The sequence below is a fragment of the Anolis carolinensis genome, chromosome 1, assembly GCF_035594765.1.
Source record: "Anolis carolinensis isolate JA03-04 chromosome 1, rAnoCar3.1.pri, whole genome shotgun sequence".
Taxonomy (NCBI): Eukaryota; Metazoa; Chordata; class Lepidosauria; order Squamata; family Dactyloidae; genus Anolis; species Anolis carolinensis.
The window spans coordinates 305,049,497-305,121,585 of NC_085841.1; positions in this window are offsets into that span (position 1 = coordinate 305,049,497).

Here is a 72,089-nt window from a genome sequence, read left to right on the forward strand (position 1 = left end):
CGGAAATGACTGGCTATTGATATGATATTTCTGCAAATCAGTATGTCCATCCATACAGAGAGGGCATCCATCAGCTCCCATCAGTTTGTCTTCCCGCTTATGGTCTTCTATGCCTCCAGATCTCTTTTAAAGGAGATATTTGGGGAATAAGCAGTGGGAGGGCTGCAATGGAGAGGAAAAGGTCAAAATCATTTTGTGTAAGTGGAAGTCTGTATACACAAGATTAGACAGTGCCTGGTTGAACTACAAAAAAACCTGAGTTTTCACTTTCTTTCTTTTTTTTTTTTTTTTGCAACATGAAAACATTGTGGTAAAAAAACCAGAGCAATATTAACTCCGAGTGTCTTAATCTCTCCTACATGAAAAGGATATGCTATATGACTAAGTTTCAATCGATATAATATGTTGGAAAATATCCAGAAGTCTATGTATTCCTAATAAGTTTTTGATGGCATGTTTTTCTTTCTGAGGGCACAGAGAGTACCGAGCGCAGCATAATGCATCATGTCCAGATGCTCTGTGGGTAGCTATGTGAACTGAGATCAATTAAGAGGCTGCTATGAAGCCAGGTGACATCTTGCCAGCAAGAGAGAAAAAACAGTTGTGTCACCACTTGCTATACAGTTTACCTGCTGAAATCATTGCCCAGTTTAACCTGTTGCAAACCTTTTAAAAATTGAAAATAAGACAGTAAAAAAGTACTATTTCTTTATTGAGGTGTTACAAAAGTCCTTATTCTTGGTGACAGACAGCCACTTCTGAGATTGCTAGGAGTGGATATAGCCTCTGTCTGAAAAGCCATGGCATGGTTTTAGCTTGGTAGAGATTGAACCTTGCCATTTGGCTGAATGAGAAAGTTCCAACTTCCTAGAAGATCAGGAAGAATTAGAGTGAATGGAATGGCACATTCTCACCGAGATAAGAAGGTCTCCTCAGAGATGTTTACAAATCACTGCCTGGAAGAGGGGTTGGTGTTTGTGAGATAGAAGAGAGGCTATGGTTTACATTAGAAATCAACTTCAAGGGAATTTCTGATGATAACTGTATTTTTGTACACTATCCAAAACTAAGTACAATCATTTGTGCAACTGGTTTGGTGCTCCCCTGTCAGAGTATTTTGCAGCGCAGCAATAGTTGGATGGAATCAGTGGAACGCAGAACGAATAGACATCAGAGACGTTGGTAAAACTATATACAAGTTTTACTGAAAGCAGTAATAAAGACAAACAGACTTGAAGACAATGGACACAGGACTTGACTTCTCAGCAAACAGCACTCGACTCAACACAGAACAGAACTGATGCAATCAGTAATGCACACACACTTGTGTCTGGACACTCCCCAGTTCCAGCCACACATCAAGGACATCACAGCTTCTTAGTAATTAACTCTTTACAGACTATAGTACACTCTGGATGATGCAATTAGTATGCAATACAGGCAAGACACAAATTTCATTTAAACACTACCAATACACAAATCCCACATTAACATCCCCATTTGCTAGCATGGCAGTGAAAAATTACTTTGGACATAGAGATGTGATGTAGGCTTTGTTAAATGAAAGCTACCCCCTTTTCCCTTTTTCCAGTTGAAAACGACAAAGAGTGTGGCACATCTGAATTAAAAAAGTGAAGGTGGGTGGAGGTTTTCAACATTTCACAAAACACAGCAAGCACAAGTCTTAATGATTTTAAGTGTCTTTTCAGTGGCTCCCTTACTGATTTTCAGAGTTTTGGGGAGTTATTTTTGAACTGTAATATCCCAAATTCTACATATAGTGTGACCTTACTAGTTGGGTGAGTTTCACACACAAAAAAGATGAATGTGATCAGTATTTCTAAAGGTCAATGATTTATGAGATGGCGGAGAGAGGTGGCTGCTGATTTGCACTTTCTTTGTTTAAGAAATTACAGGTGTGTTCCTTCCAGGCATTTTTTTTGCAGATAATTCGACACTTAAACTTGATTCCAGTTTGGTTGATGAAATGTACTTACCTACCTTAATCCAGTTTATTGTTTGTGATACAATTATCACAATCTTCCTCTGTGCCATGGCTGTAATTTTGGCTGTAATTATGTTTTAAGAAAGCAAGAGGTTTCCTATCTGTACACGTTTTATATAGTTGTTCTTATGAGTCTTTGTTAACAATGAAGTTACTGTGACTCTATCAGAGATTGCTTTCTTCTAAGGGTCAGAGAATGTGGCTTGCCCAAGGTCACCATGGCTGATCATGATTGAAATTCCAGTCTTACAGAATATTAATCTAGCATTCTAATATGTCCATAAATTGAGGTTTTTCCCGCCCAGGTTCTTTGACACTGTGGCTTCTTCTAAAGACTGCACACACAAGGTGGATTTCTACTGGACTTCTTCTCCATTTTCTGGACTTCTTCTCCAATATTTGAACCACTATTCCACTTCGGCTCTTTATGTACAAGCAACATATATATTGTATTTTACTAAGGAGAAATATTCTACAAAGGTCAGGCAGTACCATATACCACGCTGAGTGAGGTAAATCATGTGGCCATTTGGGAAGAGGCAGTGAATTTCTTCCACATTTTGCACTACCCACTGGTGAAGTCACTGTCAGCTTCATGAGTGGGTATACCATGAATGCCCATCTATCACTTACCAATCCTGGAGTGATATTACTGCTTTTTAACTGCATGAAATAGATGAGCAAAGCTACTCCATGCATCTCTGGAATGCAACATGCTCTATGTTCTTTACTCTGAAGATTGGATCATTCTTCAAAATCAAGGCATTGTAGGTGAGGTGGCTCCAGAGAGTGCCTGTGACAAAGCCTAAATTGGATTTAAACTTTAACAGATGAAACTTTAACCAATGTAACTTTCAAAGGACAAGATGGTCTCAGAAGTGCTACGGTTTTGTGTGCTGGCTGCCAACAATATTGAGATCAGGAGTGGGAACATTAGAAGACAGTTAAAGACAAACCTCCAATTTGACATTCTTATTTAATGCTGAGACTCACTGAGAGGCCTTGGGAAGTCACTATTATTTTTTAAAGTAATTTTATTAAGGATTTCTACAATAAAAGACAAAGGCATGTGTAGATATACATAAAGAAAAACAAAAAGAAATTTTACCATGACTTCTTACTTTCTTCATAATGGTTATAGATCTTAATACATAACTCTTACTTCTCCAACTAAAACATTATTCATACTATGGGCAGTGCAAATACAGGAGATGGACTCCAGAATTCTTCCAATAAGAACTTTATTAAGTTCCCCACCATACCATGCACCAATCACAAACTGTAAATGAATGGACTTTTGAACCAATAAGATCACAGGTTGTAATTTACAAAGCAAATGTCTATTATTTCACATGTATATAAAATGTCTATAAAATGTCCATGTTTACAACTGAGAGTCAGATCTGGGAGATTTCCTCTGACATCTTGCCTTGGCCAAATTACTATACAAAGTCCCAGAATACTTGTAAAGTATCTATACATACAAACGATTGTCTATGTACAAAGAAAATGTGTCCAAATGACATATATTGTTACAGTTCCCCGTACAAAGCTCAATTTGGCCGTACCCGACAAAATAAAAAGGAGCAACAGCTCTAACACAAAAGTTGTTCAAGTCTGGTATTGGTTCCAATACATATAGGCTTCAGGGATACAGTCAATGAAAATATCTTCCAAACAGATGGTTGGTCGTGTTGCTGTATACAGGATTGAAGAAAATAATGATGGAGCACCGCTCTCAAAAAAGTCTTCAAAAGTAAAGTCCAAATAAAGTCCCAAGTCTACAGGGTCCCGGGTATTTTTTACCCTGTTTCAGGGAAAAACCCCTTCTTCAGGAGTTGTTAAACTCAGCAACAATGAATTTCTATCTAAAACAAAACATAGAGTAACAAGTATTTTACCAGCAGTATTAACAGAAGTAAAGGTAACCCATATAACAGTATTATACTTACATAGTGCTAAATGCTTTCACTGAGTGACTCTGCTTGTGGTGATTTCAACTGCGAGTAATTCTGGAGGCTCATTCAAAGGTTTTTAAAGAGTACTTGAAGGTTTAAAGGAAACAGCTAAAATTAAGTGATTCATTAAGTCCCTGAGGGGAAAAGGTTTTAAACTTAAAGATCCAGTACATTTCCCTTTGGGATAATAGTTTTTCCAAGTCCATGAAAGGTTTTTGAGAGATGCATTCCAGAGCACAAAATTTAAATGAGGTAGATGAATGTTTGTATTGGGTGAAGTGTGAATATAAAAGAGATTCTGTAGGTAAATTTTTGATTCTGGATTTATGTTCAGAGATTCTGATTCTCAAGGATCTGGTTGTTTTTCCGATATACCAGAGATCACAGTCACATGTCAAGAGGTAGATTACATTGTTGCTATTACAAGTAGAAAAATGTTTTAGTGTGGTGCCCACTTTGTTCCTATGATTATATATCTCCTTAGTCTTCCAAGATTGAGGACAACACTTACAGTGACCACAAGGATAATGGCCTCTCAGGGTGCTCTTCGGTGTACTAATGGGAGTGATTAAATCTGTATGGATTAAATATTCTCTAATATTTTTAGTACGCCTGTTTCCAAAAATAGGTAATTTATCACAACCTGAAATATCTTGAAGAAGATGCCAGTGCTTTTTTATAATTTGGATTATGTGTTTGGAGTAATGCGATAATTCTTGTGTCCAGATAATTTGATTTTTAGTTGGTTTAGCAGATTCTTTCAGTAGGGTGGTTCTATCAGTTTTTTCAGCTTTAATTAATGCCTTTTTGATGACATGTTTAGGATAGCCTCTACTTCTAAACTCCTGGCTTAAGGTCAGGCTTTCATGAATGAAGTGTTCATTAGAGCTTGAGTTACGCTTTAGTCTAAGTAGTTGTGAAAATGGAAGATTGGTCTTTAAACCAAAGTGGTGGAAGCTGTTATAATGAAGAAAGGAATTTTTATCTGATGGTTTTCTGAAGTTCTTGACCAACAGTTTGTTATGATATTTATACACAGTAACATCTAAAAAATTGATATGTGACAGGTTGAGATGACTGGTAAACTTATATGTATTGGAACCAATACCAGACTTGAACAACTTTTGTGTTAGAGCTGTTGCTCCTTTTTATTTTGTCGGGTACGGCCAAATTGAGCTTTGTACGGGGAACTGTAACAATATATGTCATTTGGACACATTTTCTTTGTACATAGACAGTCGTTTGTATGTATAGATACTTTACAAGTATTCTGGGACTTTGTATAGTAATTTAGCCATATCACTATGGATGACTGGCTCGGTACATTTAGCTTTGATAAAGAAGATATTATGTCTCTTACTAAAAACAGGTCAGTCATTGACCATGTACCAGCAGCTGAGTCCTCCCAGACCAGCAATTTACTTTATGACTTAGAAAAATTGAAAAAAAGAAATATTCGTTTGGATCTTCATGCATCCACATTAGCTGATTATATAAAACACAATATGATCCCCAGAGGATTAAGGATATATAAACCACCTGGCATGTTCAAAGAAGATAAGGATTTTTTACAACAATGGGTTAAAATTTTAAACAAATGTTCCTTGGATCTGATGGCATTATTGATTATGAAATCCAATGCCACCATTAAGGATGGAGAAAATAAAATTACCAATCTTATGGAAAACATTACGAAAGATACAACCTCTGCTACCATGTTGGAGACTCTTGACAAAAAATGTAGTGACCTATACAATCAGGTGAAGGAATTTAAAATTAAAAAGTTTGAAAGAGATCGTCATGATTACCAGTCCAATCGAGTCTACCCATGGTTATTGGACAAAGATCAAGTTTCCTCTAAGAGAAAAGTCAGATTCCATCCTCAATTTACAGACTCCTCTACCGAGGAAGACCCAGGAAGGACAACTGAAAGCTCTGAAGTCTCTGACTCACCACATTTAAGAAGATCCTCTAGACATAAGAATAGGACTCTACCATCATCCTCATCCTCCACTTTTTTTCCAAGGGGCCGAAATCGGAGACACCGAACCTGATTGTTAATCTATCCGACTATAAGTTATCTGATGTAGAAAGGTCAGTAGTAAACAAAGGTCTATCATTTGTTCCCACCCCTAAATTTAATGCATTTCGAGCACGAATAGATTTATTCAAGCTATTTAGAACCATCCGCTTAAGAGACATGTTTAAAGACAGCATATCCAACACAACCACAGATCCTTTCAAACCCAAAAGTACCTTCTGCCCTTCCACAGATAACATTTACATTAAATGCTTTGAAAAAGCTGTAGAGAGGGACTTTAACAAGCTAACTACTCGTAGACAACCATACCACTCAAATTTATCAGAATTTGAAAGAACCACTCTGGTCAAATTGAGCAACCTCAAAGAGGTAGTCTGGAAACCAGCAGATAAAGGGGGAGCTATAGTATTACTTAACAAAAGAGATTATATTAAGGAAGTCAACCTCCAGTTATCAAATAGTAAATTCTACCAACCTATTGCAACAGACCCCACTAAACACATTCAGTCCCTTATTAGGGTGGTGTGTCAAGAGGGATTATCCATGGGATTTATTTCTTCTTCTACATTTAAATACTTACAAAATGACTTCCCCATGATACCTATCTTTTATATTCTTCCTAAGATTCATAAAGGCATCACTCCACCCCCAGGCCGACCTATTATTTCTGGTTCATCTTCTGTATTGGAACCAGTTGCTAAATATCTAGACTCCTTTTGCCAACCATTTGTCCCTCTCTGTGATTCCTACATTAAAGACACAAAGCACTTCATTAATATCGTAGAAAATCTCAAAATTGAGGAGGACAGCATTTTAGTTACGATTGATGTCACCTCACTCTATACTAACATTCCACTAGATGAGGGTCGTACCATCATAGAGAATATCCTTCGTAGGAGAACTAAATTGCAACCACCTACACATTTCTTGATGGACCTGTTAGATATAGTACTGGAGAAAAATTATTTCTGTTTTCAAAACCAATTTTACTTTCAGACCTTCGGTGTCGCTATGGGAAGTCCGTTAGCCCCATCGATTGCCAATCTATTCATGGCACATTTAGAAAACACTATATTGCTTAATCCATCTTTAAATATGTACTATGCTAATATAATATACTATGGCCGATTTATTGATGATATATTCATAGTATTTAAAACAACTGAGGCCGCAGTAGGATTCTCTAATTGGATTAACACTATACATACGTCTATTAAGTTTACCAGTCATCTCAACCTGTCACATATCAATTTTTTAGATGTTACTGTGTATAAATATCATAACAAACTGTTGGTCAAGAACTTCAGAAAACCATCAGATAAAAATTCTTTTCTTCATTATAACAGCTTCCACCACTTTGGTTTAAAGACCAATCTTCCATTTTCACAACTACTTAGACTAAAGCGTAACTCAAGCTCTAATGAACACTTCATTCATGAAAGCCTGACCTTAAGCCAGGAGTTTAGAAGTAGAGGCTATCCTAAACATGTCATCAAAAAGGCATTAATTAAAGCTGAAAAAACTGATAGAACCACCCTACTGAAAGAATCTGCTAAACCAACTAAAAATCAAATTATCTGGACACAAGAATTATCGCATTACTCCAAACACATAATCCAAATTATAAAAAAGCACTGGCATCTTCTTCAAGATATTTCAGGTTGTGATAAATTACCTATTTTTGGAAACAGGCGTACTAAAAATATTAGAGAATATTTAATCCATACAGATTTAATCACTCCCATTAGTACACCGAAGAGCACCCTGAGAGGCCATTATCCTTGTGGTCACTGTAAGTGTTGTCCTCAATCTTGGAAGACTAAGGAGATATATAATCATAGGAACAAAGTGGGCACCACACTAAAACATTTTTCTACTTGTAATAGCAACAATGTAATCTACCTCTTGACATGTGACTGTGATCTCTGGTATATCGGAAAAACAACCAGATCCTTGAGAATCAGAATCTCTGAACATAAATCCAGAATCAAAAATTTACCTACAGAATCTCTTTTATATTCACACTTCACCCAATACAAACATTCATCTACCTCATTTAAATTTTGTGCTCTGGAATGCATCTCTCAAAAACCTTTCATGGACTTGGAAAAACTATTATCCCAAAGGGAAATGTACTGGATCTTTAAGTTTAAAACCTTTTCCCCTCAGGGACTTAATGAATCACTTAATTTTAGCTGTTTCCTTTAAACCTTCAAGTACTCTTTAAAAACCTTTGAATGAACCTACAGAATTACTCGCAGTTGAAATCACCACAAGCAGAGTCACTCAGTGAAAGCATTTAGCACTATGTAAGTATAATACTGTTATATGGGTTACCTTTACTTCTGTTAATACTGCTGGTAAAATACTTGTTACTCTATGTTTTGTTTTAGATAGAAATTCATTGTTGCTGAGTTTAACAACTCCTGAAGAAGGGGTTTTTCCCTGAAACAGGGTAAAAAATACCCGGGACCCCTGTAGACTTGGGACTTTATTTGGACTTTACTTTTGAAGACTTTTTTGAGAGCGGTGCTCCATCATTATTTTCTTCAATCCTGTATACAGCAACACGACCAACCATCTGTTTGGAAGATATTTTCACTGACTGTATCCCTGAAGCCTATATGTATTGGAACCAATACCAGACTTGAACAACTTTTGTGTTAGAGCTGTTGCTCCTTTTTATTTTGTCGGGTACGGCCAAATTGAGCTTTGTACGGGGAACTGTAACAATATATGTCATTTGGACACATTTTCTTTGTACATAGACAATCGTTTGTATGTATAGATCTTGCCTTGGCCAACAAAGCAATAAATCAACTTTAAATCCTGCCCTCAGTCTCTGCATGTGTTCATTGGAAGCAGATTTGGAACCGGCACACTGGAAACTCAAACCCAAGATTTTGGACATCCCTAACATATGTCACTGGGAAACCCATAGCACAAAAGTGGTGTGCACATAAGAAAGGGGTAAAGGAACAGACAGCTCTTCATGTGCTAGGGTTCTTCTTTTTCTTCTTCTTCTTCAGCATTGGTCTCTCTTGATGGCAGAGTCCGCTTCACTGGTTTGTTGGCACCATTTCACCCGGTCGTGCGCCTGATCAGAGTGTATGCCAGCAGTCTTCAGATTGTTGTGCGATGTGTCCAGCCAGCGTTGCTTCAGTCATCCCTTGGGTCTCTTGCTAGACACTTCTAAATCAAGAGCAATCTTGCGAATGGACTCGCCTTACCCTCAAAGAGTATGATCATATCATCTGAGATGTGATTCTTGTACTTTGTCAGCAATTGGAGCAATGCCATAGTGCTATCACATGTCACTGTTGTGAATGTGGTCTAGGCGTTTGACGCCAGCTGTAAGCTGTAGCATCTTCATCTCCACAACACTGAGGCAGCGTTCTGCTTCCTTTGTTGCTGGCCAACATTCAGCTTCATATATTGTGGCAAGTCTTACAGCAGTTTGATAGATTTTTGATTTTAGGTGATCGGGCATCTTGTCACAGAGTGCACCTGCTACCAAGCGCCATTTCATCCAAGCTGTGTTAATCCATATGTTGACTTTGTCAAAAAAGTTGCCATCTGAAGTTATCGATCCAAGATACATGAAGTTATTGACTTTGGGAGATCTACTAGGCTTGATCGATCCATGAAAAATTTGATTCTAAACTCGTTTCAAAACTAGAGGGGGCAGTTTTTCGTTTTTGTTGCTAATAACGAATTTGGCCCCCAAAATTTTTCGAAATTAACGAAAATTCGTTATTTTCTAAATTAATTCGTTAATGGCGGACGCGCATGCGCGGTGGCCCAAAAACAGCCCGAAGGGGGGGGACTTAGAGGGCTCTCCCGCCCTCATTTTTTGAGTGATCTTCTTCAAACTTGGTACAGTGGTAGAACACATTTAACACTGATAGCTCACCAAAATGTGGAACGTTCCCCTTATCCTCTGATTTTTGGCAAATTTTCATAGCTTTTATAATAAACCATTTTTTAATAATTGCAGAAATCTGTTCCTGGTTTGAAAGTCTTATTTCCTGTTAAATTGGGTTGTCTTTACTGTGAAAGTCATTGTTCTACTTCAGAAACTTTGTTTTTGTGGCTGAAACTTTGTTAAATTGGTGTGTGTGTGATATATATTGTGTGTATATATAGTCCCTGCTTGTGTGTGTGTGTGTGTGTGTGTGTGTGTGTGTGTGTAGGTAAAGGTAAAGGTATCCCTTGACGTTAAGTTCAGTCATGTCTGACTCTGGGGGTTGGTGCTCATCTCCATTTCTAAGCCCAAGAGCCAGTGTTGTCCATAGACACCTCCAAGGTCATGTGGCCGGCATGACTACATGGAGTGCCATTACCTTCCCAGAAACACCCAGAAAATGGGAATTCCAGACAGGAAACAATCAGGGCCAGCTAATACCTCCCAACAAAGGATTCCCCCAGGTAGGAAGCAGCCAGGCTTTGAAGCTGCAAGGCTATTCAATGCTAATCAAGGTGACCAATTGCAACATTCACACTTGCCTCCCACAGACAAGAGTTCTTTCTCCCACCCTGGACCTTCCACAGATATATAAACCCCACTTGCCTAGCTTCGCACAGACGTCAAAACCTCTATGTCTGCCACAGATGTGGGTGAAACGTCAGGAGAGAATGCTTCTGGCACATGGCCATAGAGCCCGGAATACATACCACAACAGTGTGATCCCGGCCATGAAAGCTTTCGACAACACAACCACAGTATCCATTCAAGTTCATGTAGCGTAGTATGGACTGGAGACCTGTATTGGGGGGAGGGAGGGTGCGAATCTGGGCCCCTGGGAGCAGCCGAGGACGGGCCTGGCCCACACCCCCTCGCATCCCGGGCCTCTTCCTTCCTCTTCCTTTTGTTATTTAAACTATATATTGTGAAATTATGGTGTGTTTTTTTTCATGCGTGTTCTGTGTTCAAGATAGGGAGACCAAAGAGGAAAAGCAAGGGAGGGACGGAGGCCCCAACACTTCCGGCTCCCATGCGAACTCCCCCCTTGTGTGCCTTGGAGGGTGGAGCATGCGCACTGGCTCTCCCTTTCTCTATGGCTCTTTTCAGGTCGCTTGGGAACCCGAAGTGCCTCCTCCCTTTGCCTTTGTGTCCAAGAAGGAGAGAAGGACGTTGCAAGGTTTGCATTGAGGGTGTTTCTCTGGTGGGTTTGGCTTGGAAGGGGGCTCATTAAGGCCCAATTAATTAATGCACTGAGCTGAGGCGAGGCGGCGGCGGCGGCCATTTCCCCCCTCCGTCTTCCTCCTCCTCCTCGGCCTCCTTCCCCCTCGCCCCCTCCCATTGGCTGAGCCTCCCATTGGCTGAGGGGCAAAAGGAAAGGAGTTTGGGTGATTTGCAAAAGCTTTTTTTTCCTAACGAAAAAAACGAAGAAATAAGAAAAAACGGCCTCTCGCGATTCGAAACCGCGATATCCAGACGTGTAGACAACCAAGGTTCTATATTGCTTCAAAACAAACGAAAATAACGAATTAATAACGGGTAACGGGAAAATCGAATTATTTGAGCAAGCCTAAGATCTACCCCGTCCGCCTGGATGGTACCAGTCTCCTCCTTGTTGGTTGTCAGGTACTCCGTCTTTTTGACATTCAGGCAAAGATCGAACCGATCGCACCATGTTTGCATTTGATGATCAAGTTCTTCCTTGTCCTCAGAAGTAAACATTACATTGTCAACATACAGCAAAGTCCAAGGTGCCAGTTTCTGCAGATATCTAGGAATTGCATCTATTACAACAATGAAAAGTAGGGGAAAGAGGGCTGAGCCCTGATGCCCTGATGCACACCAATGGTGATGGGGAACTCCAATGATGTGCCAAGAGCAGCCTGAACCCTGCTTTTTTTGGATCACTGTACAGAATCGGGACCCATTTGACCAGTTCCTTGGTGACAGCATGTTGTTGTAATGCGTGCCAAATAACATCGTGAGTGATGCAATGCTTTCTCAAAATTGAGGAATGTGATATGAAGTGGCTTTCTTTCCCATAATGTTTTTCGATCAAGAGTTGAGTGGCGTGAATTGCATTGATGGTGCCACAATTGGAGATGAAACCACATTGGTTGGTAGTAAGATGAACAATTCTGTGGTAAATGACATGTTTAAAGATTTTCATAGTATGGGATAGCAGGTAGATTGACTGGTGAGTTGTACAGTCCACAGGGCTACTTTTCTTCTTCCAGATTGGTATAGTTGTGCTTTGCTGCTAGTCCTCGGGTGTCCAGTCCTCTTTTCCTCAGCAACAATCTGATTGAACAATTGCATCAACCAGCCAGCAGGATTCCAGCATCTTGATTTCCACAGCTCTGCTGCTAGATCATCAAGTCTAGTCACTTTTGATAGATAAAGTCAAAGGAAAAGGAAAATATAAAGAACTGAGCCATTCTCATTTTATGATTGATCAATTAAAATAATATCTGAATGAAGGAAAGTATTATTCCCAGATGGTGAGGGGAGAGGGGAGGGATGAAATACTGATAGACACAAATGGGAAATAAAGGTGAAATCAGCAAGGTTAAGATTACTAAGAAAATATCATTGATATATATATTGAAATGGTGATAGATTTTGAAATTATTCTACCTGGGTTTACAATAAAGACATATTGAAAAAAAAAGTCTGGTTGCTTTACCTGGCTTCATGCACTTCAGTGCTGCCTCAACTTCTTCAACTGTGATCAACTGTACGGGGCCATAGGTTAGAGCAGCTTGAGGGATTTATGGTGCCTTTAGGGCAGGAAAAGCATGTGGGAAAACAGCATGATCTGAATTTAAAAAGCACTGAAGGGGGAGAAATTGAAGATGAATATATGGTATAAACTTTTTTTAAAAGAAGAGTGAAAACACGAGGATAAAGAAGATAAATTGACAGTTCAGAAGAGTGAAAAAAAGATGACCAGAGCAAAAGAGCATTTACATTTTAGATTTCTACTGAATTCCTCAGCAAGCTGAGGATGGGGAGCTTGTCAAACTTCAGTATGGTTTTGGCACAGGTACAACCTGTCCCAGAGACACACTTCTTGGCAAAGGTCCTCAGCAAAACTGTCAAGCTATAATAGGATTCTCTCGCACAGTTTCACTACTGTGCAGATGAGGACAAAGACTGACAAGAAGAGATTACTGCTCACTGAGTCCAGGAATAGCAGAGGGATGGTTGGAATGCAAAGCAGAAATAGACAAAGAAACTCACTCATGCTCTAAACATTTCATCCTGATATGTGTGACATGTGATTCTGATCTAAGGGGCATAGCTGCTTTAGATCTATTCCGCCTGATGCCCAGACAGACAATGACCTTGTGTGTTGACTGAACAGAATGCCTAAGAATTTGGACAGATTTCATTAATCCAATTTTATTATTTCAAGAGATTTTTAACCAGCAAATGATATCTGTTCTTTATAATACAATGAAATAAATGGTCAGCAGAGCAATCCCGTGTTCATATTATTGCCATTGGTCAATAACAGCACTGCAGCATTTCTCTGCTCTGACAAGAAACAACACTACTGTGGACTCATACCAACATGTCATTGTTTTTATGCCAGTGATGCATGATGCCAGCCATAATCAACATACCTTCCAACATTTCACAAATTAAAATTGGGACACGTTTGGCCAAACAACAGAATGCGGTCCAAAAGTGTGGCAACAAGAAGGCAGAAGCCATTAAAGAGAAAGAGTACACAAAACTACCATTTCAAACAGAAGAACTTTGGAATTTATGTACTGCCTTTAGCAAAACCTGAAAAAAGAAACCAAATGAGACTACTGGAAGGGCCAAAACCCTGCCCTGCCCTGTCTCCTCCATATTTCTGAGTAAACTGGGTAGTAACTACTTTTGCACTTTGAACTCAGTATGCAGCAACTGAAGAAAGCGAAGACAAAGAATGGAAGAAGGAAAAGGAAGAGAGATAAACTGCAACATTTTAAAGGTAGCTGAGAAAGCAGGACAGCAAAAAATTAACTGGAACCATCCCTGTCAAACTGGAAGTTATGAATCACTACTGAATGCTACTGGAATGCTAACAATACAAAAGCTAAACATTTCAAGTGTCAAAACACACCACAGGAAATTGAAATAATGTTTGCAATATCTGTTTATGCAAGTTGGCGACATGGCAAAATTCTGATAAACAGTGTTCTCATTTAGATCAGTAAGATCAAAATCAAAAGGTTCTGCAAGATTCTTCCTTATTCATTAGCTGTAATAAAAGATGCCTTTTGCCTTTGTTGGATTTATTCAAATTGCCTAATTGCTCATCTCCCACATCCATCCAAATAGATAAGGTATGTACAAGAATTAGTAGCCACCGATAGTTTAAATTCAGTAGTCCTCATCAAGGAAGCATGCTCTATCCAAAATTTACTAGATAACTACCATTGTCAAAATTCAACAATGCTCATTAGTGAAACACTTTGAGTTATTTGCTACACCATAGTCAGCTGTACTACACAGTATTAACTAGAAAGTTTTGGCACAATGTCAATATGTTAAATTGTGGGGCATTCACAACAAATATATTGTGTGCAATTCTGGTTACATTAATCTCAAAGAAAAATCACAGATCTGGAGAGGGAATAATAAATAACTAGTTAGGAGCTGGAGTATCTTTCTTACTATACAAGGTTGTTGGTCTACAAATCCCTTCATCTCTGGCTGGATCTACACTGCCATATAATCCAGATTATCAAATCAGATAAACTGCTTTGAACTGGACTATATAAATCTACACTGCCATATAATCTAGTTCAAAGCAGATCATCTGGATTTTATATGGCAGTCTAGATTGGGCCTCTGACTACTGGCCACAGTGACTAGGATTGAAGTTCAACATCATCCAGAGAGTGACAGGTACCCCATACTTGGTCTAATCCAGGTCTGCACAACCTGTGGCCAAGTGTTTGGGACTCCAACTCCCAGATGCCCTAGCCATCTTGACCAATGCCCAGGAATTTTGGGAGCTGAATTCCAAAACACCTGGAGGTCCACAGGCTGTGCAGGTCTGGTCTAATCTAAGAAGAGCTTCTTCTATTCCTCACTTAATACATGAGTGAGGAATTACTTCTGGATGTGGCAACTAGTGTACCCCATTCTGCAACCCTCAAATGGTCAGATGACATCAGTGGGCATGCCTACATCCATCTGAAATATCAAATCCTCAGTTGAATCTACAGATAGAAGCCCCATTTGATACTTTATCCTGGGATCATGACTTCCCCAACTAACCATAGATCCTTCCCCACAAAAAAAAAACAAAAAAACAAAAGCAAAGTACTTTTGACTTGTCCTCCTTTAAAACAACTAATTTGCTCACCCTACTTTCCCTGGAAGGAAAAAAGGGGCGAAGAAACAAAACCTTCAGAGTTGAGATATGAGAATTGTTATGGGTTTGTAGAAAAACAAACTGTGTGCAGTCCTGTCCAGACTTATCCAGTCCTTTGTTGTATCCACAATGAGCAAAAGAAAAACAAGCCACGAAAATGGAAGAGAAAATCAAAATTTACTCTTAAGTAGCAGAGTCAAAAATCATAATAAAACTTCCAGCAACAAAACTCACATAAAGTCTCTGGCATTAAATTCATGCATCTTCATAGTAGGCTCTCAGCAAGCATTCAGTAAGTCCCCCAGTAAGTCCCCAAAAGACATTACAAACATTTCCCAGATATACCCCATTCAGGGAGTGGCTCAAGCCTGTTAGCCCTGATTGTTCCAATTACTCAACCATGAGTTGTAATTAACCAGGTGTTTTTCTCTTAACACACACTTACACAAGTAGTGATCCCACAGAAACTTAGTCACATACATGCATATACAGTAATAAGAATTACTTACTTTGCTCCTCCATCCTATTCCACACTTTGAAGGCACATCACTCACATACTGAAGAGCTTACTCATTCCTTCTCTGTGGGTTTGATACACATTGACCTTTGTTCTAGGCTGAATAAGTTATTCTTTGGTTATAGTTTTGATAGCGACTTAGATCACAGCCTTTGACCAGTTTGACACAACATCAAGGAAGCTTCCCTCTTTAACAGAAAAGCAGACTATGAGCAAACATTCCCTATTGTAACAATTGCCATCTCCGATATCTTTCATCCTGCTCAAAAACACAGGACACTTACTGCTTCACTGGAGCTATACAGAGTTAAACAAGCATAGCTGTGTCTTGCCATCTGGCCTGGGCTGATATGGGATCCAGTCAGGAGCATCATTCACGTGCTCCAACTCAGCAGGCCATTTCTAGTCACTGTAGTCTGTTTGCAGATTGAACTAAAAAAAAATCAAGGGAGGCATATTGGCATTCCAGTTCTCCTGTGTTGTACTACTGTGTATTCACTGTGGAGAGTCATTTCAATGGTATAATTATAAAGCTGACTTTAAACAGAGGGGTTTCTGACCCCCGGGCTTTGGAAAATAGCAGAAAGTCAATGAAGCATTCAAGATTATAGCCGTCTGTCCATCCTTCTGTAAGACCACAGTCCACCTATTTGTGTTCTCTGTAAAAGGAGTCCAGATTTTGTTTTGTTTAATTCCATTCCTCAAATAATTTGACTCTGTAACATTTCCATCTCATTTGAACTCTGGGAATATGCTTTGAGAAGCCTTTTGTCCTATTTTGCTTTTTCTGGGACCACATTAAGAACCAGAATGACTGATTATTCACACCGAGCATGCCTCCATTTTAGTAAGAACTCAAATAATAAAGTAATACATCACATAACCAGCTCACACAAGCTCTCTTCCCTTGTTTGAAAGCTCCAGGTATCTAGGACAAAACCATGTACAGGGATATCTCCTGCTGAATACATCTCACCTATGTTCATCATAACATTCCTTCATGTGGCCATAGGCCCATACATGCCCAGTGCACTTATAGAATCATAGAATAATAGAGTTCGAAGAGATCACATGGGCCATCTGGTCCAACCCCCTGCCATGCAGGAGAAGTACAAGCAAAGCAGCCCTGGCAAATGGCCATCCAGTCTCTGTTTAAAAGTTTCCAAGGAAGGAGCTTCCACCACACTCTGAGGCAAAAAGTTTCACTGTTGAACAGCTCTTACAGTCATGAAGTTCCTCATTTGCATTGTGTGAATTAAGCTTCCATTTTTAATCTCCATCAGTACCTGCTTTTAAATCAGAACTTAAATTGTTTCTTTGGATTTAGGTGGCAACTTTAGAGAGCTGGGTTTCAGCAGCCTATTGGTGATAGTTGATAAACTGCACTGAGGTGAGATAGGGCTAAGAAAAACTTATTGGAAACTCTGGAAATTGCTAAGCAGTGCTGTTCTACTAGTCTATTGGTTTTACTACATATAAGGCTGTTTTATATATTCCATTCTCCCAAGGACATCATCTCCTATAGCGTAGAAACTCAGACATGGATGCTGTTTTTAAATGATACTTGGTCTTCTCTGCAGATACTGACAAGTAGGATCATCTGCGGTTCTCTGCACTGTTAGCCTAACTGCCACATAGGCATGTCTCCACAAGGCATTTTGTGACCTTGTAAAGTCTGATTTATCTTACAGCCTGGTGTCCAACTGTAATTAAAGGCTAGAGTCAAACTAAATGCCAATATCCTCCAGCATTTGCCATCAGCAGGAGTTAACTTGGAAAGCTGTAGCAGACATTAGATTCTCTGATGAAATGGATGATGTTTATACTGGGGACCATGAGTTGTCAAAGCTCCTTCAGCACAGTTAGCCAAATGTCTTTTAAAATTATGCCCTATGCCCTTTAGCATAATTCTATGTTATGTACTGTTGCTGCTTCATACTGATGTTTTTTACTTAGAATTTCAGTTTGTGGTTTGGCATTGAATAACTTACATCAAAATGTTGCTCCAGCAAACAGTTATTGGTGCTGAGTATTTGGTCCACCCACTCTTTCTTTCACATTACTCAATTCCGATTCCGCCAATTCATCCTGGTTTTCCATCCCCATCACATCCATCAGACATTATTTAGCATGTCAAGTCCCCAATGAACTGTGGGGATCTTTTTATGTATTTGTTTTATTTATTTTGGCGTGGGCGCTGGACTCAGGGCCGGCCCTAGATAATTTTCAAGTGTAAGCAAACAGAATTTTGGGGGGCCCCCAAAACCAATCACTGAAAAATAAAAGTGTTGGATAAGTGAAAATGTTGGGTAATAAGGAGGGATTAAGGAAAAGCCTATTAAACATCAAATTATATTATGATTTTACGAATTAAGCACCCAAATATCATGTTTTACAACAAATCAACATAAAAAGCAGTTCGATCCATGGTAATGTTATGTAGGAATTACTATATTTGCGAATTTAGCACCAAACATTGAACTAGGATATAGGGCAGTGTGGACTCAGATAACCCAGTTCAAAGCAGATATTGTGGGTTATTCTGCTTTGATATTCTGGGTTATATGGCTGTGTGGAAGAGCCCTGAGGGTCCTTCCACACAGCCATATAACCCAGAATATTAAGGCAGATAATCCACATTATCTGCTTTGAACTGGATTATATGGCAGTGTGGACTCAGATAACCCAGTGCAAAGCAGATATTGTGGGTTATTCTGCATTGATATTCTGGATTATATGGCTGTGTGGAAGAACCCTGAGGGTTCTTCCACACAGCCATATAACCCAGAATATCAAGGCAGATAATCCACAAGTATGTTTCAGTCTACTTGGAATACACGAAGCATGTTTAAGAACTGGTCCAAGAGTCCAGAAGAGCCTTGACTCCCCATATCATCCCACTTTCTTTGCTAGTTAAATTGAACCCAGTATGCTTTATTATGCCAATTGTTTGTCTTAGATCAGGCATGAGGCAAACTTTGGCCCTCCGGGTGTTTTGGACTCCAACTCTCACAACCTCCCGGCTGTTAGGAATTGTGGGAGTTGCAGTCTAAATACCCGGAGGGCTGAAGTTTGCCCCATGCTTGCCATAGATAGTTGAGCAAATAGTTTTCATGATTGTCCCTCGCTGTTAGGAATTGTGAGAGTTGAAGTCCAAAACAACCAGAGGGCAGAAGTTTGCCTATGCTTGCTGTAAAGTAAACAAATGCAACTTGGCAGCACTTTTAACTGCCATGACTCAATGCTATAAAATCCTGGGAATTTCAGAAAGTCTTTGGGCTGGTGACTCCCTCCTTCAAGCCCAGGTATCTGAAGCAACCAATCAGGAGGCTGCACCTCAGCCCTCCCCAGAAACGCTCGGAGAGCTCCTTCAACCCCCTCCCGAACCCCCCGCCCGCCCCAAGTCCCGGCTTATGGCGCTGAGGAGTCGGGCGAGGACTTGGGGCTGCTGGAGGAAGTGCCACAGGTCGAAGGGGCTGCCCACCTTGGCCGCTCCATAGGCGCCCTCGTCACCCTGGCCCCCGCTTTCCACGCTGCTGCCCTCCATTCCTCACCAGCACTGGGAGCAAGCTGTGGCCACCACGCCCAAACTTGAGTGGCCTCCTTCTCAGGCCACGCCTCAAGGAGGAGACTTCACTTCCCAACATCCTCACTGCTTTGGCTGATGCTCGGGATTGGTGGGAACTGGAGTCCAAAACACCTGGGTCACCACCGAAGCTTGGGAAGCACTTTAAGGAAGTGACTCTGTGCCTCTGCTTTAAAGTGAAGGCACCTCGGCACCACTTTTAACTGCCATGGTGGCCCGGCCGCTGCAAAGGCCAGGCCAGGCAGCAGCCGCGGAGGCAGGAAGGCCACGCCTGGGCAGAGGTGCCTCAACGGCACCCCCTAGGTGCCCCCTAGAGGATGGCACCTTCAGAAGCCGCCTACTTCACTTAATGGTTGAACCGCCCCTGGTGCTGGTCGATGTAGGGTTTCCAGAAAAATATCTACACTAATTCTCAGCAGCCCTGTTTTGACAGCACAGCTGGCAAAATACAGTGCTTTGCTCTAAAGAGATACATTGCAACTGAATTTAGCACAGTACATGTCTAGGATAAGAATGTTTAATCTTCTAAATATGCTTTATACCTATGGCCTTAATGCCATTCACTGCTACATTCAAAGAAATGGATTTATATCTGCAAAAGCTAATGAAGAAATAGAAACCAGTTACTCTTAAAGGTGCTGCTATATTTCCTTTTTTTCCCATTCCTTCCTCCTTCTAAGGCCACTCCTGCCCTGGCCTAAGGCTCCAAACTGGCCCCAGATCAATCACAACAGCCGCTCACCTCACACTGGGCTGAAGCTTTATGGAACCATGCTGGTATCCAGCCAGGCCAGCCAGGCCAAGACCCCATTGGGCCATCCTGTTGCCCTTTATGTTGCCACTGCCGGAGGGCTGCTTGCAGGAAACTGGCCACAAAGTTTCCTGCAAGCAGCTGGATGTTGCGGTTTCATCTGCTAAGTTTATCATGACACACCTGCATGACCAGCAAGGCAGAGGGTAGAGTAACCCCCTCTGTCTTGATCACGTGGGTACCCAATTCTAAACCTCAGCAGACCCAACAGTGATGGCTAGATCTTGCAGAAAGCTCCATGGCCATGCTGCTTATTTCAGAGCAGCAGCACTGAAATAAGGAAAGGGTGATGAATGCAGTGTCCATGTAGACAATGGACTGAGGTGAAACAGACCCAGAGTATTATAGTTACAAAGCCCTGGAATATGCCGAGTTTCTTGCAATCTCTTGAATATTTCCCAACTTTGCTTAGTGCAGAACACAGGGCCCTTCCACACAGCCACATGACCCAGAATATCAAGGCAGATAATCCAAAATATCTGCTTTGAACTGGATTATCTGAGTACACACTGCCATATAATCCAGTTCAGTGTGGATTTTATACAGCTGTGTGGGAGGGGCCAAAGTTGTGTTAAGGGCTAAAAAAATCCAGATACTTATCAGAAGTCCCCATGCATTGTGAAGGCTGCCAACATCAAATTAGTAGTGAGTACAAGCCATATGCCAGCAAATATGGAAAACAATGTTACTGGAAAAAACACTATAATTACCATCCAATTGGAAAAATATCAACTTATATCCCCATACCCAAAAAGGGAAATGCTAAAGAATGCACAAACTTTTGTACAGTGGCATTTATTTAACATGCCAGTAAGGTAATGCTCAGGATCCTGCAAGGTAGACTCCAAAAATACATGGAGCAAGAGTTGCCAGATGTACAAACTGGGTTCAGAAAAGGCAGAGGAATGAGAGACTAAATTGCCAATAGCCGCTGGATAATGGGGGAAGGTAGGGAGTTTCAGGAAAACATCTATTTTTGTTTTATTGGCTATTCTAAAGCCTTTGACTGTGTGGATCATAATAAATTGTGGAAAGCTCTTGGTGGTATGGGGATACCAAGTCATCTTGTCTGCCTCCTGAGGAATCTGTGTAACGACCAAATAGCAACAGTAAGAACAGACCACGGAACAACAGACTGGTTCACGATTGGGAAAGGAGTATGGCAGGGATGTATACTTTCTCCCTACCTATTCAACTTGTATGCAGAACACATCATGCTTGAGGAATCCAAGGCTGGAGTTAAAATTACTGGAAGAAACATTAACAACCTTAGATATGCAGATGATATCACTTTGATGGCTGAAAGCAAGGAGGATAAATAAAGATGATGATGATGAGTCATTTCTATACATTTATCTTGTACTATAGTTCCATGTTCTTCTTGCTTTGCCTCTTTGTTATGTTGTTCCCACCCTTTTTTCACGCTACTTTGTAGTGTTAGGCTCATCTGTTTTGGAGTAGTTTTATACAACTGTATTTCCTTGACATAAGACAGTTTCCTATCTTCCTCTCAGCAGGGGAAGAAAGGATTAAACACTCCCCATCCCAGTTTCTGTGATATACTGTGATTCTGTTAGAAGAGTGGTGGCAGGAATTAACTGAACATAAAATACATCACTGCAAGCACAACATTTGATATAACAAGTAGTTAAGCCTTTGTGCAGTGAAGAATTTTTATGTCTCTCGGTTACTTTGAGTGGGGACTTACAATTTTTATGCAAAGTTTTAATTAACATTTAAGTCAAATATTTTAAGGCTAGAGATGTAGCTACAATTGGGGAGCCAGAAATGATGGCACTTAGAACTCTGACCACCAATGAAAATTTCCTCCAGTCCCCAAATTTCTAGCTTTACAAGATTTTAAAACTTCAGTTCAGCATTTGAAATAGAGGTTAAGCATCTCAAGAAAGGGGATGGGTGAAATTGCCAAGGGAATACAAATGTAGCAAAAATTCTCAGTGTGAATCATTTCAGCATCTTACTTTGTGAAATTCTAAAATTTGGGGACAAAAGGAAAAAAAATCACATAAGGCTTCCCTCATATTAATTTTTCCTTCCGTCCATTTATCCAGAAGAATTTTTATTTGGAGAGGCAATGCCTGTTGTGCCCTTTCTACCCACCCAGCTATACTCTTCAGGCTCATCTGTATGCTTAGCATAGAGAGAAATAAAACAAAGATTTACTGGTGAGTGCTTCAGAGCCTTTGATTGCCTTGCCTCCAACTTGGTATCCTGCCATTTCCAAGTTGGGAAACTTACTAACTAACCAGCTGGATATTTGAGCTCCAAAGTTTCTAATCAACTTGTATATCCATAGCAGATGCCCCACATTTTGTCCTACCACGAAGACAAAGCAGACTGGGGGGAGGGGCAGGACTGTTGCAGAAATACCAGAGGTATGGAGATTCTTTATTCTTAATCTCCTCCATCCCATCCTACCTTTTTAAAAGGCTTCTGTTGCTGGTTTACACCTGATTAATTGTTTCATCTTTTCACCACTTTTAATCTGATTGATTTTCTAATTACAGAGATCCTGTTGTCCAGTATGTATGTGTGTAATTATTCTGGCTACAAGAAGGATGTGGTTACAATTTCATACTATGAATAAAATTTGAACTTTTTGTTTGTTTGTTTGTTTTATACACAGCCAGATGGAGACTGGAGAGTACTCTGAATAAGCTCCTTTATTATTTCATGGTGTGTGAGAGAAAACAACTTCCCCAGTGATCCAATAATCATGAACAGTTGTATACTGCCTAGAGCTCAGAAACGCCTAGTTACTAATAGCTAGTTACTTCTAATTAGTTTTCAAAAAACCCACAATTCATAGATTTCACCATCCCCATCTTGAAAATATCCTCCCCCCCCCCCCACACACACACAAAAAGATCCAAAACACAAATTTTACTACCCCATTGTATCTAATGGGACTTGAGTGTCCACAGATTTTGGTATGCTCAGGGGGTCTTGAAACAAAAACCTATAGATACCAAGGGCCACTGTATTAAAATTGTATCCTAGCTGTTTCGGAAGTATAATGTCACTTCTATAGTTACAAGGTTGTGATCTCAATCATTGGTAGAGGAAGGACATCACATGATTCAAGTACTGACTTATGTTCTGAGCCTCATTCTCTCTTGTGGTTGTTGATGCACCTTGGGGTGGACAAGAAGACAGGGTACATTATTTACATGATGTTTTCATTTATTTGAAATGGTGTATTCTTTTCAGAAGCAGAGTATAAATAGTGATTTTAAAACTGTTAATATAATAGTAGTTATTTGACATTGGCCAAGATTCTAAATCTATGTAGTATCTCCTGTCTACACTCTACACATGCCCCATCCTGACTTCAGGTAGCAGCCATTGTGAGTTATAGGAGTCTGTTTTCCAGTCAGTTGGGATACAGCACACTGGCATTTGCACTATCACCACTACCTTGTGAGTGATCTCTGGTGCATAAGTCAGTTGCAGGATCTCTGTCACAATTCCACCTCACACTGAACATCACTTGTTCAGGGGCTGGAGTCATCAGTCTGCTGCATCCTGATCAACAGAAAAACAGACCCATGTTGCTAATGGCAGCTGATGCTTGGTAAGTTAGGTCTGGGGAGCTTTTCTGATCTCCAAGTATTCCCTATGCTGTTGACTAGGGATCATGTGAATCAGTTATGAATTCATAATTCAAGGCTATGCATTCATAAATGCCTTCATGAATTCCAACCATTGATAAATAATTTATTTTGTAATTGTTAAATAATGACTTTTCCATAGTAACATTCCAAGTTCTGATGCAGCTGAATATGCAAAGCAGGAATACCTGCCTTTAGCAGATGACCTCTTCCATTTCTTATCTTTTTCTAAATGACACATATTAACTGTTTATATATTGCAAACAAATATGCTCAGCAACAATCATTCAATTTAGTGTAAACAGGCACTCGGGGATAATTATGTATACATGGAAGGAACACTTCCAGTTACTAGGCACTTAGCTGGAAGCCTGATTATATCTCACTTGTTTATGCCACAAAATGTAAGCAGTTTAATGTATTCCATTCTTCTGTACTATTTCTATATTACTTCTTTGTCTAGCAAATAGCTACAGTATTATATTAGGCTGTTATCCAAGTAGGATAACCTGAAGAAATAATACACATTTGGAGTTAAGAAATGATACACATTTGGAGCAGAGTGTTTCCTGATACAAAATTTCCTAGTTATTTCATGAGAAAATTTTCTCTGTCTTCTGATCCAAAGAGCCATTGTATTGTCGCATACAGTTTAGTAATGATTAAATATTCCTGATTTTTTATCCCTGTAGAATGAACACAAGACCTTTTCTGAAGACAGATTTCCATTTACTATATATACTTACATATAAGTATATATGGTAAATGTATACTTATGATATGTCCAAAGTGAGGACAGGTTTTGAGACCAAAATTGTGGATTTTGATAAGACTCATGGATAAGTCATGGCTGTTCTTGTCACCATCAGCACCATTTTTCTATCCAGGCATTTAAAAGGTCATTTCATCATTCTACTCAGAGAAAGGGATGGTTACTTTTTAAAAACAAAAGTTAAAGTTTAACATTCCCACTTATCAAGAAAAAGACCACCCCCCTTTTCAGTAGTGCGGCAAAAGGCAAGAGAACTCCATTCTGGAAAAACCTAAACAGGCCTCTCTGTACAGGACTCCTCATGCAAGAAAATGATGTCAGGAGGTGGGAGGAGGAGAAGGGAAATCCCTCAACCCCACCAACACCAACACCACCACCACCTCCTGACATACCAACCCACTCCTCTGAGGTTTTGGGTGCCCAAGTGGGATGGCTGTAGGGACAGACCCCTGGGACTATGGAAGCAGTCCCGGGAGTCAATCTCCACAGAGCCTCACCTTTAAAGATCCAGATCTTAGCTTAAGGTCTGGATCTTTAGATGTGTTTAATTACTGCAGAGTAAACTGAGAAAACCCATTTTACTCTGCATTTATTCACTTTTACCTCAAACATAATTTGGACACCTCAGATAAAAAGTGAGACAAGTCCTGCATTTTGGTCCTGCCTGGAAGGGCCCTCAGTGCTCCTTCAATGAAAATCAACAAAGATCCACTGCCACCATTTTTCCACCCAAGAATCCAAAAGAATAGAAATGGCACTGGGGCAGACAGAACAGAGTGAATCATTGCTTCTTTTATGTTCTCGCAGGAGGGACTTACCTTGATCCTGAACAAGTCCATCCAGATTTTTGGAGTCAATTTTTTTTACTAAAACATCTAAATTTATATAAGAATATATGCACTAGTTCATCACAGACTAAGGACAATTGATTGTTATGGTGCAGCTAGACACAATTGTGTTACTGGGTATAAAATCAACCACAACTATTGAGAACCAAATGGGTTGATTAAGGGACAATATTATGCATGGCTTCTCCTTTTACCTCCCCAAAAGAGTCAGTCAAAGCAAACAAATATATCTTTCCTTCTTCAAAGAATTTTGAGACTGCTGGTTGATCAGGAGATAATGCTTCTGGGACATAGCAGCACAGCCCAGAAAACCCACAACAACCTACTTCTGAAATTATTTGTGTGTTTGTATGTATCTTGAAGTCACTTGCTAATGTATGATGAATCCACAAATTTTGCAGTTTCTTGGGCAAGGACTAGTCAGAGGTGTTTTTGACAGTTTCAGGCTCTGAAATATACATATACATATAATATATACATATAATATATGTAGTATGGTATTTGTTCATGGCCTTCCATCCAAGTATAGCCGCCAGCACTGATCCCTGTTTAGCTTCCAAGATGAGATGGCATCTGGTTCTTTTTTTGCTAAAAGTGCAGTCAATGCTTGAAACTAGCAAGGAATGATCTGCACAGCAGACACCAATCATGGTCCAAATGAGCTATAGGTCACACATAACCTGTGACATATGTAACAAATACAGTGAGAGGCACTGAATTACATTGACGTTCCCCAGCAATATGTTCAATTACTGGGGAAATAACTTCATGCAAAGCAAATAGCACAGTAAGTAATTAACTGGATTGCAGAGACTTTAAACCCTGAAAGCAGTATTATATCCTGCCTGTCACCATTTGTTCTACGAAACACAGAAGTCTTTTTTGCTGCAGTGGAACATTCTGTATCTTTAGATTGCACTGAAACTGAACCAGAAGGCTGTACATGACTCAGATTGTTTTTACTAGGTTTTTAATTTAATATAAATGTGTGTGTGGGGGGGGGGGTGTCCTTCAAAATCGGGCTTATCAGGGATTGCATAAAATACACCAGGTGATGGTTCAGAATCATTAACACAGGATGCTGTAAGTTGTTAAGGTTTTTATGATGAGACAGAGGGATTGCTTGGCAATTCTGTAAGAAATTCCTTAAAGAATGGTAATGTTTGGTATGAGTGAAGACAGAACTTGAATTTAGAAACTGACAGGGGAGCTGTGCATTTGAATGGCAACAGAAGGGACTGATAAACATACAAGTTCCTTGCAACAGGGTATTCTCCTTATTATGTGGTAAAACTCTACACATGTTGATCATGATGTACATAGACCATTAGAAGCCAATTTTAAAGGCTGGATTGTTTTTCTGTTAATTCAATTTATCTTGATTTGAATTGCAGCCCTGATTTGGATTGCAGCAATCAAGATGCATTTCATTCTGATCCAGCTCTGAATCAAGACTGGAGAATTCAGATAATATGCCTTATACTACTGACTTGCACTGGGAAACAAAAAAAAATGGCTATACATTTTTAAAATCATTATGCATATTAAATTTAGATATATGTAGACCAAAAGACAGAATTAATATAACTGTTGTCGACCGCACTTTGGGGGATCGGGCCCTTAAGGAGAGACCCGACCCGGTCCTGAGGGAACGGACCTTGGCGAAGCCAAAAGGAGAATATAAGCCGCAATACAACCTGAAGCCTGAAATGAAGAAGGTCCGCCAAGTTGAAGGAAAATCCGCCAAGGAGTTTTTATTGAGCAATTCAGCTGAAAAGGACGCTAATAGCGATCATTCAATCTACTAGCGTAACATATGTTTCAAATAAAGCCATATTTATACAATGTTTCGGTCTGACAGCCCTTTGAATTTCCCGCCCCGCTTCCCTGCCCATCAGATCGCGGATAGGCTGAGAGTTTGAACGAGGCGGGCTTTCGTTTCCCGCCTTGCTCTGCTGGCCCAATGGGAAGCCGCTTTTTGTCCCCACTCGGGCCAATCAGAGAGGAGGAGGCGGGAGCTATTGAAACAATGAGGTGGCAGGACAGGAAATATCAGATTAATTCTGGCCCAGCCGATTTCTAAAGGAATTAATGGCACCCATCAAGGATGTCCGGGGTCCTGTCACGTTCACAGATTTTAGATATGTCTTGGGGTGTCAGACGGGAAGTGGTGATGGGTGGTGATGAGCCGTCATTGACGGGCCCCACAGGGTGCCTTCCAGTGGCGTCCTGGCCTGGGATATGACAATGTTTGCCTTGGGGGCGAGTCACCTTTAGGAATCTGGTGCTCAAGCCCTATATTGTCCATGCGATCGGAATGAGATTGGATTAAACTGTGGCAGATTATCCTTTTGTTTTTGGGAAGGGAGGTCTGGGACATGGGGCTAAGGTTCACGTTGGGGTCATAATATTTCCCATTTGATTTCATGATTTGACAATTATATGGGATAGAATGAAAATTAAAAATAAAGTTGGAACATAAACCCAGCTGGGAAAAACACATATTTTCCGGGGATCCCAAAGAGTATAAATACATATAGGCAGATAGGTAGATTTCAAGGAGGAAAGGGAGAATCCATAGAGGGGGGTTACATTGCACAAAGGGGGACCATGGATGATATAATCAACTGAAAACATTTGATAAGAATGAGGTTTACAACATCTGGGGAACCCAATATGGAAATTCATAAGAGTGGAGTTCTAGCAGCATGATTTCACAATTCATGAAGTTAGCCCAACGATTAGAAATTCATACAACAGTGGGTCATGAGGGTGTCCAGGTACATAGAATATGAAAATTCACAAATACATGAGGAAAAAGAGTTCATAAGGAATCCATAGAGATGGCATGGGGAAGGGGCACATGTGGGTTGCAGTCTTTGGAAGTATAGGATTTCATAAGTCCAGGGGTAGGTCTGGGGAAGAGTGTTCTTCTCCTTCATAAAATCATGAAGGTATGAATGAAACGTGGAGGGCACCCGTCCGGGCACCCCCTGGCAGCTGTAGAGGGTGAGGGTCCTTGGAGAACTATGTCTCCCCCGCGAGAGAGCGATTCCCCCATCCCCAGTACACAGAAAGGGGCTAGGGATCTCTTAAACCCATTCCGTGGGCTGCGGGGAGAGGAAAGTCCGGGATAAGGCAGCAGCTTGGCTTGAAAGGAGCCGTCGGTCCCGTTTGACAGTCAGCTGTTGAGGTGCCGAAAACTGGACCGATTCCGGTTCTGCTGGTTGTCTTCGAGTCAGGAGCCTTAGAAAGGGTTAGGACTAAAAGAGGAGCGTTCTAGGGGTAATTTTGATAGAGATATGAGCCAATTTGTATCGTCCGCCATGTTAATCTATGGCGGAGAAACCTCAACCGGAGTTAAAAGGACGGGAGGGAGAGAAACTGCATGCAAAGGAAGGAGTCAGAGGGAGATACAAAATAACCAGATAGAGAGTGTTATTGTTAAAATAAATGCTACTTTTATTGGGGGATTTTGTTACATAGTTCAGGGAAGGGGAAAGTGAAGAAAAAAAGTCTTTTAATAATAGTCTGCTGCGGTCCCGCTTCGTTCCTTTGGAGAGTAACCTGCGGAACTCTCCGCTGCGTTTTTTTAAATTAATTTAAAAGCCGGGGTTTCGGTCATCATATTCCCCACTCGGTAAGGGCGGGGCGAAGTGGGAGGAGCCCATTTCGCCCCTGCCCTACCGCATAAGCATTATAACCTCTTAGCGGCAGCCTGGCCATCTGCTGAGAGGGGTTCGAATGGTTCTTTTTGCGACAAATTTGGAACAGAGCGGGCAAATGTGACCAGCAGCAGCTTATTATTAGAAGGAGAAGGATTACAGCTAAAAAGAGGAGAAAACCTTTCCTCAGCCAGTCTAAAGAAGGGAGCCAGTCGGTCAGAAAACTAAGGTCGAATCCAGTTGTCTCCTTAACTCCTGAGGCCAAATCATTCAAACTCTCGATGGATTTACGAATCATAGGAGTCTGGTCTGTCAAATTAAAGCAGCACATGTACCTTACACTCTCACAGCCATAGTGGTTTTTCAATAGGAGGAAATCAATAGCTGCCCTGTTATCTAATACAGCCTCCCGCAGCTCATGCATTTCCTTTGCCACTGATGCCAAGGCTTGAGAGGTATAATTGATGTTTTTGACCAGAGCGCAGGCCAGATGCTTTATGGCCCTATAATTCATGGCTGAGGCCACTCCAGGAGTGAACAATGCAGCCGCCACAAACTGTGGGATGCCTTTTTAGTACTACTGAGGGGTCACAATTTGGATCCAAGTTTTGAATGGATCTTGCCTTCCGACCCAAAGAGTGTGCCAATTCTAAGTCGTTCTTGGAAGGCATAAAAAGAGACAGCCTACCCAAGGCACAATTCCCCATGGAGGTGTTGGCAGGTAGATAACCATAGGCTGTCTGTCCACACAGGAAAAACCATCCTGGGGGCAGGACCAGATGGGCATTCAGATGAGACAGTTTTTCTACATGGGTGCAATTTAGAGAGTTGTCAATGGGAAGCTGATGGCATTCGCCGGTGCAGGTGGGAATTTGAAAACAATTTTCTGCTTGAGGAACATGAGCAAGGCGGATGGTAGCCATGCCGGGCAACTTGTCCATGGAGACTCTTCCCCAGTTTGAGAGATCTCTATAAGACATATCCTTTGGGATGTCTTGGAACATGGTATAATTTCTAAAAATTTCCAGAGGTTCTGGAATGCCAATTAAACAGGTGGAAAACAGGTCTGTGGCAGAGGCTCCACTAGACAGGCAAAAGTCTGAGACATTTAAGGCCTTTGTGGCCAACTGTTGCCAGAAGTTTACTTTGGAAGAAAGCCATTCATACAACACCGGGCTAGAACTGGCAGGGAGAGTCAGAGAAAGAATGAGAATTAGGGTTAGCATTTTCTAGGGTTAGTACGCTGGACAGCTCCCAGCAGGGAAAGATAGGAAAGAGCAGGGAGAGAAAAATAGAGGGAAAATTAGAACTCACGGCTCCTGATTCAGCACGCTGGATAGCTCCCAGTGGAATCGCGGCGTTAGTTCTTCTGAGCGGGGGGGGGGGGGTTGAAGTGAGGGCCGATTTGACAGCTGTCAAAGTGAGCTGTCAAATGTTTGTAGGTCCAAATAGGGGTGTTATTTATTTACAGTATTTATATTCCGCCCTTCTCACCCCGAAGGGGACTCAGGGCGGATCACATTATAACACACATAGGGCAAACATTCAATGCCCATAAACACATCAAACAGAGACTGAGAGACGCACACGCAGAGGCAAGTTAACTTTCTTCTGAGGGGATGTTCGATTCTGGCCACAGGGGGGAGCAGCTGCTTCATCATCCACACTGACGGCACTTCCTCATACCAGGTCGTAAATTAGTTAATCTTGCCTCCCCACTTCCCGTGGCGCTAGAAGGATGGGATTTGGAGGGGTCCTTGGAGGGGGTCTTGTGCTTCCGTCTCTGGCGTTTGGTCTTTCTCCGGACCTCGGGAGGGTGTGGGTCAGGACAGCTTGCGGGCGGCGGGCCCTGAGGAGGTGTTTTCCGGAACAACACCTTCAGGTCGTCTCCCGGCTCAGCAGTCCACAGGTCTTTGTCTTCCTCACCGCTGGTGGGGGCTGGTTCTGGTTCAGGAGCACTCTTGATGGATCCTGGCACGGATTCCAGCACCTTGCAAGCAGTGTAGGAGGTCAGGAGGACTTCGAGGTGGTTGTGATGCCATCTCCTCTAGGCGCCTCCTAGTGACCACAGCCAGGTCCAGCACCTCCACCCAGGAAGGGGGGTCCAAGGGGTAGAGAATGCCTCAAGACAGCAAAGAAAAGAGATCACGTGTCCCCTCCCCACTCCCCTTCCCCCCAAGACCCTAAGTGTGGAGGGTTAGTTTTATAAGGAAGAAAAAAAGGGAGGAAAAAATAGAAATAAATCATTCATATCTTCTGGGACATTTTCAATACTGAAGGTTCCTCTGGCACCCTCGCAGCCATGTTAGGGCTCCCCACTCGCGCCTGACCCAGCGACCAACAGCGAGGGTCCTGTTCGTGGCTCCATGGGGACGCACCCTTAGCCTCTGCCACCTCTTCTCAGGTGAGGGGGGGTCGCCCTTACCTGCCAGCCTTCTCCTGGTCTCGTGGGGGCGCCCTCTCCTCCCTGCAGTTGAAGGGGGATGTTCTTCTGCTCAGGGTCAGCCTTACGATCGGAGCCAGCTTGTGGGTGGGGGCCTCATCACCGTGATGGCACCCCACTGGTTGCTCTTGCCTTATCTGAGCTGGGTTTCTCAGAGTCCCTTTATAGCCACAGGAGCGGATGATGGTCCTGGTAGTCCAGGTCGGAGTGGGGTACCTTCCATGTGGGGTGCCAGGATCCCCATTCTACAATTCCCAACGGTCCCTTTTATACTGAGAGAGTGTTAGTAAAACCCCTAACCCATTGTATACACAGTCATTCAAGAAATAGCAAACAAGAGGGAGAGAGAGAGACAGAAAGGATAGCTCAAGGAAGAAAACCATGAGGAAGAGGAACAAAGCTTGGTTCCCCACATTTAAAGGACAGACAAAGGCTCCAAAGTCAAGGCAACAAACAAAGAATACTACTCAGAGAACAGGGAAGCCCCAGGCAGGACTCAGCCAGTCTCTGAAGATGGAAGGTTTTCCAAAGATACACAATATCCCCCAGAGAGAAGGGGGGGCTGAGAGGGAGATTCAAAAAAGGGGGGTTTTGCAGGGTTGCCCAAAGGGATTGGGTGAAAAAAAGAAAAAGGGAAAGGAGTCTTTAGGGACACAGGATCCTTTAGTTTGAGCAGATTTCAAGGTGTGACCTGACGATTTGGAAAGAATGCCAGATCAAAGGTCCCACTTACAAATGGTAACCAACAAAAATGCAAATTGACAGTCTAAAAATTTATGTTCCTCTGGGATCTTTGGGGAGTTTCTAGCATATTTTGGGTAAAGTTTTGAAAGCAAACAGAAAAGAAGAAGGAGAAAGGGGATTGAACTGTGACTCAAAAATTCAGAAGCAGATTGCTTTGAGAGGGAGGGAGAGAGGGGAAAATAATTCTTTGGAGAACTATTGGCCCAATATTCAGGCTTCAGATAAAACAGAGGTTGGCAATGGATGTCTTATGGTCTCTGAACAGTCAATTCCTCCTTCCTCTGATGGTCTCATCCCCCCCCCCCCGTTCCTCTGGCCAAAAAGGACGAGCGAGAGGAAGAGAGGGAGAGATTAAGGGAGGGGGGCCGCAAGGGGGAAGAAGTCTTGGGGTGGAAGGGAAAAAGGCTTAGAGGGATTCGGTTGGGGGGGTGGAGAGGAAATAGGAGGTTGGGAAACGGAGGGGAGATGGGGCTGAGAAAAAACAGAGGGCTGGGAAACGGAGGGGGGACGGGGGGGAAATGGCAGGGAGTTGGGAGAGTGAGTCTGGGAGAGTGGGATCCCGGGAAGCAGAGGTTCCCTTGAAGGGTCGATTTGGGGGTTCTGGGTCGGTGCAGGACTCAGATCAGGGGAGAAAGCAGGGGATGAGGTGGGGCAAGGGATGGGGGTCGGGGTTGGTAAGTTGGGGGGGGGGCAAGCAAATGTCTCCAGAAGTTCCTCTTCTGGTGGAGGCGGGAGGGGAAGTAGGTCTAGAGAGGAGCTTCTGAGGAGGGTAGGTTTGGAGCCCACGTCCCTGCATGGGAAGACTTGGACCCCCCTCCCCCCTTCCACTCTCCCTCTGGCTTAAGGCCATGAACATCGCAGCATAAGCAAGTTGGGACCACTTGCCCTTCCCCTGGCGAGTCACCTTAGGTCAACACTCCGAATTCGGCGACTCGAGCAAGGGGGGGGGGCAAGCTGTTCCCCCTTCAAGGGCCACAAGGGGCCACTTATGTGCTCTGAGTTAGCCCAACCTGGCCTGCACCATGTTTTTCGATGCAAAGCCCACCCCAATTGGCCAGGATCTTACCCAATGGAGAATCCCTGGGGATGTCTGCTGGGGTGGGACACCCTAGACGTGCTGAACAAACACCCATTCTTGGCTCAGCCCCTGCCCAGTACCTGACAGTTAACGGAGTAACGACTCACCCAACCGGCTAGGTGCCTGCTCGTCCTACCGAGAGTTCCCTCCACCAAGACTGAATGGCTGGCGTCCGTGGAATCCGCAGGTGCCCCGGGAACACAACCATTCCCCTACCCCGCGATTCTTGAACCTGTAATCTTACAAGCCAGACTGTTCTCACACGCCCCCCGGGTGCCAGATTTTCCCGCGTTTCACCAGGAATTTGTTACCGAGCCCTGATCCGAAGTGCAATACCTCCAGGGCTCCGCCCACCTGGGTCTCAACAACGGGGCCGGTTCCCTTTTATTTTTTACAGGGCGTCCCCTGTTTCACGTTGGCGCCTTTCCTTCGAGGAGCTAAAAATCTGCTTCCTCCTATCTGGCTCCTTTGTTCAGTACCCTGAATCAGATCTAGAGAGAGAAAGGGACTGCCAGAGAAATTTGGATGTGAAAATGAGGTCAAATTGTTGGTCGGAGGGCCCTCCTTGCAGCCGTTTCTCTCCCCAACCTGTTCCAGAATATCTGGACCAAGGTCGCCGCTTGGAATTTTAGCCTAGAAATTGATCTTTGGAACTTCCAAGCAAGTCCCTTCGTGGTAAAGCCAAATTATGTTGTCGACCGCACTTTGGGGGATCGGGCCCTTAAGGAGAGACCCGACCCGGTCCTGAGGGAACGGACCTTGGCGAAGCCAAAAGGAGAATATAAGCCGCAATACAACCTGAAGCCTGAAATGAAGAAGGTCCGCCAAGTTGAAGGAAAATCCGCCAAGGAGTTTTTATTGAGCAATTCAGCTGAAAAGGACGCTAAAAGCGATCATTCAATCTACTAGCGTAACATATGTTTCAAATAAAGCCATATTTATACAATGTTTCGGTCTGACAGCCCTTTGAATTTCCCGCCCCGCTTCCCTGCCCATCAGATCGCGGATAGGCTGAGAGTTTGAACGAGGCGGGCTTTCGTTTCCCGCCTTGCTCTGCTGGCCCAATGGGAAGCCGCTTTTTGTCCCCACTCGGGCCAATCAGAGAGGAGGAGGCGGGAGCTATTGAAACAATGAGGTGGCAGGACAGGAAATATCAGATTAATTCTGGCCCAGCCGATTTCTAAAGGAATTAATGGCACCCATCAAGGATGTCCGGGGTCCTGTCACGTTCACAGATTTTAGATATGTCTTGGGGTGTCAGACGGGAAGTGGTGATGGGTGGTGATGAGCCGTCATTGACGGGCCCCACAGGGTGCCTTCCAGCGGCGTCCTGGCCTGGGATAGGACAATGTTTGCCTTGGGGGCGAGTCACCTTTAGGAATCTGGTGCTCAAGCCCTATATTGTCCATGCGATCGGAATGAGATTGGATTAAACTGTGGCAGATTATCCTTTTGTTTTTGGGAAGGGAGGTCTGGGACATGGGGCTAAGGTTCACGTTGGGGTCATAATATTTCCCATTTGATTTCATGATTTGACAATTATATGGGATAGAATGAAAATTAAAAATAAAGTTGGAACATAAACCCAGCTGGGAAAAACACATATTTTCCGGGGATCCCAAAGAGTATAAATACATATAGGCAGATAGGTAGATTTCAAGGAGGAAAGGGAGAATCCATAGAGGGGGGTTACATTGCACAAAGGGGGACCATGGATGATATAATCAACTGAAAACATTTGATAAGAATGAGGTTTACAACATCTGGGGAACCCAATATGGAAATTCATAAGAGTGGAGTTCTAGCAGCATGATTTCACAATTCATGAAGTTAGCCCAACGATTAGAAATTCATACAACAGTGGGTCATGAGGGTGTCCAGGTACATAGAATATGAAAATTCACAAATACATGAGGAAAAAGAGTTCATAAGGAATCCATAGAGATGGCATGGGGAAGGGGCACATGTGGGTTGCAGTCTTTGGAAGTATAGGATTTCATAAGTCCAGGGGTAGGTCTGGGGAAGAGTGTTCTTCTCCTTCATAAAATCATGAAGGTATGAATGAAACGTGGAGGGCACCCGTCCGGGCACCCCCTGGCAGCTGTAGAGGGTGAGGGTCCTTGGAGAACTATGTCTCCCCCGCGAGAGAGCGATTCCCCCATCCCCAGTACACAGAAAGGGGCTAGGGATCTCTTAAACCCATTCCGCGGGCTGCGGGGAGAGGAAAGTCCGGGATAAGGCAGCAGCTTGGCTTGAAAGGAGCCGTCGGTCCCGTTTGACAGTCAGCTGTTGAGGTGCCGAAAACTGGACCGATTCCGGTTCTGCTGGTTGTCTTCGAGTCAGGAGCCTTAGAAAGGGTTAGGACTAAAAGAGGAGCGTTCTAGGGGTAATTTTGATAGAGATATGAGCCAATTTGTATCGTCCGCCATGTTAATCTATGGCGGAGAAACCTCAACCGGAGTTAAAAGGACGGGAGGGAGAGAAACTGCATGCAAAGGAAGGAGTCAGAGGGAGATACAAAATAACCAGATAGAGAGTGTTATTGTTAAAATAAATGCTACTTTTATTGGGGGATTTTGTTACATAGTTCAGGGAAGGGGAAAGTGAAGAAAAAAAGTCTTTTAATAATAGTCTGCTGCGGTCCCGCTTCGTTCCTTTGGAGAGTAACCTGCGGAACTCTCCGCTGCGTTTTTTTAAATTAATTTAAAAGCCGGGGTTTCGGTCATCATATTTAAGGTTCAGACATTCAGGTAATGATGTTTACTTCTGCTGAGTATCTCTAATATTTGCTGTTGTTATTGTTTCAAAACATATAGTTGTTAAAAGATATTTTGATTGCTTAAACTTGGCATTTCATTTCATATTGCTTTTGTTCTGACACTGTCCCTGTAGAGCACTCATTAACTAGGTTTCATAGAAACATAGAATAATAGAGTTGGAAGAGACCACATGGGCCATCTAGTCCAACTCGCTACCATGCAAGAAAAGCACAATTGAAGTCTGTTAAAGTTTAACTAAGGGCATTTCCACACAGCCCTAAAACCCATGTTGAAGCAGGTTAAAATAACCCACTTCTGTATGGGTTCTAGTCCCCATCTACCCACCCAAACCCAGGGCTTTTCCGGGTGGGGGTGTGATTACATGCCGCCTGAGGCCCCCCATAAAACTTACTTTTAAAAAGTCCCTTGCCACCATAAAGCCTCTCCTCGTGTTCTCCTGGCATGAGAGAATGATGCCTGAGGAGATAAGAGGGGTGGAAAGGAAAATCCCTCCTCCTCCCCCCGCCCCCCATGTCTCCTCATCATTTTCTCATGCTAGGAGGACACGAGGAGAGGCTTTATTGTGGCAATGAACCTTTCTATTAAGTTTAGAGGAAAATTGGGGCTGGGTGTGGAGGGGGTGACCACTCTCCCGCACCTTTGAGCTCCAGAAGGCCAAAAGATGTGGGATGGCTGTGGGGACTCACCCTTACAGGAAAGCCCAGATCTAATGAGGTATTTCATTAACAAGGAATAAACCAAGATACCTTCATTTATTCCAAATTAATTCACTTTTACTAGAGTCATGTTGGACCCCTCGGGTAAAAACCAAAACAGGTGCCGTGTTTGGGACTGTCTACATGGGCCATAAGATAAATGATAATCATGACAATGTGCTTGAAAGGAAGGTGGATTTTTCTTCTTTATTCTGCCAACTGCTGAAATTCAGAGGAGGGCAACTAAAATGATCAAAGGTCTGGAGACCATGCCCTATGGGGAGTGTCTGAAAGAACTGGGTATGTTTAGCCTACAGAAGAGAAAGTTGAGAGGAGACATGATAGACATGTATAAATATGTGAAAGGGTGTCATAAGGAAGAGGGAGCATTTCTTATGACATCCTAGGTGTTTGATGGAAGACAGGGAATCAGAATTTCCACAGAAAAGGCCAAGCTTTGTCTAGGAACACTTTGAGATTAAATCAAATCTTAGGGTTGCTATTTCCCTGAACTGGAGGTAGTAAATAATCCAAGGTAAACATGCTGCAATGCTTTGTAAGGCAAAACAAGATGTTTTACTCAAGACAGAAGCAGACAGCTGGAACAAGACCCACAGAGCAGCAGATCAAAGAGTGATGAATCCTCTGGTGGCAGTAGCTTTAGTTTCTCCAAGTGGAAGCAACCCTGGAAGAAATGGAATGGCAAAAGCATGAGTCCATGATAAGGAAGTTTCCAACTCCAGTCCAAATCACCAAACCCCTTAGGGAGGAGAAGAGAGATTCATCGGGGAATCTCACAAGTCAACATTATCTTGTTTCATCACTGAATCAGTTACTTTGATGATTCAACATGGAATGATGGCTAAACAGCTGGTATAAACAAACACCACTTTATTGACCTGAACTGCTTGGAAGAAGCAAGAAAGTGGAGCAGCCCGGTGTGGGTTGAGCTGCAGCAAGATGTCAACCCTTGACTACCTCCTCAGCCTTCCCTGGGACGAAGCCCCTGACCCCAGAATGGGAAGTCCAGTGGATTGTTCCCCAGTTGGCGATCTGCAGGAAGACAACCTAGGAATTTCCAAACCAAAACACAAGACTTTATAAGTGTGTGTAATCCCCAGATATACCTCAAGGGCAAAGTTCTTCCCAACCTCTGAGACTCACAACCTTAACGAGGCCATTCTAGAGTTCAACCCTGCACTGAATGGGTGCCAAGGTGTTCACCATAACTCTCATAGTCTCCCCTAAAACAATCCTACCTTACTCCAAGGCTACCAGCATGCTCACAATGCACCTAGGGGTAGGAGGGTAGATCACAATGTGATGGTCTAAAAGAGACACGTGGAGGAGAAGTCAAGCCTTATATAATCAGTAACTCTGCCCCTCCTATGTGCATTATCACAACACCCGATGCACAGACTTCTGGTCCCATTGCTTAGCAGTGTCCAGGACCCCATTTTTAAAACTGCTTTTGGGTTTGTGTGAATTCAAAAAATATGTGTATTACAGCTCTCTAGCACAAAGGATCCTTGGAGTTACTGAGCAAGAATTGGACTGTGTTAATGCCATTTTTAGAGTACACCATATCTCCAAATTTTATGCCAATGTGTGAAAAATTAAAAAGAAGTATAGCCATTTTTGTTTTTCCAGTGCAAGTCACTCACAAAAGAATGGTGATTTAGACTCCCACAACTTAATTTGGGAACTAGATCAGAAATGATTGTGTGCTGATCAATATCGGCAAATGTGACACTAATCTAAATTACCAAATTCAGCTCTAAACTGAATATAGAGCAACATACAGAACCATATTCAATGCTTTTCTTATAGAATTTCTAAGTAGAAAGTGACCTTGGCCTCCATTTTTTTCTATTAATTTTAGATTGTTTAAAAAAACAGAAGCTCTGTTTGTTCACACCTACCTGCTATTTTTGCTTAAGTTAAAACAATTAATGGAACAAGATAGCAAGGTTGACATGAAGCACCCACAATTGAACCCAAGACTTTCTGTATACAAAGCATGTGCTCTTCTCCTAAGCAACAGCATTTTCCCCACATCAAGTGTTTGGCACTGGATGCCAAGATTCATTATTTATCACAGCAGGAAAGGAAACAAAAGAAGAATTATTAAAGTTAAGTCATATGGAGACAAAGCGGAAGAGATAAGGAATTACTTACTTTCTCTTAATTTCCTGAATGTAAAATGTGTTATTTTCCTGTTTGAAAGTGTGCGGTGTTTAATTATAGACATGTTAAAGTGTGCATATTTTTAAACACAGTATTCCCCAGTACCTAAGAGCAAAAACTGGAATCTAGCCAATCCACCCCCAACTATTTTCCCCCACTCCTCAATCAGGAGCATTCAAGCCTTTATAAATAACTATGTGAACGTAGAGCTCCATTCTGCATGTTGAGATGGGATTGCCAGGTCAATATCACCTCATTGCATTAGAGTTCAAGACCAAAACCTGAGATCAGAGAGTGAATCCTTGTGATATCATTGGACCAGCCTAAGTGATGTCACTCTCCTGTGTCCACAAGCAACAAGGTTGGCAGAAGAAACTACAGGTGCATCAAGTCAGTACATGGCATGCAGAGGTAATCAAGGGAATTTGCTAAAACTGGAAGGAGCCACAGTAGAGAGATCTCAGCCACCCCAGAAGTCACAATAATCAATGCTACAAGGCAAGGACATACACCACTATCCAGCCCAGAGATCAAGAATCATAAATGCACTAGCAGAAAGCACCCAAAAGCCAAGGAGAACAAACAGTTGAAAACGATAAAAAAAAAAACCTAGCAATTGCTGTGTGATTTACAGCCACCTTGTCCTAGAGAAGTGTTTTTTTTTTTCATGTCAGGAGCAACCGGAGTTGCTTCTGGAGTGAGAGAATTGGCCGTCTGCAAGGACATTGCCCAGGGGATGCCCGGAAGTTTTGATGTTTTACCATCCTTGTGGGATGTCCCCACATGGAGCTGGAGCTGATAGAGGGAGCTCATCTGTGCTCTCCCCGGGTGGGATTCGAACCTGGCAGCCTTCAGGTCAGCAACCCAACCTTCAAGTCACAAGGCTTTTATCCCCTAGGCCACCAGAGGCTCCATAGAGAAGTCAGGTGCTAGATTGATCAGTGTTTAAGGGTTGTTGGCACCTCCCTCACCATTGTTTATTTGACAGCATCCCACAAATGATGGGGGTTTCTCCTCAGAGGCCTTCGATTCCACTTGAGGTAGAGGATCCACCTTCCTGATATTCCTTACGGTGTATCAGCCAATAGATACTCAATTTCAAATATTATCTGAAACCAGAAGCCTTTCTGTGTTTTGACTCCTCTACATGGGTTTTCTTGGATTCTATGGCATGAGTTATGATAGTCATAGAGGCAAGCCAGGCAACGACTGGGAAGCAAGTTAGAATTGCTTCCAAACTAGTGAATTTTGGAAATGGACAGGAGGCCAATCTGAGTAATCTTCAAGTAACTTCGCAATATGGCAATTTAGGGGTACATGGTGGTAGAATTGAGGTAACAAGAACACCCAGGAGATGTAGAGTTTGGCACCCTTTCTACCTCTAGAATCATGAAGTTGGAAGGGAGGACAATGGCCATGCCATGAAGGATTACAAAGTTAAAGCACTCCTGAGAGATGACCATTCAACCTCTGTTTAAAGACCTCTGCAGTAGGAGAGTCCACAACACTCTGAGGCCCAATCTACACTGCATTTAAGTCAGTGTGAGGTTGGATCAACTTGTGGACAGTCACAAAAACATGCAGGCTGGTTCAGCTTAACCCAGAGAAAGATGCTTAATTTAACTGCACCCCAGGTTAAAATAACTCAGGTTAAAATAACTGCACCAAGATCTGGGCTTTCTTCTGAGTTCTGGCAGTGCAGATACTTGTAGCCAGTTGCTATATGGAACCAGCTATGGGTATCCCAACAGCCATCCCATGCTCTCCAGGTTCAGGTGGCCTGGGATGCGAATGGCTATTCCCCCACCACCGCCAATCCCTCCCAGCTGCCAGCTACAGTGGTGACAGGCTGATCTACCCAATGCCCCAGCAGTCCCTCTTCTTCCTTTTCTGCTATGTGACTGGCAAAGGAGCCTGAGAGCAGTGAGGGGAAAAGCCCCCATCACCCTTCTTCCAGGCTTCATTGCCAGTCACATGGTACAGAAGATTGAGGAGGGACTGCACAACCTCACAGAAGTGCATACCTTTAGATCCTGTGTCCAGTAATTGTTTTATCAGTGAGAAGCTGGGACAATAAATGATTCAGATAATACAATTTCATATATTTTTAAAAGTTTGAAATTAATCATTGTTCAATGACCCAAGAAATGATCCCTTTTACACATCTTATAGCCCTGTCCAAATGGTCTGCCTTGAGTTTAAATAGCTGTTTATTCAGATGTGCCATAAGCTTCAGTACATTTAGTGGTATTTCATTTTCCCTCATACAGTTGACTGAAAACCAGCTTTCAGCCCCCCGGATCAGTATTTGTGGGCTACAGCAGTTGCAGTAGTGAACATGGTGCTGTTTCTGTTATATAATAAGATTCAGCTCTGTACGTGGAATTGTGGGGATAAAGAGGGATGTCATCTTTCACTTCAGGCAACAAAATGTCACAGGCCAGACCTGTCCATTGTTCATGTTTATTATTTGTAATGGTTACTTTTCTTGCTGAGAGGCAATTTGCTAAAAGAAACTGCTTTGTTATTTCATTTCTCTTCTTTGAAATCCTTATTCAGTAGTCAGAAGTATTTCTTCCATTGCTGGAAAATTATTCTCACTCATTGAAGAATCAGGCACTGTTCTGCCCCGATGGCGTAGTGGATTAAAGTCTTGTGACTTGAAGGTTGGGTTGCTGATCTGAAAGCTGCCAGGTTCGAATCCCACCTGGGGAGAGCGCGGATGAGCTCCCTCTATCAGCTCCAGCTCCATGCGGGGACATGAGAGAAGCCTCCCACAAGAATGATAAAAACATCCAAACATCTGGGCATCCTTGCAGACGGCCAATTCTCTCACACCAGAAGTGACTTGCAGTCTCTCAAGTTGCTCCTGACATGGAAAAAAAATATCTTAACTACTTGGAAGGTGAACTGGCTGTGCAGGAAACAGGGGACTATATAGTGAATCACACAAGAATTTATTAACTGACATGAATTTTAGACTTTCTATCCTCCTGTCTCACTACAAAGTTTTTATGAAAAAAGGTGAAATCTTTGAGACACAGTTCTAGCTGAACTCAGGCTCTTGAATCTTTATTTCTTCTTATTGTTTCTTTCTTGTATGGTGTTCAACTGTCTCTAAAATGGTCTCTGACTGTATTAGAATACAGCTCCGACTGGACTCTAATACAGCTCCGACTGGTTGTGCTATTTTGTAGACCTTCTGGCATTCCTCTCTTTCACCTTCCAGTCACGAAAAGGCTGACTCTTCCCAGAACCATAAGTGCCTTGCCTGGGGCTCTGCCCCTGAGGGGCAGGGCAACTGAAGTTTCAGAAACTGTACATAAAATATTAATCCATCTAACTAAAAAGGGCTTAATTGGGGTTAAAGGGTGAGGGTCTTCATGGAGCACAACAGTCACACTGTTGAATATTGAACTTGCCAGCTTTGCAATGAAAAGGTATTTGGGCAACTAGTGGATTAGAAGCAATAACCCAGGCCAGAAAGCCAGCTTTCAGTTTTCAGCCCTTTTCTCAGTACACCCAAAGGAGCTCAAAAGCTAAGGTCTGACAATGATAAATGAAAGTGTGAAAAGCAATACTGACGAGGGATCTCTTGTCTGTTTTTGGGTCAAACTACATTAATTGCACAACCTGCAACTATGTATAGATATTTGTTTTAATTTCATACTAGGCGCAAAGTGGTTTCCTTTTTTAAGATGGCAACACATAAAGGAGATGTAACCCTTCCCGCCACAGTACTAATCCGGATGAACATCCCCACCATTCATCTGCAGTCTTTCTGAACCTTAGAGGGTAGAAAATCCTCACTGGTGTCAATGGGAAAGGTGGACATTTTCATCAAGTTCTCTGCCAGAGTGAGAAGAGTAACACTCTCAGTGAAAGGCCTTGATGAAAGGAGGTGCAAATTTTAAAAAGCATATATGGTTGCTTGCTAGTCAATTAATGTAATATCTGGTTTGATCTGTATTTAATACTCGCATCATTCCAGTTCTTGATACCTTTTTCTCTCAGGATTTAGAACAAAAACCAGACCTACCCTCAGCTGTTTATGGTTTCCCCAGACTGGATTACTATAATGTATTTAGTATTGGGCAGAGAGACCTTTTACTCTGTCCTGTTAGCTGTTTTGGATATACCTGGTAGAAACACAGGAAGGAACCATCTCAATGGCTGGCCACCTGCTCTGAAACTCCCTTCACAGAAAGGTTATATTGACACTATGTCTACTCTCTTAATATAAATGTACAAGGCCCATCCCACATGAACAATATGGGAGATTTTGCAGTCATTTTGAGGATTTTGTGCTATGTTTTTTTAAAGATTTATATTTTAACTGGTTTGTATTTTTGATAATGCAATCATTTTTTAACTTTTGTCTTTTGTGAATTTTTATTTTTGTGGGGCTTTTTATTAATTGTAAGCTACCCATTTCACTCTGTTGTAAGCCACCTTGAGTCTTGAGTTAGAGAAAAGGTGGCATATAGATAAATAGTATAAGAATGGTGTGAAATGTATTACTACCAACTAGAGAAGTCTGGTTGAATCAATAGGATTTATCTATGCATTGACACATTTTTTTAAAAAAAAATATTGATTTTATTAATAGTAAATTTAAAAAAAAAGCAAAAGCAAAAAAATTACATGGAAAGTGGGAGAACAATAGGGGTGAAGAGAAAGGAAGAAAGAAAAATGAAGAAAAAGAAGGGTGTGTGAGGGGTGACTTCCATCTATTCCTTGGTGTTTGTATTGTGACTTTCTTATCCAGATCCAACATTCCTAGCAAGAAATATTCTGGCTTCTTTTTAATGTTTGACTTTAATATTTTTTGTATTTCTCCGTGTATATCTTTCCAAAATTTTATAGCTTTTGGGCAGGTCCACCATGTGTGAAAAAAGTACCTACCTGTTGTTCACATTTCCAACATTTGTTGGAGGCATTTTTGTAAAATTTTGAAATTTTTTGTGGCATAATATACCATCTATGTATCATTTTATACCAATTCTCTCTTAAATCGAATGCATATGTGTATTTAATTCTCCGATTCCAAATCTTTCCCCATTTTTCTAATTTTATTGGGTGTCCAATATTTGCTGCCCATCATTGACTCTGATGCTGGGGAAAATAGAAGAAGAAAGGGCAAGATGGATGGATGGTATCCTTGAAGTAACTGGCTTGACCTTGAAGGAGCTGGAGGTGGCCACGGCCAACAGGAAACTCTGGCGTGGGCTGATCCATGAAGTCACAAAGAGTTGGAAGAGACTGAGCAAATAAACAACAACATGCATTGACTCATTATTGAATAATTGATTCAATAGGTCTAACTGTAATTGGAAGGCACTAACAGGATTTCAGCCAATCATAACTATAATCAATTGACATGAGGATGCCTTTGAAGACAATCCTGAATTTATATAGGTATAGAATACTTAACCTACAATCATGGGGTGATCAGAATTGACCTCATTAAGCCAATTTTCACCTTCATTTAATTATAAATTCACCTCTTGGATCAAATTAATGTGTTTGGCTTTAACATTTTAATGGCCTTCAACCTACGTACCTCAACAGCTTCCTGTTTCCTTACAAACATTCTCAAAATCTTTAATCAGTTCATAAAGTACTCCAGGTTATTGCTTTACTGAAAATGTGATTTGGTGGTCAAAAAGAAAGACTAGATTTATGACTAAATTCAGCTCCATGATCCCCCCCCCCCATCCCTACCTCATAGGTCTGTGCATACCAGAGCGAGTACAGCTGCTTTCAGTAAAGGAAGACGCCATGCACCATGATGCCAGTCCTATGATGTATCTGGCACAGGGGCAAAACCATGCAGAAACTTTTACTTTGGCTCCTGCCCAGCACTGGCCTTTTTTGTAGGCTCTTCCTTGCTTGTAGGCCCATTCTTCCAACTTTTGGATCAGTGCAGCTCAATTCAGATGGTTGCCTCTAGAACAGTGGTTCTTAACCTGGGGTCACCAGAAGTTTTTGGCCTTCAACTCCCAGAAATCATAACAGCTGGTAAACTGGCTAGGATTTCTGGGAGTTGTAGGCCAAAAACATATGGGGATCCCAGGTTGAGAACCACTGCTCTAGGACCAAGTAGAAATTTTTGTTTTACCAGCTCATCAGATGGCCTGATTTGCCGGTCATATGCTGCTTGCTCTCTACTTTTGAGCCCATTACATGACGGACACGTACTTTCAGCCAGGTTCTATGCCGAAAGAGGAGAGCAAGTGGTGTACACCGCCACCACAGCAACACAGGAAGCTTCCTGTGTTGCCTTTGGAACAATGGAAGCCAGGCAGCAACACTTTCCCCTGTGGAATGGGGGTCCAGGTAAGTCAGGTGATACGGGGCATGTTTCAGATGATTTCATCTCACTTTCTGTCCCTGTGATAATCAGATTTTCAAACATTTGGCTTGTTGTGGAAACAGGGACTGGTGATAAAGCTTGGGTGGACATACCTTTGCCCATGATAACTCTTTCAGGAGTGAATTTTCCTTCCTTGGGGTAGATTTCTCTCATTTCCTGTTGCCTCACCTCTGTTCTTAACTATGAGTCATTTGTCAGTCAGAGTTTGCAACTTGGGGACTGCCTGTACTCTGGCTTATAACTGTTGAAAAAATAATTGGAATTTTTCTTTCTTTCTTTAATTAGTTAGTCAAATGACCTCATCACAAACAGCTAAATTCAACAGCATGCAGAACCCACAGAGCTCTCCAACTTTCATCATATGATAACGGTGCAGCTCCATGAATGAAGGCTTCCCATGTTGTCATTGGAATCCATGAGGGGAAGTCGCGCTCTCCACATGCACTCCATGCTTTCCCCATGAGATCAGGTGCAAGAGGAACTGGGCAATACAGAGAGTGAGGTGCCAGGTTCCCAATGACACCCCCCCCCCCCCAACGAAGTGGAGTGACTCCAGGAGCTGTGTTTTTATTTAGATAGTTTAGGTTTGTTTGTAGGTTAGGTGGAAATTTTTTACATCTCTTTTTTATTTGTTCTGGATGAATATGGCAGTTTTGTGTATTGTTTTTGTAGCTTGTGGTTTTTTTTATCATATCCTTTACTCAATTTTTATTTTTATTCTCTTCAATATTTTTTATTTGGTTAAAAAGAAAGAAAGAAACTGCAGTGGGATTTAGATGCTTTGACCTTTTATGGGTAATTCCACACTCCCCACAGTGTGCAGGGCTATAAAATATCTTCAATATGAGTTTTAAAAAATTAGTGTGAGAGACATGATATTTGATTCCTTGGTTTAGAAAGGAGTATGTCTGATGTCAACACTGTCTGTAACAGACAATAGGGACATGGATGGTAATCTGCTAAATGCCTATATTCATTTCCTGTTGAAGGTATAGAAAAGTTTGCTGATTATCCTATCAAATACCAGTCCTGATGTTCAGTCATGCAGGTTGTATAAAAGCACAGGAAGTCTTATTTAATGTGACAACCCAAGGAAACACATAATCTGAATGAGCCGCTGCTTAGAGGAAATTACCCTGACAACCTAAGGAGATGGGGCTAGAATAGCAAGGAAAGATGCACTTGATTCTTGTACCAAGAGATAATATGATTTCAAAACTTGCATATGAAAATTAGAGTCCCCCATAGCCTTCTGATACATGCCATTTCTTGGATGTTTTCATCATCATATTTTTTATTTCACCTAACAAGCAATTCTTCTTTAAAAAATCTCCTCAGATAAGAACTTCAAAACATACACAAGGGATCCTTTTCAGGACCCTTTGTGTACAATGATTTGTATGTATAAAATTGAACCCTTATTTTTCTTATGTGCCCAAGACTGTACACACCTTAGGCTTCTGGCCAAAGCATATCTCTTAGGCATGTTCTATGACCTCCAGCATGGCTCTGTGGTATTACACTGACTGGGGACCTCTTCACGTGGGACTTTTTCGTGCCCTTTTTTCTTCTTAGAGATGGGGCCTGCTGAGCATCATTAGGAGACACTGGCTCCAAAAGTGGAGGGAAGGTGTTGCAAGATGCTTCCTCCTCCACCATAGGGAGGAAAGTGTATTTTGGGTAGCTCCAATATTGCCTTTTCTCCCATATGATGGGGATGGGCACAATACGCTTTGTCCCGACCCCACCATATGATGGGGGAAGGATTGAGGGTGTGTGGGGTGCCACAAGCTGCCCCACATGCCTTCCCTTTCACCAGCAACTGCTGGCTAAACAGCCCGGCACCAGAGGCCATTTGAAGAGGTCCCCAGACAGCTCTTTGCATACTGTATAACTCACTCCATGTTATATGCATCAAAAAAAAACCTATTGAATTGAAAGCATGGTAACAACAAAGGAAAAAAAATAATCTAAATAAAATTGAATCTTAAAATACACTAATAAAGTTTGTGGGAAATTATGCAAAACAGATCCAGAACTAACTATAGACATGGTAAAATAGGCTTAGTAGTAGTTCTAAATCTTTTGAAGCAATCCACTAACTTCACTGCCACCCATCTATGTGAAGTGAAAAATGTAGAACTGTAATTCATGTTTGATTATCGTTCTTTAAATTATATTGTCTGTCCCTTCCATTCTACCATGTTCCTTCTAGTCTGAGGTTATAACATGGATCAACTGGATCCCAAAATTGAAAACAATTACCATGTCATTAGGCGTAAACCTCCCTTGATTAATGAAAGATGTCTATTAATCCTTGCACAAACTTGTTTTGCCAAACATGTTGTAAATTAGATTAGTCAGAACCCTCTATGGCAGATATGGTCCTAATTTTCACTGAGGGTAAATTGCCTTCAAAGAGCCATTTATAATTGCACGACCATATAAATGTAACTATGTTGCCCTAGCATTGAAAGTCTTGTGGGCCACATAAAATGAGGTGGCGGGCAGATATGGCCCATCTTTGACTTGTGTGCTCTATGGCAATTACATATGCATATCCTAATATTTCACACTCATGACTGTTACATATTCACAATCCCTACATAGCCCCTAGTTCCATGAAAGGCCCCCCAATCCCTATTTACTGGAAGCAGCTGCTTTGATTGATAGGAATCTGTTCTCTCTGTCACTTGGGAAGCATCTGACTGACATTCCAACCCCCCTTGAACAAAAATCTCCAATACAAGAGGAAAATTTGCAAGAGTCCAGATTATGCCAGTTATACCAGATATCACTCAAGAGAGTGGGTAAAAATAATGGTCAGCTGCTTCACAAGGAGCAGGTGTACAGACCCCCATTGATTGCAGCAATTACTTCATAGTAAGCAAGGACTGGAGTGTTGGGCTGGATTTCACTTTGCAGCATTGTATCTACAGTATCTCCCATAGGATTTAGACCATTAGGCATATTTATGCCCTCACTTTCAATGATTTTTCCTTTCTTCAATGCCACTGTCGAACATTTGTCCAAACCAAACTCTATGCTGATATCAGTGCTATTATTATTATTATTATTATTATTATTATTATTATTATTATTAAATAAATACTTTAAGTGAAGCAGTAAATAAATTCAATTTATTTCAACAGGAATTTCATGCACTTAAGGGTGGAGCCCAAAGCACCCAAAAAGTGTAACTAAGGGCTCCTTGCATGTGTTGTGCTACCAAGGCTACATATGAAAAGAAAGATCTATAGAGAGAGAATAAGATAATTTGATTGTTGCCTTGCTGCAGTTGTGAACGCTACCCACATTTTTCTGCCATCACTAACACAATGTTGTTAGGGTAGAAAAGAAAAAGTGTTAACAACAAGTGGGAACAGAATGGCGAGGTCTTTGATCTGCAAGAGCCACACGGTTTCTCCTCCTCCACACAGTCTTTCCCACTTTTTGCAGTCTCACCTTTCCCACAGCCTTTTCCCCTACCCACAGTCTTTGCCACTTTCCACAGCCTTCATAGGATCATTTTGTCTGCTCATTTGGATTCCATCTAATCTTGAAATCCAATCAACTTACCTTGGTCAGTCTTGGGGCTAAATCTAATTGAGAACATCCACTCATGTAATCATTTCCATCAATACAATGGCTCTCATCCCACCTGACATCCGCTGGGAAGTAGCAGCCAGTAATGAAAGGTCCAAGGCAGTGGCATCTCTGGTCCATCCCTTGTTCTGATATCAGCAAGCACACCAACATCGTAACTCAAGAAATAGTTTTCTAAGATCTACAGAGATACCCACAGGAACACTTCAACAAGTGAAAGTCCAAAAGAGGCAAGCTAAAACCCGGAACTTCAAGCAATGGCTGATAACGAATGAAAGACTCCCTCCTGGGCACACAAAAGACTGGGAGACTTGGAAGGTGCTGAACGGACTGCGCTCTGGCAACACAAGATGCAGAGCTAACCTTAAGAAATGGGACCACAAAGTGGAGTCCACGACATGCGAGAGTGGAGAAGAGCAAACCATAGACCACTTATTATAATGCAGTCTGAGCCCTGCCACATGCACAATGGAGGACCTTCTTATAGCAACACCAGAGGCACTCCAAGTGGCCAGCTATTGGTCAAAGGACATTTAGTATAATACAAAGTTTTTAACTTTGTGTTTTAAAATATATTACAACTGTACCCTTGGTTTGCTTCTTATACGATAAATAAGTAACTCCCCACTGCAGTACCCCATGCACCCCCAAAAACTATTCTGGAGATCTGAAAGATACTCCACAGTATGTTGTCGAAGGCTTTCATGGCCAGGATCACAGGGTTGTTGTATGTCTTTCGGGCTGTGTGGACATGTTCCAGAAATCTGGCAAACTCCACAGTAGTTTGCCAAATAGTACAGATAGTTGCAAGGGAAGAAAGTAAAAAAGCAATCTGCTGTGCAGCTCTCATGGCAGTACCATCAAATTAGACCAGAGATCCCCAAACTTTTTAAACAGAGGGCCAGTTCACAGTCCCTCAGACCTTTGGAGGGCCAGACTATATTTTTTTTAAAAAAAAAGCTATGAACAAATTCCTATCCAGTGCACACTGCACATATCTTATTTTGAAGTAAAAGAAAAAAACAGAAATAAATACAGCCTCGATGTTCATAATCATAATAAAAATAATAAAGAGGGTTGGAAGAGACCCCTTGGGCCATTCAGTCAAACCTCCTCTGCCTTTGTGCACCAAAAGCACTAGCAAAGTTCCTCTTAATAATTAATTATTAATTAAATAATAATTAAAATACCATTATAAACAAGCAAAGCTTTGGAAGGCACGCACCAGGTGAGGGAGGAGACGGGAAAGGTGCGCGACTTTCCCTCCTACCCCGTGCTGCACGAACCTTCCTCGGCGGAGGAGGAGGGAGCTGCCACCACAGGGGCTGGATAAATGGCTTTGATGGGCTGCATGTGGCCCCTGGGCCTTAGTTTGGGAACCCCTGCATTAGACTAAGATCTTAACCCTGTTAAATGGCAAGTGACACTGTTCAGACAGGCATCTTGCTCCTGAAATCGCAGCATTTCAATGAAATGTTTCATTATTAGAGCATGAACAAAGTTTCTACAAAGTGATACTATAGAGAGACACTGTTACTTATTTGCAATCCCACCTCAAATTGATACCTAATTACTTTCTTGGCTGTTGCGTATTCCCACAAAATATTAATCTCAATTTTTAAATTTAATTTCACTCTTGTAGATCTCTTTCCTCCACAATCAGATAATATCAGTGTATTGCCATGTCAGAATCGTGTTAATATATAATTTTCTGCCTTCAGCTTGTTAAAGTATGAAAAGCTTATCTCCCTTTTAATGTATTAATAAAAGGCGCAATCAGGCATTTATTGGTATTATAATTCCTGAGATAATTATACAGCAGCTTGAGGTATATCTTCTGTACTTAACAAGCACGCTCAAATCTTTAGATGGAAAATTAACATACTAGAACTTCCTCATCAAAGTAAAATGTGTACTTGATGCTTTTCAAAGATAGTGATGAAATAAAAATTGGGGCAGCCACGCAACTGTAGAGCAGTGCAAATGATTTTGGCCGTCATTCCACCATAAAGGGAGGTGGAAAAACCAGCACTTTGTAGATGTGTTTGATGCTACATCCATTACATAAGAAAGGAAATTGCACCTTTGTTTGCTTGCTTGTTTACTTGCTTGCACAATAAATACATCAAAGAGCTGGTGCAAATACCCTTATGCCCCATCTTTTATATGTACCTAACTGTTTCTAGCCACAGCCTTTTGGAAACACTAGCACATATTACAGCACAATTGTTTTCCATGGTAGATCATAAAATATAAAAATATTTCTTCATGCTAGGATATCTCTCTTGGCTACCTTAGCTTAATGCACCTGTAATTTACCCTTTGTCTGTGCCAGAGAAAAATTGCAGTGCGGTCCTGCCTGCTGTTATGAGAAATCTGATGTCTGAACCTCCAACAAGCCTTGCAGGAGTGAACCTGGCAGAGGGAGGAGAAGGAGAGAGAATGAATAATCTCCCAGTGAAACAATGGTGGATGACCTACATCAAGTGTATTGGTTCTTCGGGACTTCTCAATGGCTTTTGATGCCATAAATCATGATATCCTTCTGGGCCTCCTCTCTGGAATGAGACTGTTTTACAATGATTCCTATATTTCTTAGAGGAGTGAGCTCAGAAGCTGGTGATGTAGGGCTCTTGTTCCAATGTCTTGGTGATTGGCCCTGAGAGTTCACTTCTTTCCCCTTTCTATTTAAAATATAAACAAAGAGATTGTATGGAAGGTGAATACTTTGAGCCATCAAAATCCTGATGACATCCAACAATATCTGTTTCAATCTAAGCAAGTTGTTTTGGTTTAAAACCAGTGCATGCCAACAGTAACAAACTAGTTGCAAGTGATTGTAACTTAATCCAGATATGACAGAGGTTTGTCATGTGAAAGATCAGGGAGCAGAGATTCAGCCTGTGCTGGATGGAAATGCATTCCCTTGAGACCCCAGCTTGGGTGTACACCCAGATTCTGTCCCAAGCCTATATGTCCAGATTTCAGTGATGACCAGATGTGTGCTTGCCCTGTTAAAACTAATGAATGTATCTGATCTAATTGTGAGAATAACATGGTATGATCTAACACATGCTGGCAAAAAGTTACATCCTATTTGGATTGTCGTAAAATATTCTATGTAGTCACCTTGAGAAAGTAGTGAGAAAGTGGATCAGGTTCAAGGTGCTGCCATCAGACTGCAGACTAGATCTGGTTACAAGGAGTACAAAAACTCTTTTCTACTACTGGTCCATTAACAGGCACAGGGTGAAGGGTACATCCAATCAACAAAGCTTTGTATGACTTGACTACAGACTAACTGAAAGACTGTATCTCCCTATATGGGCATGCCTGAGATTTGACATCTTTAGGGGAAGTTTTTTTTTCCTGTAAGACCAACTTCATGGACACACTTAGGCCCCTTCTACACTGCCATATATAATCCAGATTATCTGCTTTGAACTGGATTATATGGCAGTGTAGACTCATATAATCCAATTCAAAGCAGAGCATGTGGATTACCTGATTTGATAATCTGGATTATATGGCAGTGTAGAAGGGGCTCTAGTGGGAATAAAAGAGATTGCCTTCTTAGTGGCTGCTCCCAGCTGTGGAATTTCCTTGCATAGAAGGTCGACTTGGTATCCTCTACTCTTTATTTCTGCTCAGGTTCAAACACCTTTACATTTAAACAGTCTTTTGACACTAAGCAACTGCTATGGAAAGGTCTTTTAATTAGTAATGTTTTTAATGTTTTTAAACTGATTGAAATCAGTCTTTAGCTTTAATATGACAGTTATTTAATTTTTTAAAAATTCTATTTTCTGTTATAATGTATGGTTATAACACTCCCCCACTCGCCTTATAGTGCCCATATAGATATAGGGCAATGGTTTCAAACTACAGGAAAAGAGGGTTGTTGTGTGTTTTCCAGGCTGTATGGCCATGTTCCAAAAGCATTTTCTCCTGACGTTTTATCCACATCTATGATGTTTTACCCACAGGCATTCTCAGAGGTTGTGAGGTATACTGGAAAAACTAAGCAAAGGAAGATTTATCTATCTGTGGGAGATCCAGGGTGGGAGAAAGAACTTTTGTCTGTTGGAGGCCAGTGTGAATGCTGTAATTAATCACCTTGATTAGCATTAATGGCCTTGACAGTTTCATATCCTGGCTTCTTCCTGCCTGGGGGAATGAATCTTTTGTTTGGAGGTGTTTGCTGCCCCTGATTGATTCATGTCTGGAATTCCTCTGTTTTCATAATGTTGTTCCTTATTTACTGTTCTGATTTTAGAGTTTTTTTAAATACTGGTAGCTAGATTTTGTTTATTTTCATGGTATCCTCCTTTCTGTTAAAATTGTCCACATGCTTGTGGATTTCAATGGCTTCTCTGTGTAGTCTGACATGATAGTTTTTGGAGTGGTCCAGCATTTCTGTGTTCTCAAATAATATACTGTGTCCAGGTTGGTTCATCAAGTGCTCTGCTACGGCTGACTTCTCTGGTTGAGTTAGTCTTCAGTGCCTTTCATGTTCCTTGATTTGTGTTGGGCAATGCTGCGTTTGGTGGTCCCTATGTAGACTTGTCCACAGCTACATGGTATACGGTAGACTCCTGCAGAGGTAAGAGGATCCCTCTTGTCCTTTGCTGAATGTAGCATTTGTTGGATTTTCTTAGTGGGTCTGTAGATAGTTTGTAGACTGTGTTACTTCATCAGTTTGCCTATGCGGTCAGTTGTTCCCTTGATGTATGGTAAGAATACTTTTCCTCTGGGTGGATCTTTGTCCTTACTTTCATGACTTGTTCTTGGCCTCACAGCTCTTCTGATGTCTGTGGTGGAGTATCCATTGGCCTGTAGAGCCCAGTTTAGGTGGTTCAGTTCCCCTTGGAGGAGGTGGGGTTTGCAGATTCTTTGTACATGGTCTGTCAGGGCTTTGACTGTGCTTTTTTGACTTGACTGATGGTTGGAATTTTTATGAAGGTATCTATCTGTGTGTGTGGGTTTTCTGTAAACTGTGTGGCTCAATTGTTGATTGGGTTTGTGGATGACTAGAACATCTAGAAATGGAAGTTTCACCTAAACACTAGGAAGAACTTCCGAGTGATAAGAACTGTTCAACAGGAAGGGATTAAGACCAACACTTGGGAAGTTTTCTTTCCAATAGAATACACCTGTTTTACTATTATTAGAAGTTGTAAAATTACTACTGTTAATTGGTGGCCCTATATACCAATAGTTATGTTATAAAGTGTATGTTTTGGAAATAAAAAATTACTTACAAAAAAGAAGAAGAAAACCTGATGAGAGTCTTGGTTGATGAAAATCTTGGTGATTTTTTTCATATAATTCACATGTGGTTGAAAATAATAGAGAGAGAAAATAATTTTCTGTCAACTAAACACCATTTTATTTATGTGCAGAAATATTGTTTTCAGTGTAGAAATTTTTATTTTCTGCACAAAATACGATGTACACATTTTTCACTTGAATATGTTTCAAACTGCTAATAGCTTTTGAAAATGCTATACTGATTGCTTCCTTCATGAACAAAATTAATAAAGCAGTACATTCCTAATCTTGTATATAACCCTTCCCAGCTCTCTTATCTAAAATTCAGCTTTACTTGGAAGGAACTCAACTTGGTTGTAATGCATATTAGATATAGCTGAACTGTACATGCTTCTGCACTTTCCTATATGAACATCATTTTTGGATATTAATACATTCTCTTTATCATTTGTAAGTTTATAGCTCTGGGCACTTGGTGTTTCATATCTCTGTCTTGCGCTCTCCCCCTCTCATGCACAGAAAGAGAAAGAGGGAAAGAGTTCCAGAAAATAACTGAAGAATATAAATAACATTTTGATAGTAACTCTGTTTCATGAATGCTGCCATTGACACATGCTCTGAACAATGATGCTGATCCAGAGTGGGATACTCTAGATCAGAGTCACCGAAGTTCACATAACCAGCTGCCAAGCTGCTTCAGGGATTGACAGGTGTCTACACTGCTCAGCCACAAGCTGGCCAGGTCCTGGATGGCATCCACATGGCCTCGCAGTGCCAAAACCACTTGGGCAACCACCCTTACCTTGCTCTTAGTAGTGACCATCAGGCATGAATATCGTAGTGGTCGCTGCTCGGTGCCTGTGGTGATGGTAGCCAGAGTGATGAAGTGATGCAAAAGGTGGGTGGGGGGGATGAAGGCATCGCTCCTGCTTTCCTCCCTCCCAATTTCTCCAATCGCTTCATTGTTCTGGCTATCATCACTACAGGTACAGAATGGCAACCTGTGCATTTATCATGCCTGGTGGACGATGCTAAGGTCAGAATGACAGAGAAAAGTAAGTGCCATCTCATATCCCTGAGCTGCTCGAATCTGGAGAAATTAATAATAATAATAATAATAATAATAATTTTATTTCTTATCCGCCTCTCCTCATGGCTCGAGGTGGGTGACAACATAGCTAAAACACACGCAATCATCTAAAAACACTCTACAAAATACACATATTAAAACACTTTTTTACAAAATGCATATGAAAATAACAGAACTAAGATTAAACATAAGATGAAAGTTTAAGCTGGCTAGGTGTGGTGAGTGCGTGTGGTGTGGTGTGAACAGCCACAGCCGCTTTTGAACAGGAAACAGCCCAATTGTTTAAGCGGACTCCAAAATGCAGGCAAGCTTCAGAACTTCAGAGAAGCTCCAGAGCATCCTGTGACTTTTTCAGCATGGGACAAGTCTGCCTTGAGCACCTTTCTCCTGAGTTAAAGCAAATGGACTTATGCATTGTGTGGATTTCATGGAGTCCACCAAACTGATTCATATAGGATGTGTAGATGGGCCCTATGACTGGAAAATTAAATGAAATTTTTATACTAGTACTGTATTGAAGGTGGAGTGCTTGCTTTGGTCTCAGCACCAAAGTACATGGGAAATGTACCTAGATATGTACCAGCAATATGGAGAATAAGCCAGAGTTTTTCTTCCCTTCTCACCAAAAAGTGGATGAGGAATAGGAGCTGGATTTTCTCTATAATCTTAGTTTGATCTTTACCCAATTACTCTCCTATGGAGGCACTGTATATACACAACTTATAATATGACCATCCCAAATGTATAACCAAGGATTCAAGAACCTGTCTTCTTGAAAATCCCTTTCTAATTCACAGAAAAGTCGAAACAATATGTCTACGGAATGTAATCTCACATGGATTTGCTGCATGCAAGGATCAATAGGGCCACAATGTTAGCTGATGTCTATATGGCCTTTCCAGTCAAAACGTAGGATATAGATAAAGACAACAACAACAACAACAACAACAACAACAACAACAACAGGTTTGAGTGCACTAAAATCTATAGTGGTTTTTTCTTTTCCTCTAGATTCAGCAGTTTGTGCATTTCCTCCTGTCTGTTCTCAATGGTTTCTGAGGGGTTTGTTTGTTTGTTTGTTTGTTTGTTTTAAAAATATGTAACCCATCTAGGTTCCTAACTAGACTGTGCTACGCTACATGAACCACCCGTCTTTCTCAGTATAAGACAGATTTAACACATATCAGGACATGATGGATGTTGCACGTTTGATTACTTTTTCTCTCTCTAATCATCAAGTTCAAAAGTAATCTTCATTGACTTGCATGGTCAAAAGGACTTCAGTTCCAAATACAGGACAATCTTAGTGTGGAAAATCATTGCTGGATCTCTGCAACTCCTCAGCTATAGCCAATACTTGGCACAAGATGGCAGACTTTAACTTTCTACAGAAAGAGGCTCCACACCAAGATTGTTGTCTTGAAGAGATCAGCATAGCAGTCAAATATATAGGTAGCCTTTCTGAAGTAACCTGTTCAGTTTAATAAGGCTCACTTTTGGGATATAGTGTAAGAGCAGACAAAAGCTTACCCTAGGATGATTAGCTTGTCACATGCTCTGTTTGGGAAGAATAATGTTCTAATAGCTTGTCATGTTTGCTTGATTTATAATGTAAACACCTGCCATTGCTAATTAATCATTTGTTTGGCAGTAGTCCACATGATGCAGACAACACATGTTATTCCACGTATACTAACTATAACATGGCCCTCTGGACCTGGCATAACAGACAGGAAATATCAAGGGTAAATATAGTGCAAGAAAACTTCAAGCACCTTATTTGTAACCGCCAAAGTACTCTCTCAATTTCATATTATTGCCACAATCAAAATAAGAATTTGACCACAATCCTGTTGATAAGTCCCAATGATAGGTAGATCCATTGAATCAAATGTTGAATGGTGAGTCAATATGTAGAGAAATCCCATTAATTCAATGCATATACTTTAGTCGAGACTAACAATAGATTTTAGGCCCTTTATCATTTTTATTTTAGTGCTCTTATACAATACAATATGAGACAATATAAAACAAATACAACATCAAAAACAATACAATACAAAATACTATACAATACACCACAATAAGATATGTGCCATCATGATACTTGTGTCAGCTGGGAAGAATTGTGTCTCAATTATGGGTTCTGTCCACATCATCTCTAGGCATGGGAAGAGAAACCTATGCCTGAAACCCTGTAGTTCTTGATGAAGTTTCATGGCATTTCTTGAGTAGGGCAGAATCCTTTGGAGAACTGGCAAAGGCAGTACACCATCAGTTAGCATAGACAGTGGTCAGATACACATTCAGGCTTTTCCTGTGTCCAAAATGTCTCCATAAGGCCCTAAAACATTGTAAAATGTCCCCGAACCATTGGGGGGATTTGATAGCCAACTTGTTTTTTCAAAAATAATTCAGTAGTTCTTTACTATAGGGAGAAAGTGAAGTAAAAGAAAAAAGTTCCAACTATGATATTTTTTCTAACAAGAGTAACAAATTATCCTTCCAAATCTGCATTGATTTCTTTTACCTTCTTATATTGTCCCTTCTTTAATTCTCTTCTCTTCCAACTCTGCATAGTATTCCTTCTCCTTATTTTATCAATTAACTAATTCAAACAACACTCAGAAAACAGAGGAATTCCAGACAGGAAACAATCAGGGCCAGCTAACACCTCTCAACAAAGGATTCCCCCAGGTAGGAAGCAGCCAGACTTTAAAGCTGCAAGGCCATTCAATGCTAATCAAGGTGGCCAATTGCAACATTCACACTTGCCTCAAGCAGACAATAGTTCTTTCTCCAAACCTGGACATTTCACAGATATATATACTCCATTTGCCTAGTTTCCAACAGACCTCACCACTCTGAGGATGCCTGCCATAGATGTGGGTGAAATGTCAGAAAGGAATGCTTCTGGAGCATGGCCATACAGCCCAGAAAACTCACAGCAACTCAGTGATTCTGGCCATGAAAGCCTTTGACAACGCAAACTAATTCAAACTATTTTTTTCTACTCTTGGTAGCAGCCAAATATATACATATCTTAAAGTTAATATATTTTGTTAGTAGATTAGTTATATACATGTAAATATTTATTATAATTACCTATCATTCACGTAGGATCTACACATAATATATCTTCTTATGTGAGTCTATATATCTATAGTATTAACCTTCTTTGCTACTTTAATTCAAAAGTATTAACTTGTCAATTTTCCAAAACCTTTTTTTGCTCCCCCTCTATGTCTTTGATGACACAATAGCCTCATGTGTAGAATTATTTAACTAACATGGCTCCATAACGTACATACTATATCCACTCAACTTCTTCTGTCTTTTTTCCCTTTTTTATTGTTTACTTATTTTTTCTCTTTTTTTGAAAACAAAATAAAACCTATTTGCCAAAAAGATTTTTTTAAAGAATTAGTGGCGTGACCCCCAAAGTCAATAAAAGTTGGGAGTTATATGGCCATCTGTTCCTCACAGTTGCCCAGCCTTCCATAAACCAAAGCTGGCTAATAGGAATCCTGTTTTGATTGCTTGGAATGTTTAGGCCCTTAACTATTTATGTATTTATTTTTTATTTCCATCATTTCTACCCCGCCCTTCTCACCCGAGGGGACTACTTAACTATCAGTAGTCCCCAAAACTGAGTAAGTATGAAGAGAGGGGTATTTCTGCTTATCTTGAATGCTTGTCTCTCTTTCTTGGAAGAAAACGAGAAAACAGAACAATTGCCACTTTCCCTTTAACAAAGTATCAGGGCTGACCCAGTGGAAGGCCACTTCCTACAAAACCTGCTGTATTAGCACAGATCACTCACTGAGCGTTATTGACCCCTCCTCTCATTTTTGCTCTTTCTTCCCATCTCAAAAGCACAGACTTTTGGAACTGAAGCAAGTTTCAAAAGGAGGTTGTAAAACAGCCTGGATTTGAGGAAAAGAGAGGCCGCTGTTCAAAAGCAGAAGAGGTCAGAGGGTCTTGGGGATGCGTGAAAGCCCCAGGTTGTACCAGAGTGAGCTTTCTAGTTTCTTCAATCTTTTTTTATATATAAATCATGTCTCAAAGGGTTCACTTCTTCAAAAAAGAATGTAGTGAAAGAGAAGACACTACACTTTAACAAAAAAATGGTTTTCACACCACAAAAGACCCTAGCATCCATTTCTGCTAAAAAAAATTCTCTATAAAAGTCAATATACTACAATCCCCATACCCACAGGACCCACAGATTTACCTACTCATACCTAACAAAATATACCCTCTCTAGGAATTTTAAGCCCTCCAGGTAATTCTATGATATGCTTCTGCCAGAAGTTACCATAGAGTTACATTGGAGTACCTAGCAGATTCCTACAGAGGATATCTCTAGGAATTTTCTAGGTCCTCCAGTGTGACTCTGTGATAATGCCTGGTAGAAGTCATTCATTTCAATACAGTTCATTATTTTTCATGATTTCCTATTTCCAGGTTTAAGAACCTATCCCCTTCATATATAGGCATTGTATTAGATTAATAAAGGTGCAATATTGCAAAATAAATTATAGAATTCGATCCAGATGTGATGTGTCCAACATAATTGGTGGAAGGGGTCTTTTCTGCTCCTTCCCTGCCCCTTCCTCCCTTTGGCAGACCCTCCAGCCAGAAGCAGCTTCTGACTCCACCTTCAGTGGCCTCAATCCATGTTTTAGCCCAAACTGTAAATAAACTATTTAAGGTGCTGAATCCCAGCCCCCAAACAGGTTCAGTTCCTTGGTGAACTCAGTTGAGGTTTTGTATAAAATCCAGTGAGTTCATTGACATGAGGGCCACATCCTCTATCGCTTTGCAAATGCTCACAAAGGATTATAAATCCCTGCTGGTCAGAGTGAACTATTAACAGTGGGGCAGAGAAAACTGGGCAGAGGCACCTTCCTTAACTGCAAGACAGATTCTGTACCATTGTGTATTACTGTGTCATGCAATGAGTCTAAACATTGTTGATGTTTTGCTTTTTTCCCAAAATCTGTACCCACCCCTGTTGTAATGCCTGAAAGGGGATAAGATTTACTATAAAACAAAGAAATGTGAAATCATACTGTTTCTTTCAATAACAAAAGAAAAACAGAAAGAAAACTTTAGCATTAACAGATTTTTCTGAAAGATGTGTTTTTATCCATTAATTAAAATTCAAAAATGAGAAGGTTCCAGGTAATAAGAAATTCTCACTGGAAGAGCTTCCTGCCACCAGGTTTCTACCATCAAAGCACTTGAAGAAGGATCTTCGCAGATGGTTTAAGCAAAGCAGGAAGAAGACACTTTTTACAAACACACACACAGATTGCTATTGCCCTTGGAATATGAAGTTCCATGTCCAGCAACTGGAATTTAATTTCCAATGGTAGTTGATACAAGTAGCAGCATTCTGCAAATGGAAATGCTAGGGTATGTAGTCCTGGTCTCTTCTGAAAGCACTCTGTCATTATCACTTTCCCATTCACCTACCCAGGTAAGATTAATTGAAATGTTTCCACTTCACTGCTCTTCTTCCAGATTATCTGAATCCTGGCACCAGTTTAGCATTTGCAGTTTTATTTGAGTCTGATAAGTAAGAGAAATCAGTATAGTTAGAAATAAAGTCTTCTGTTTAAAATGCAGCAGCAAACATTTTGTTTTTAAAAAAAAGCAGGAAGAGACATTGAGAATGGGTCAGGAAAGGAAAACATAAAACAAACATAAAATCTCAGTTGTGGAAAGATAGCAGTTAATTATTATATCATAAAGAGAGAAAATTGCAGAGCTTTTGCATTTCTTCACAATCAGAAAAGATCAATTTCTCAAGGATGGCTTCAGGGCATTGGGACAGTCTCGGTATGAATACTATATTGATTTTTCATAACCTATTTTATACATATTTAGATAGCCTGAGGCAATAACAGTGGATCTGAGTCAATTGACGGAAGTCTGAAATCCACCTGGTAATTGTAAGAAATATTCTCCCACCTTCACTTCTATTTTATAAAGACAAGGTTTTAGGAAAACTGGAAATGATCACAGCTGCTCATTGCCTGATGGGTGGCAGTTAGCAAATTTTCACTGGCTGAGCAATCCTCCTGTGAGTTCAGAACACCAAGGCACATATTCTAGTCAGGTACAATTGCATTCTGAGAGAATTTAGATGAGCAAAATAGTCTTTGCAAACAGCCAATATAGAATAATAGACTGGAGAATAAAAACTAGAGTAAGCACTGCAATTCTTATTACATTCCTCCTAGTCTCCTGACATACACCAGAGCCTGGTTTTCAGTCTCAAAAATGGTACTACTTTCTGCTCCCAAGTATGCCACCTTGGAGCAAATCCACCACTTGCTGTCTCCTAAAATCAACAGTCAAGTCAGCGAGAATTTATTAGTATTTATTGACTGTGTTTACATGTCACACTAAATAAAAGATGAACTGTCGCAAGCCTCAGGGTTGTTCAGTCACTTCCCTTTCTTACTCCAATTGCCTGGAAGGAATTGTTGAGGAGATTCTGCTTTTACTTCACTAAGACAACTTCACTCCTCACAACTGCGTTTGGTAGGGACGAGAGAGAGGGCCTTCTCGGCCGTGGCTCCCCGACTCTGGAACTCCCTCCCCAGGGAGATTAGGTTGGCTCCCTCTCTACCTTCCTTCAGGAAACAACTGAAGACTTGGATGTTTCGGCAGGCCTTCGGAGATAGTCATTAATTAATCAGCCCCAGTGGGTTTTTAATAATTTATCCTGTTTTTATTACGGTCTTTCCATTTATGTGTTTTAAATGAAATTTTTATCTTGTATTGTTGTTTATATTGATATATTGTATTATTGTTTTATCTTTTTATATTGTGATTGTATTGTGTTGCTTATATTTTTTTCTTATGTTGTTTGGGCCACTGCCCCATGTAAGCCACCCTGAGTCCCCGTGGGGAGATGGTGGCGGGATATAAATAAAGTTTTATTTATTATTGATTATATTATATAAGACTTGTCATGTCATTTGGACCAATGAAGTGCAATTAACATTAGTTTCAAGCAAACTATCTTCAGCCTATAATTTCTGATTCAGTTGAGATTCCAGTTCATGAATAGTGTGAATTGCCAAACAAGTTACCCCAGAATCCTGTTGATGGATCACACTAGTGTCTGACATACACACATATTATGCTAGCATAAGGAGTTTTATAAGCCTTCCACAAAGAGGTTAAGGGACAATCCAGTGATGGATGGGCATGCTGCCCATCACACGTCATTGGACTTCCTGTTGAAACCCTGCACCCAACCGGAGTGGAAGCATCGTAGGGCACCTCCCTCCTAATAGAAGGTGGCTCCCATGTTGTGCTTCAGTGGTGCTTCAGTGGTGCTTCCCGATGTGATGGGAGAAGAGTCACTGCTCGGGAGGCTGGCGAAACAGCACCGGGGGGGGGGGGTCATATGTGTGATGCAATTATTAGGGGGAAGCAGCAGCCAGATTTCAACTCTGTATTTTCAGTAGCATTCTTACAAAGATAAGTTTCATTTTCATATAATCACTTTTAGATTTATCTAACAGCCCCATCTGTTGAAATCAATAGGTCTAAGCGTACCTAATTCTCCCTAGTACTGGGCTATTCATCATGTGTGATAAGGGTTGTTCCTTTAGATAGCCAAGAAATTTATCTAATGAACTACAGATTTACCAAGTGAATTACAAATTTATCTCCCCTTATTTTAAATGAAAACATTATATTTTAATCAAATGCACATCCAGGTTAAAAACCATCTAGTTGGGATGGTTTATTATTTACAGTATTTATATTCTGCCCTTCTCACCCCGAAGGGGACTCAGGGCGGATCACATTATATACATATAGGGCAAACATTCAATGCCCATATATACATAGAACCGAAACAGAGACAGACACAGAGACAATTTAACCTTCTCCTGAGGGGATCTTCGATTCTGGCCACAGTGGGAAGCAGCTGCTTCATCATCCACTGTGACGGCACTTCCTCATTCCAACATCGTAAATTAGTTAAATTTGCCTCCCCACTTTATAAGTGGTACCTTATTTCCTACTTGATAGATATAACTATCTTTCGGGTTGCTAGGTCAGCAACGAGCAGGGGCTATTTTTTTTAAAAAAAATTGACGGGTGCTCACCCCGCCACTCATGACCTCATGGTCAGAGTGATTTATTGCAGCAGGCTGCTCACCAGCCTGCGCCACAGCATGGTTTAGTATATGCATGTAAAGAAAGGCATCCTATTGACATAGTTATTGCCCAAATCTACTGCATACTACATCATTGAGAAGAAATTTAAGCTTTCGAACTATATTCACCTTTAAAGACTAGTCTCTCATTTATGTATAAGTTACATCACAAATAAAACCACTGAGCTACAATTCCAATTTACTACTTTTTAATTTCCAGTGTTTAAATAAGTATATTAATAGCTTAAATGATCAGTTAGAAAATTAATATGTTGATGGAGTCCAAATCCCCATATGCTGATAAGAAGGAAAGTCCAAATCCAGCCGACTTCTAAGTAGTCACCATTGAAATCTGTGTCAATAGTTCAGATACACTAGGCATCTCATATTGCTACCAAGAAATTGCTATTCATTACATTTGTCAATCACTCTTTACATTTTCTGAAATGCTTAGAAAGGATTTTAATGTAGCCTCTTCCAATACATCCATTTTATTTGCAAGCAAAACTCTGATCACATTTTCACGGAGTTCACAGATTCATTCTTTTCAAGTTCCACAGATTTAGTAAACATTTTGTGTTCACTGGAAACTTCAGTGACTCTTCCAGCTAAGAATATCTGCAAAGGCTCCTCCAAATCCTTCAATAATACAATTGCAAGTAAAGTAATTTCACATTCAGTTCTTTAGGATTTCTGAACAGATTCCATTTCTTCACCTGTGGATGCTCTTTTTGTTGACAGTGACTTGTTATTGCTGTTGAGCAATGGATTCAAATTGCAGGAAAAAAGATTCCACCTAAACACTGGGAAGAATTTTTTCACAGTAAAAGTTAGTCATCAGTGGAATATGCTGCATCATGTTGTCGACCGCGTTTTAGGGGATCGGGGCCCTTAAGGAGAGACCCGATCCGGTCCTGAGAGAACGGACCTTGGCGGAGCCAAAAGGAAAATATGAGCCGCAATACAACCTGAAGCCAAAATGAAGAAGGTCCGCCAAAGTTGAAGGAAAATCCGCCAAGGAGTCTTTATTGAGCAATTCAGCTGAAGAGGACTCTAGTAGCGATCATTCGACTTACTAGAAGTACCATACAATCAAAATAAAGCCATATTTATACAAAATTTCAGTCTGACAGCCCCTTGAATTTCCCGCCCTGCTTCCCCGCCCATCTGATCGTTGATAGGCTAGAAGGTTGAACGAGACGGGCTTTCGTTTCCCGCCTCGCTCCGTTGGCCCAATAGGAATCTGCCTTACGTCTCCACTCGGGCCAATCAGGAGAGAGAAGGCGGGAGTTAGCGAAACAATGAGGTGACGGGGACAGGAACCAGAGGATTAAGTCCTGCTAGACTGATTTCTAAAGGGTGCTATTTTATTAATGGCAGCAATCAAGGACGTCCGGGTTTCTGTCACGTATAAAGATTTTAGATATGCCTTGGGGTGTCAGAGATGGAAGCAAAGATGGGTGGTGATGAGCCATATCGACAGGCTCTGCAGGGCGCCTTCCTGAGGTGTCCTGGATATTTCTTTGGATGAGCTATGACAATGTTTGCCTTGGGGCGAATCACCTTTAGGTCAACTACTCCGAATTCGCTGACTCAAGCCCTATATTGTCCATGCAATTTGAATTTGATTGGATTTAGCGGTGGCAGATTATCCTTTTGTTTTTGGGAAAGGAAGCCTGGGTCATAGGAAATGGGATAGGTTCTGGGGTTCATGTTGAGTTCAAAATATTTCCTATTTGATTTCATGATTTGACAATTATATGAAATAAAATGAAAAATAAAATAAAGTTGGAATATAACCCAGGCTGGGAAAAATACATATTTTCCGGGGATTCCAAAGAGTACAAATACATATAGGCAGATAGATAGATTTCATGGAAATAAGGGAGAATTCATAAAAGTGAGTTACATTTCATAAAGGGGAATCATGAATGATATAAACAATTGAAAATATTTGATAAGAACGAAGTTCATAACATCTGGAGAACCCAGCGTGGAAATTCATAAAAGTGGAGTTTTAGCAGCATTATTTTACAATTCATGAAGTTAGCCCAACGATTTGAAATTCATATAATAGTAATTCATGAGGGTGTCCAAGTTCGTAGGATATAAAAATACACGGGTACATTGGGAGAAGAGTTCATCTGTGGTGGAAGAAATTCATAGAAATAGCAAGGGGAAGAGGTACAAGTGAGTTGCAGTCTTTGGAAGTATAGGATTTCATAAGTTCAGGGGTAGGTTTGGGAAAAGTGTTCTTCTCATTCATAAAATTATGAAGGTGTGAATGAAACGTGGAGGGCGCCCGTCCAGGCACCCTCCTAGCAGCTGTAGAGAGGGTGAAGGTCCTTGGAGAACTATGTCTCCCCAGCAGGGTGAGCGATCCATCATCCACAGTTCACAGAAAGGACCGGTGATCTCTTAAAACCATCCCGCGGGTCGCGGGGAGAGGAAAGTCTGGGATAAGGCTGGAAAAGAGCAGTCTGGCTTGAAAAGAGCAGTCGGTTCCGTTTGACAGTCAGCTGATGAGGTGCCGAGAACTGGACCGATTTTGGTTCCGCTGGTGGTCCTTGGGTCAGGAGCCTTAGGAAGTGTTAGAACTAAAAGAAGAGCGTGCTAGGGGTAATTTTGATAGAGATATGAGCCCATTTGTATCGTCCGCCATATTAACCTATGGCGGAGGAGTCTCAGCCAGAGTTTAAAGGGCGGACGGGGTTAGTGAGAGGGAGGGGGAGGATTGCATGTAAAAAGGAGTCAAGGAAAGACACAAAATAACCAGATAGAGAGTGTTACTGTTATAAAATGAATGCTACTTTTATTGGGGGGATTTGTTACATAGTTCAGGGAAGGGGAAAGTAAAGAGAAAAAAAGAGCTTTTAATAATAGTCTGCTGCGGTCCCGCTCTGTTCCTTTGCGATGGATCTGCGGAACTCTCTGCTGCAGGTTCAAATTAATTTGAATGCTGGTGCCTCGGATATCAATCACAGGGTGGTTGAGTCTCCTTCTCAGGAGGTTTTTGAGCATTCTTTTTCCCATATACATTTTTCATACATTAGAAAGGGAAACAATAAAATGAACGGTCATCAGTCGGGGTGCTTTGATAGTGTTTTCTGGATGGCCCTTTTGGTCCCTTCCAACTCTATGGTTCTATGACTCTAGGTAAAAGTAAAGGTTTCCCCTTGACATTAGGTCTAGTTGTGTCTGACTCTGGGGGGTGGTTCTCATTTCCATTTCTCGGCCAAAGAACCAGTGTTCTCCGTAGACACCTCCAAGGTCATGTTGCTGGCATGACTGCATGGAGCACCGTTACCTTCCCGCTAGAGTGGTACCTACTGATCTACTCAAATTTGCATGTTTTCAAACTGCTAGGTTGGCAGAAGCTGGGGCTAACAGCAGGAGCTCGCCCCATTCCCCAGATTCGAGCCACCGACCTTTCAGTCAGCAGGTTCAGCAGCTCAGCAGTTTAATCTGCTGCACCACAGGAGGCTCCTAGTTGGCTAGAAACATACCATAAAATAGCATTGAAGGACACAGAGAGGCCCACAAACACTTCCAAGGGGAAATATGTTTTGGAGCACAAATAAGTGAAACTGTGGATACCAAATTTATGGATAAGGAAGCTGTACTGTATATAGGTATTTAAAGGTTATTGTTTTAATTGATAGAACTTGTATTGTTAAAAATATTAACATTCATGTAAATTCAGTATTCTTCGTGGCCACCGACCTTTCAGTCAGCAAATTCAGCAGCTCAGTGGTTTAATCCGCTACACCATCAGGGGCTCCTCTATGACTCTATGATTCTATTAGTGATGTCAAGATACATTTAATTGTGACACTATGAAGAAAGACCTCCAAAAAATCTTGTTGTTAACAGTCCTGCCAAGGTCTTGTAAACTCATAGCTATGGCTTCATTGATTGATGCTATTCATTTTCAATGTGTTCTTTCTCTTTTCCTTTTGCCATTCACCTTATCAAGCATTATTGCCTTTTTTTAATGAATCATGTTGACTCTTTATTTTTCCAGAGTACTTGTAAGCTGCCATGAAATCTGTGCTTGGACAAAGGCAGGACTTAAATAAAATAAAATGTGTTGGTTTCTAGGAAAAATTTAGGTCTGATTTGCTCTCAGATTCATTTATTAGTCTTTTCAGCAGTTCATAGTAGCCATAAAACTTTTCTCCAGTATAATATTTCAAATGAGTTTATTCTCTTTTTGTCAGGTTTCTTTTCTGTCCAGATTTCACCACAAGCATAGAAATTGGAAATACTGTGAATTATCTGATTTTGGTATTCAATGAGATATAATTACCCCTAAGAATTTTATATAGCCCTTTCATAGCTGCCATTCCAAGCACTCTTTCAAGACACAGCCTTTTCCCTATATACATTTTATGCAATAAAAGGGAAACAATAAAATGCAATAAGCAGACAAAAATAAAATACAACAACCTTGAAAAAGGGTTGTTGTATGTTTTCCGGGCTGTATGGCCATGTTCCAGAAATATTCTCTCCTGACATTCGGTCACATCTATGGCAGGCATCCTCAGAGGATGTGAGGTATTATTCAAATTCCACCATTTAGTAACAAATACTGCATAGTCAACCTAAACCAGTCTAGCAGCACAACATTTTAACTATACTTTGTTATTTTAAACTAAACCATACAAACAAAAACAATAAACTGCTAAACACAGAACAGCCAATAATGCAATTTTTCAATTTGTGACTAAGCAGAAACACCAGAGTTGATGTTGCTGGATTTGATTATAATATTTTTACAACTGTATAATTGTAAATTATTATTCATAATTAATTAAGTGTTAAGCCACCAGAGTTCTCTCACATGTAGACCCAGTGTTTCAAACAAGATTGATGATTTTCTATATTTCCACTGCATTCATTATTTCTCAAGTTGCGTATATAATATTAATGAAACTTTGGGGGGGGGGGTTATCTCAGCTTTCACTAGGGGGACATTTGTGCAATGCACACTCCATACAAAGTAATTTAATAAATAGTATTATAAAGTCTTATAGCTGATCTATATAGGAACCTCGATGTTCCAATATAGAACAACTATAGCCCTTTAGAATAGCCAGAAATGTGGATTCTGGCTGAGACACATGCACACACTCAAACACCCTGGAATTGATAAATATCCTCAATTTCATCTTCAGGTTCAAATAGCCACTGAGCCATAAACTTACTGGATGACCTTGAGTCCATCACACTATCTGACATTAGCCTGTGAAAACGGTTTATGTTTGCAATAAAGTGAGGCGATGGGGGACCCTCTATGCAGAAGAAAGACGAGATATACGTCAGACAAATACATGATTTTAGAAGTGCTTTTATTGTGTTTTCCTGGGGTTGGACTGCATGACCCTTGTGGTGTCTTCCAAGTCTATGATTCTTAGTTGCATGGATATGTCTCTTAGGAGGAAGGGCATTGGTGGGAATTCTACATCAAGTACTTAGGTAGGTTTATTTAAATATACTTGACTAAGAAGTGTCTCCTGAGACATACATTCAGTGTGTGTGTGTGTGTGTGTGTGTGTGTGTACACACACACACACACACACACATATGGCATACCTACCCTTTGCCTCAGCTTGGTGGACTAAGACTTAAAAGATCCAGGTTCAAGTCCCCATTGAACAATTAAACTTGGTGGGCCAAGTATTCGTTCCTAGGATAGGAGAGCCATGTACACTACCAAGAGCTCAGCAGAGGTAAGGTGGGAGAAAGTTTTATTTTACTTAAATGTATATAAAATTCAAATTGAGGCACAAATGTTCTTGCTTTATTCAAACGTGTATTGAATTTCTTTTCAAATACATACATTCACAATATCATCTGTCTAGAATGAAATACAGCATAATTCTGTAATTGTTTATTCAGATGTACTGCATGTCCTACTATATTGAGTAGGGCTTGTTCCATAATTAGCAATTTTAGGAATGCAGACTGAATTTACTGAGGAATCTTCAAGACCACCAAGCGCCAAATTGCAGTGCTTTGTATGGTTATCAGGAAGTAAGTTTTATTGAATAAAGCAGGACTTCTAAGAAAACTGCACTGTTGGGGACTCTGAGGAGCTGCCACAGTATGAGCAAGCTTTAAGAAATATCAGAGAAAAGGTAAACAGCATCCGACTTGAAAGTATGAGAAATGGTTCCCCTTAGTGGAGGAAAAAATCAACTGCAACATGGTCAAGATTTTAGGCTGCTTAATGTGTGCTCATTCTTTTATTTTTATTTATTAGTGTTTATTTCTTACATCAATACTCTTCTGTGTTTTGATTTTGTGACTATGTGTTTTGATTTAATTAAATATAGTATATCTACAGTGCCAGCCATTTCTAGCTGATAACCTGTTGCAGAAAAACAACAACAAGGTCTTGTGGCATGTTTTATATGAGAGTGTCCGCTTCATCAAATGTACAAAATGTTATCCTGAGCTCCAGGCAGGGCTGTAGCCAAGGGGGAGTGGGTAGGGGTTCAAACCCTCCCCCCCCAAAAAATTTCAGGTTTTAAAAAAGACCTGGTTTACTCATGAATTTTAACTGATTAACCAAATCCCCATGATTGTCCACTGAAGTTTATCAATGGAGCCTGATTTCTAAATTATTTTGCATTATGGAACTACTCTTCATGATTTGCTAAAAAAAAGTTTCAAACCCCCCACCCATTTTTTTCTGGCTATGGCCCTGGCTCCAGGTATATACAAGCATATCTGGTATGGCAGGTGGGCAGTAGCCCATGTGATCAGATGAAAATGGAAAGTAGAGAGTGCAAAAAGTAACCATTTATGTTGTTAGCATTGACCACTCACAAAACACCTTCAAATATATTTCTTATAAAACAATATTTATACCCTGCCCCATATCAGAAAATATCAGGGCAACTTAGAAATAGCATTAAAACAGATTAAAACAAGATATTAAATAATACAATGGGTTATAAACAGATTTTTAATTCAAAAGTTTTTAAAATTATAGATGAGAGTCTTGGATTGACTTGGTGTCTCAATGACAACAGTGCTGGCATCAGTCAGGCCTCCAGAGAGAGAGCATGTCATAATCGGGGCACCAAAGCTGAGAAGGCTTTTTCCCATGTATTGCTTTCACTGATGGAAGCAGCGGACCACCACCATCCCCCACACATTTTAATCCTCAGGCAGACGTATATAGGGAGAGGCACTTCCTCAAATATAGAAGTCCCAAGTCATTTAGGGTTTTAAATGTCATCACAAGCACCTTGAATTCAAACAGGAAATGTATTGGCAGCCAGTGCAGATCTTTTAAGATTGGCATTACATTCTGTCTATGTGACAGTTCAGTCAGCAGTTGAGCTGCTGCATTTGCCACTGTTAACAATGTAATTGCCATGCTCTGTACTTTGTACATTTACCTCTATTGCTAGCAAAATGACCTTTTGTTGTTTATGTTGTGTATGACTCCCTGTCTGGAAAATCTTGTGGATTGCCAGACATAGGTTTAAAAAATGCAACACCGATACACACAATTTAGTTCTGGGAAGTGTTGATGTGTTCCAGTTACTCCACAGCTTCTGTGAATGATCCACTGCAATACAGAGGCAAAAGTATGGAAGTGAGACCTACACAGTCCCAAATCCAGCCCCTGACATCAAGCAGCTCAGATTGAGGTGATCAGATTAAAGTGATATTTACTCCGTCTAGTTTAAAGACAAGGAACCATGTAAAAGAAGAACAGGGTTTTGAAGCTGCCCACCAACAGGCTGGACATCAGACTAGGCAGATACATGGCTCTTCGAGTGACAGTCTTCTTCACCATGGTGACACACATTGCATTTATTTCTAAATGTATAGGAGTATGTGCACATTTTATGAAAACCTTGTTCCGCCTTCCTATTTTCTTTTTTCACTATTCTTTAGCTCCTTGTAGGTGATGTGTGTGACTGGCAACGATATCTTAGCAAAGGGGTAGCTAGAAGGGGGAGGGGTAAAAAGAACTGTACTACCCCTCCAACACGAAATTTGCTCCACAATGAAGATTACATTCAGTTCTTTAATATTGATTTTATGGTGTATTTCAGTTTCTACTAAGCATTTAGAAATGCAGTTGGCGTCCAAACAGGGCAGGTGAAGTTCCACAGGAAACAGCAATTACAAGAGATGGGAACAATGCCGGAACTTGGGAAGGAAAAAATCACTGGAAGAGAAAGAATATTTATTTGTAAGGGCATTCCCTCCATGTGCCTCCTGGACCCCACTACAACCCTATACCTCAGAATAGCTAGCGAATGACTGCAGGCACTGTTCTGACAAGACAGAGCAAACATTATTCCAATGTGCCACCTGACTTGTAGTAGAAAATAGGGTCTTGTGTAGCTGGCATTATGGAACATGTCACCAATAGTAATGATTCCAAAAAACTTGGGCCCCTTCCACACAGCTGAATAAAATCCCACATTT